At 43.5% G+C, this 72089-nt stretch overlaps 1 pseudogene; it reads left to right on the top strand.

The window, feature by feature from the left end:
- Window positions 1-45972: 45972 nt before the first annotated feature.
- Window positions 45973-48075, top strand: LOC134729028 (endogenous retrovirus group K member 8 Gag polyprotein-like; annotated as a pseudogene).
- Window positions 48076-72089: the final 24014 nt, after the last annotated feature.

The raw sequence follows: 72089 nt of genomic DNA, 5'->3' as shown, positions 1-72089 counted from the left end.
ATTCCAAGGGAATAAGAGCGGAACCAACATTTGTAGATTTTGCCTTCTATGGGGGAACTCATTCAATCATCAGGAGAACTCTTCAATAGGTTTTATTTGCTCCAGTTTACCTAGATGAAAAATTGAGACTCAGAATCCATGCTTTTCTTTCCTGGTTACACATTAGAATCAACTAATGTGATATTAAACACACACACACACACACACACACACACACACACACACTGCACAACCATTAGGATGGCTGCTATCAAAAAAGAAAAAACAAAAAAATCAGGGGCCATGCATGCTGGTTCACACCTGTAATCCCAGCCCTTTGGGATCACCTGAGGTCGGGAGTTTGACAGCATCCTGGCCAACAGGGTGAAACCTCATCTGTACCAAAAAAATAAATAAATAAAAATAAACAAAACAAAAAACAGCACACACACACAATTAGTCAGGCATGGTGGCACACATGTGTAATCTCAGCTAATTGAGAGGCTGAGGCACGAGAATCACTTGAACCTGGGAGGCGGAGGTTGCAGTGAGCCGAGATCACGCCACTGAGCTCCAGCCTGGAGATAGAAGGAGACTCAGCCTCAAAACAAAACAAAAACACCCAGAAAATAACAAGGGCTGACAAGGATGTGGAAAAATTGTAACTATTGTGCATTGAGGGTGGGTATGAAAAATAGTACATCGGCTGTGGAAAACATACGGTTCCTCAAGAATTTAGACATAGAATTACCGTATGATTCAGTAATCCCACTCACATCTATAAATCTCTATATCTGTATCTTTATCTACCTATATCTATCTTCAAAAGAATGGAAAGCAGTTACTCAAATAGATACTTGTGCACCTGTGTTTTCTCCCCACCCCACCCCTTTTTTTTTTTTTTAATAAATAGGGTCTCATTCTGTTTCCCAGCCTGGAGTGCAAGGGCTGTTTATAGGCATGATCCCCCTGCTGGGGAGCTGTCCACAGGCACGATCCCCTGCTGCGGGGCCATCCACAGGCACAACCTCCCTGCTGCGGGGCTGTCCACAGGCACGAACCCCTGCTGAGGGGCTGTCCACAGGCATGACCCCCTGTTGCGGGGCTGTTTACAGGCACGATCCCCCTGCTGTGGGGCTGTCCACGGGCACGATCTCCCTGCTGCGGGGCTGTCCATGGACAGGATCTCCCTGCTGTAGGGCTGTCCACGGGCAGGATCTCCCTGCTGCGGGGCTGTCCATGGACAGGATCTCCCTGCTGTAGGGCTGTCCACGGGCAGGATCTCCCTGCTTCATGGCTGTCCACAGGCATGACCCCCTGCTGGTCAAACTGGGAGTTGTGCCCTGCTTTGTCTCCAACCCAGGCCGGTTCGCCCCTCCTTAGGCAACCTGGTAGTCCCTTATCCCAGGAGGTCACTGTACTAATGTCTAATTTCGTGCAGACATCTGATCAACACAGCACACTGCAGCCCAGGACTCCTGGGCTCAAGCAATCTTCCTGCCTCAGATGCCTGAGTAGCAGGAACTACAGGTGCATGCCACCACACTTGCCTGCTACACCTGTGTTCATTGCAGCATCACAGCAGCCTTATTTACAGGAACCACAAGGTGGAAACAACCTAAAAAGTCTATTGAAGAATAGATGGATAAACAAAATGTGGTATAGAAATAAAATGGAATATTAGTGATCTTTAAAAAGGGAGGGAATTCTGATACTTGCTACCACATAGATAAAACTTAAAAACATTATGCTAAGTGAGACGTCAAACACAGACTACGTGATTCCATCTATATGAAGAACCTGGAACAGGTAAATTAATAGAGACACAAAGTAGAATAGAGTTTTTCAGGACTGGCAGGAGGTGGAAATGGGCGGGGTTAGTGTCTAATGGGCACAGAGTTCCTGCCTGGGATGATAGAATGTTTCAGAAATGGATAACGGTGATGATTGCACAGCATTGTGTATGTAGCTAATGACATTCAATTCTTTACCAGAAAACAAAAGCAAAAACAGAAACACATTGCTTAAGCTTCCCAGTCGGACAGGTGATGTGCTTGGTGTGAGCTGGGGCCTGAGACCAGGCTGCCCTCGCCAGAGCGGCTTCAAGACCCTTCTTGGTTGTACTTGGTTGTACCCTTCTTGGTTGTACTTGGTTGTACTGATTGCTCTGGAGAGCCCCATACATGAAAGCCAGCTCTGGTTCTATCTCTTCTCACTCCAGTCCTCCCTACCCCAACCATCCCCCAGCTGAACATTATGAGAAAAGCAAGATGACTATGAGTTTTCTGATTATTTATATGACCAAATAATCTCAGGGACTATTGCTAACTAACCTATGGGATTCCCACTACCTTCATGAGTTTCAGACGAGGTGAAGGGTCCCTAAAATCCTGCCACCTAGTCAGGAACTCAGTTGTCAATAATTTCTTTATTTGTGATACAAGCAGGGGTGGGGAAAGAGAAATGAACAGACTTGGAAGCTTCTCCGAGGCCCTAGAGAAGACCTCTGGGCTCCGAACACCAGATGCCAGGAGAAAGGAGGGTGGTTGATGACTCCCCACTCTTTCTCCATCCCCTGCTCCTCTGTTTCTCCCCTTCACCCACTGCAGCTTCCTCAGGTCCTGGGTCCCGCGCCATCATCTCTTCGAATGACCTCCTTTCTATCCCTGTTAATAAAGGAGCATCAGCTAAGTGAACGTGGTGATTTGCATTCACTTACATTGATTCAGAAATTGTGTTTAATTCCGCACAAGAAAAAGAATGTGGATCTTTTTCACTGGGGAAAAAAAAAGTCGCTATGTATCATCTTAATCATGTTTTCCTGGGATATAATCTATACATGACGCCTATTTAAGCCTTCATTGCATCTGTGCACGTGGTTTGCTTTCCTCTCATGTGAAATAGTGTTGGACCACACGAGTTTGGGCCACAGCCCAGGAAAACACAATCCTAAACGTTGTAATCCCAAATGTTGAAGTCCCAAAAGATCTAAATCTGTACGGTCTAAAATCCTGAAAATTACAATCCTAAAAAAACAAAATTCTGAACATACAATTCTGGAAAAAAATTATTAACACATTCTTTAAAAGGCATTTATTGGGCAGTGCATGGTGGCTCATGCCTTTAATCCCAGCACTTTTGGAGGCTGGGGCGGGTGAATCACAAATTCAAGAGATGGAGACCATCCTGGCTAACACGGTGAAACCCAATCTTTACTAAAAATACAAAAAATTAACCAGGCATCGTGACAGGTGCCTGTAGTCCCAGCTACTCGGGCGGCTGAGGCAGGAGAATCACCTGAACCCAGGAGGTGGAGGTTACAGTGAGCCGTGATCACACCACTGCACTCCAGCCTGGGCGACAGAGTGAGACTCTGTCTAAAAACAACAACAAAAAAGCATTTATTTATATTTTTAAGATGGAATTTATTTGAGAAACGTATAAAAACACAACAGAACGCTTCCTAGGCCACTTTACACAATCAATAGGCAATAATAACATACATATATTTGCAAGCATAAAACTCAGGTATGCTAACGATAGTCTCACGGGTATAATGGTAATGAGCAGATGAGTTGTATTTGTAAAGAAATGGGTCAAAAAGCAAAATGTATAAAAGCATGGTTGGTAACTGGGTGAACTCAGCTTTATAACTTAGGTCATCTGGAATATTGTGACAGACAACCTAAGTCTTTTGACCAGATTCATCAAAAGCTGTAATGGGTCACCATCTAATATGCAGTCAAAGAGCTGAGATCCTGAGGAATTTTCTCTTTCCCAAATGCAAATGTGCAAAAAGGATATATTCTCACTTACTGAGGAAACTTTAATGTTTTTATGTACATGTAAAATGCTTACACACAAAGTCAGTGTTGTGATAATGCACTCTTGTGGAGTTACATTTGCAAAAAAAAAAAACCGCATAAAACAAATTAGAACTCTCTAAAAGTCTTTGCAAAATTTATACCTCCAGTATTGGAAATGATACTAAGATGAAATACACAGCATAGCAACTTGTAAAAAATAATGCTGACAATTTAAAATAGTGGAAAAAATGGAAAAAGAAAAAACTAAAAAGAAAATTGACATATAAAAAGTATATTACATGGATAGATTATGGGCAATTGCAGAGTTCATCATAGCTGGCTGACTTTCATGATCATTAACTATATTTTGAAGTCTTGCATCACGATGAATAGTTGCCTTTTTTGTTTTTAGGATTTGACTGTCCTCATAAAATACATTCACATTCATTTTCTACGTGGCACTGCTCTTTTTGAACACACGGACATGAGAATTTCCTATTACATTTTCCAGTCTTCTATGCCATTCTTGTCTATCGTTTTGAGTATGTGGAAATCCATTTTGCAGGCCCTCATATACAGGCCACTCATTTGGCAGAAACAATACTCTTGATTGAACAGCAACACCGTTGCCTGAATGACTTCTTATCCAACCTTGCACATCATTATTTTCCAACCAGTATGTAATATTTCTGGCTTCTTCAGGCAATTGTGATTTTAATTTATCAAAAGCTCCTGGAATTTTATCAGGTGGAAGGAATGCCAATACAGACAAATGACACATTTTTAAACTAAAATTTTCATCATTGCCATATGGCCTGGCCAATCCACTCACCTGAATTTTCTGGCAAATGAGCTGGGCTGAATGGAAGATATAAACTTTACTGGTATTTACTGCAATTCACTTTTAGAAACTTTGATCACACCTAATTAAAAACTTGTCATTATAATTTGGGGATCCAATTGAAATCTATTTTCTTCTGCAAAGCCCTCCAAATAAGCTTTTATAAAGTACTTCACTTTTTCCAGTTATTAAACCATAAACATGCCGATTAAATTACAGAATTTTGTAATCCAATGGGGGCATAAACTGTATAAAGTTGATTAAAAAAACCCACTGGGGACAGTTTTGAAAGTGCCATTTATCAGCCAAAGTGAAACATGCAGCAGTTTTGTTATGTTACACTTAGTGGTGAATAAATATGTTTATCTTTTTTGACAGTCAAATCCCTAATCAAGAATAGTTTCTGATTTAATATGTCTTGTAGCACTGGAGGAAGCTCTGTGCCAGGAAGTGTCTGGCTCAGAAGGCCACTGAATTTGTCCAACTATTTTTATTATCTGACAAAAGGCATTTTGTGAAGGCAAGCATGGTGCTACATGTAGAAATGCTTGGTACATGATTATATAATTTGGCAGACAAGATTTTGTGTATTTTTTACTTTCATTTTCACTTCTTCTGTGATATTCAAGACATTCAAAACAGTGACAGCAGATCTTCCCCACCTAGTCTGCTCAGACCCACACACTGATCTCTTCTGAGAAAACCATCACAGACATACCCAAAATAATGCTTTCCCAGCTTTCCAGGGATTCCTTAATCCGGTCAAGTTGACACCTGAAATTAAGTCTGCAAGTCCACCCCTTGTAGATTTGGCACCCATGTGGACCTCCTTAAACCATACATAACTTCCAAATAAAAAGAAAACAAAGCAACAGTTGTACCTAACATGATGCAAAGAACGTGGTACAACTCTCCTGTGATTGTGATTTTCTGGATTTTAGATGTTAAGAATTTAGACTTTAGGACTGGGCATGGTGGCTCATGCCTGTATTCCCAGCACTTTGGGAGGCCAAGTCAGGAGGATCACTTGAGCCCAGGAGTTTGAAATCAGCCGGGGCAATAAAGTGAGACCCCATGATATGGTTTGGCTGTGTCTCCAACCAAACCTCATCTTGAATTGTAGTTCTCATAATACTCACATATCATGATGGGGACCCAGTGGGAGGTAATTGAATCATGGAGGCAGTTACCCCATGCTGTTCTCATGATAGTGACTGAGTTCTCACAAGATCTGATGGTTTTATGAGGAGCTTTTCCCCCTTTGCTTGTGCTTCTCCTTCCTGCCACCTCGTGAAGAAGGTGACTTGCTTCCCCTTCGCATTCTACCATGCTTGTAAGTTTCCTGAGGCCTCCCCAGCTATGATGAACTGTGAGTCAATTAAACCTCTTTCCTTATAAATTACCCAAGCTTGGTTATGTCTTTATTAGCAGCATGAGAATGGACTGATACAGTAAATGGGTACTGAGGTATTGGAGCATTGCTTTAAGGATACCAGAAAATGTGGAAGTGAATTTGGAACTGGGTAACAGGCAGAGGTTGAACAGTTTGCAGGGTTCAGAAGAAGACAGAAAAATGTTAGGAAGTTTGGAACTTCCTAGAGACTTGCAGAATGGTTTTGAGGAAAATGCTGATAGTGACATGGACAATGAAGTCCAGGCTGAGGTGGCCTCATATGGCGATGAAGAACTTGTTGGGAACTGGAGTAAAGGTGACTCTTGCTATGCAAAGAGACTGATGGCATTTTGCCCCTGCCTGAGAAATCTGTGGAACTTTAAACTAGAGAGACATGGTTTAGGGTCTCTGGCAGAATAAATTCCTAAGTAGCAAAGTGTTCAAGAGGAAGCAACGCATAAAAGTTTTAAAAATTTTGCAGCTTGATGATGAGATAGAAAAGGACAACCCATTTTCTGGACAGAAATTCAAGCCAGCTGCAGAAATTTGCATAAGTAATGAGGAGCTGAATATTAATCACCAAGACAATGGGAAAATGTCTTCAGGGCATGTCAGAGACCTTGACGGCTACTCAAACCATCATAGGCCAGGAGGCCTAGGAGGAAAAAAATGGTTTCATGGGCCCGGTGCAGGGACTTGCTGCTCTGTGCAGTCTCAGGGCTTGGTGCCCTGTGTCCCAATCATGGCTTAAGGACCAATGTACAGCTCAGGCCATGGCTTCAGAGGGTACAAGCCCCAAGCCTTGGCAGCTTACATGAGGTGTTGGGCCTGTGGGTACGCAGAAGTCAAGAATTGAGGTTTGGGAATCTACGCCTAAATTTCAGAGGATGCGTGGAAACGCCTGGGTGTTCAGGCACAAATTTGTGACGGGGATGGAGCCCTCATGGTGGACCTCTGCTAGGGCAGTGAGTGCAGAAGGGAAATGTGGGGTCAGAGCCCCCACACAATCCCCACTGGGGCACTGCCTACTGGAGCTGAGAGAAGAGGGCCACCATCCTCCAGACACTAGAATGGTAGATACACTGACAGCTTACACCGTATTGCCTGGAAAAGCCACAGACACTCAGCACCAGCCTGTGAAAGCAGTCAGGAGGAGGGCTGTACCCTGCAAATCAACAGGGGTGGAGCTGTCCAAGGCCATGAGAGCCCATCTCTTGCTTCAGCGTGACCTGGATGTGAGACATGAAGTCAAAGGAAATCATTTCAGAGCTTCAAGATTTGACTGACCCATTGAATTTTGGACTTGCATGGGGCCTGCAGTCCCTTCATTTTGGCCAATTTCTCCCATTTGGAACAAGTGTATTTACCCAAGGCCTATATCCTCATTGTATCTATGTAGTAACTAACTTGATTTTGATTTTACAGGCTCATAGGCAGAAGGGCCTTGCCTTGTCTAAGATAAGACTTTGGACTTGGACATTTGGGTTAATGCTGGAATGAGCTAAGCCTTTGGCAGACTGTTAGAAAAGCATGATCATGTTTTAAAATGTAAGGACATGAGATTTGGAAGGGGCTGGGGGCTGAATCATATGGTTTGGCTGTGTCCCCACCCAAATCTCACCTTGAATTTTAGTTTCCATAATCACTACATGTTGTGGGAGGAACCCAGTTGGAGGTAATTGAATCAAGGGGGTGGTTACCCCCGTGCTGTTCTCATGACAGTGAGTGATACCTGAAAGTTTTATAACGGGCTTTTCCCCTTTTGCTCAGCACCTCCTGCTGCCTTGTGAAGGTGTCTTGGTTCTTGTTTGCATTCACCATGATTGTAAGTTTTCTGAAGCCTTCCCAGCCATGCTGAACTGAGTCAATTAAACCTCTTTCTTTTATAAATTACCCAGGTTCGTGTATGTCTTTATTGGGAGCATGAGAATGAACCAATTCACTCTGTTTCTATTTTAAAAAAAGAATTTAGTCCTTAGGAATTTTGATCTTTCAGGATTTCAACATTCAGGGCTATGGTGTTTGTGACTGGGTCTTCTGGGATTATGATCCTCACCTGGACTAAGCCTCGCAGCTCTCTTCAAACTATGATCCTATTCTCCTACTGCCTCCTGAGTTCAGCCTCTTTCTTCAACTTGGCTAAGCCTGTCTTTCCTTTCCTATCTGTCTGCTTTCTTACCTCTGATTAATCCAAAGTAAAATTTGACCTTTTTTTCATTCCAACAACTCCATCTTCTATCACATATCTCCTTTCATGAAGTTGGCTCTTGATAATGTTTCTGTTGACAACAGTATAATATAGACAGGATTGCATATAGTTAAAGTACGTATTTTATTTATTTCATGGCAGCATTCTGATAAGAAATTAAAGCTATTTCTTTTAAAATCATAATTTAATCACCAGGCAGAGCAAGTAAAGAGAAATAAGTTCCAGAACCTCACATCTGTCAAAAGTAAATGCTGATTTTTATTGAGGACTTCCTTATTTCTGCCACCAGTTGACTCTCATACAGCTTGTTCCCAATAGAATCTAGAGTGGAATTGGCAAGTGGGGTGTCATACATGCAGTGCTCTACTGAATCTGATAATTAAGTACCCAGAAATTTTATGAAGTGTTTGTCAAACCATCAGTAGAAATATTTACACAATGGAAATCAGCAAATGCTACTAATCTGGGCTGCTCCCCACCCAAACAATAGGTTTACTAGCATACAACTTTAATTCATCTTGTAAAGGTTCAGAATTTCTATAAATATTCATAGACTCTCCTATACTCAGTGTCTCAAAATAACTCGAAGTTCTTACAGTAGCCAGTGAGGCTGAGTGTGAGCTGACCCACCCCAGTCCCTCTCTCTGACCTGTCTCCTGTTAGCCTTCTTACTCCCACTGTTCTCTACTTCATGCACATGGGCTAGACACCCTGCTGTTTGCCTGCCTTTTCTTCCTCCAGTGCTCTTCCCCAGATATCTGCATGGCTGGTGCCCTCACCTCCTTGGAATCTTTGTTCAAATGTTATCTTCTCAGTGAGACCTTCTATATAAGTTTTCTATGACTGCTGGAAGAAATTAGCACAGCTCTAGTAGCCTAAGAGAACACACACTCTCTCTAGGGGAGAGAGAACACCTTCTTACCTTCTCCAGCTTTGAAAGGATACCTGCATCCCTTGGCCCCTGGCCCCCTTCAAGGCAGCAACCACATCGTTCTGACCCTAGCTGTCAAGCTTCTTGCCTCAGACTCTCCTGCCTCTCACTTTTGCTTTTAAGTACTCTTGTGATGACACTGGGCCAACCTGGGTAATCCAGAATAATCTCCTCATCTCATGATCCATAACTTCATCACAACCACAAGTCATTTTTGCCATATAGGGATATGGACATGTAGAAAGGCCATTCTTCTGCCTATTACTCCCTCCTTGAGCATTCTAACTACCTTCACATCTACCCGCTCCCAGCATTCCTGAGCTCCCTTCCACACTTAATTTTTCTCTGTGCCACTTATTACCTTCTGGCATATTATATATTTTACATATTTATTTTATTAATGATCTGTCTTTTCTCACTGGAATGTAATTTGCATGAGGGTAAACATTTTTGTTTTACATCATTGCCATATTTTCATTATGTTGAACAGTGCCTTGCTCTTAGTAAGGATTCAAGAAATATATATGTTTTGGCTGAATAAATTAGGTTGAGAAGTTTGGGGGGAAATCCTGGCATGATACAGAAGACGGTTCCCAGTGATGGGAAAGGGCCATGTGGTGGGGCCTCTACAGGAAGCCGGGATGCTCCAGAGGTCCCCCAGGGCAGAGCTGCTTTGCTCACTTTGAACTCTGCCCAAGCTCTGATTTCTAATGTTTTCCTTCATATTTGTTTTTGCTCTGCCTTTTTTTAAATTAATTTGTTCATAGAGATGAGGTTTTACTATATTTCTCAGGCTGGTATCAAACCCATGAGCTCAAGCAATCTTCCCACCTCAGCCTCCCAAAGTGTTATTACTACAGGTGCAAGCCACAACATACGGCCTGCTTTTGCTCTTTCTTTGAAATATACTCAAAATGTTTATATTGGTTTCTAACTATAGATCACGAACTCCTGAAGCAAAGTAACCACTTTGTTCTTCATTATTTCTTTCACTCTTCTACTCTGCACGGTGCCAGATATTGGATATGTAGGTGCCAAAAATTTTCTTTTCTGATTTCTTACATTTTATTTCTTAAAAATCAGCCTAACCACGATGTAGAGAGGGATGATCTCCTTCCTTTGTTTTGAAAATTTGTGCATGCCCAGTGCTTACATTGTGCGGTTCAATGTTGCTTCAGCTTTTTTTTTTTTTTTTTTTTCTATTTTTGCCAGACTTTTGAAACTCTTAAAATTTGTTTGTGGTCAGCACAGCAAAGAAAAAGCTTTAGCTTTGAAAAAATCTTTAACATGAAAAACGCACTGACATTGTTTTTAATGTAACATAGGCTAGAATTTGCCTATGTTTGCACATGCTGAGAATTGTCCCACCCGGTTGATGTGTTCACCTCTTCATCTTGGATCCTGTTGTGGATTTATTTACAAACATCAATTGCCTTCAAGCCATCCTTTCTGCTGTATGTTTTGCAGCCTTCTATAGTAGATACACAACAGATAATGTGGAGAGAAAAGATATAAGAGGAGGAAGGTAATGAGAGACTTTGTCAAGGTTGTAACCTTCTTGGTTTCTTTGAATAATTTGTTGCCTTTCTACTAAGACAGCAAAACAGCATTTTGCTACTGACCACCTAAAACCACTTAATCTCAGGTGAATGCATCACTTGCCAAGCTGTTGGAATGCTATTTGTGTTTTGTTGCACAATTTTTTGGTTGTTTATTTGGTTGGCTTTTTGGAAGGCAAATTTGAAAAGAGGACCTACACAGAAGTGCTGACCCACCCACATTCCCTTATTATCATTACAGACAAGAAGAAACTAGCAGAGCTAAGAATGGAGTGAAGAAAGGCAGTGTGATAAGCACCAGCAAAGAGTTGAGGGCTGTTGCTCTCTAAATTATCATTTGATTATTTTAAAAGTATGGCATTTTTCTAGTCACTGAAGGAAGGAGGGGAAAGTGCACTTATTTTTATATGGAGTTACTTAACTACCTCCTAAACACATACGTGGCAATTGTTTTTGCTGGTGCAAAGTATTTTAATTAGCAAGAATTCATATATTGAGATTATAATTAGAGAGCTCAATTTATATATTTGCTATCCTGCTCAAGCCTGACATGGCAAAAAAAAAAAAAAAAAAAAAAAAAGAAAAAGAAAAAGAAAACCAAGTTCCCTCCAACATATATAGCTTCAAAATAGAAAATACTGGAAGGTTTGCTGTGATAACTATTTTGCACTTTTGTACAAAAAACCTAAAGAACAAATTACCTAAAGAACAATTTGCTAAACATGAGAAACTGCTCCCTTTGAGTATATACAGGTAAGATAGGAAGAGTGTTCAGACCAGTAAATTATAGTTTATATTGAAGATAACATTCAGTTGACTCATAACAAATAACCAGCATTCATGATAACATTTCAGCATTTCCAAGGTGCCAAGTGTACTGATTTCTAAAAATATATTTTAGAAGGAATTTAGAACTGGTGTTTTTAATGAAAACCAGCATCTCTGATGTTGCAACATGTATGTGAAATGGGTGTTACATCTATCTTGCCCCTTAACCCCACCGTTAACAAAGTGGCTGAAAATAACAGTAAGAAAAAATCAGTCTAAGGGAGAAAACCCCTAATGCTTTCAATTCTCTCTCTCTCTCTCTCTGTGTGTGTGTGTGTGTGTTAAGGGGGATGGCGGGAGGTCGTCTTAACTCTTGAAAGAAACCTTCTTTGTGTAGGAATCATATTTCAGTTTAGGTACAATGATAAGAAAGTTTAATTTTATAATCCATAAGACCAGATACCTCCAGAAATGATTTTTCCTGTGGGATTTCTATGACTCGTAGTGTGAAATGACAGGTTTGGATGTCTATATCTACACCCATCAAAACCTCAGAGCTTCATGCACTGCTATAACTTTTCTGTCAACTCTGGGTAAATTAAGAGGCTGGTACAAGGAATAATTTTAACTTCAGATTTTACAGTTTGTTTATGTAAGGGCAGAAAGATCTACTCTTTAATGATCTGTATTTTAAGATATTGACTTTTCCTGTTGCTATTTTATGATTATGGAGAAAATAGAATTCTTGTTAGAAATCTCAACTCCGAATTGAGAATAGATGTTTTGACACTTGTCCTGCTGTGGCCTGAGACTTGGAATCATGAATTAAAAGAGACCTTGCTGTTTATCTACAGATTAGAACACACAAACATCAGTGTAACATCCTCATTAGCATTCTGGTAGTTACATTTACTTATTCCAGAGCAAAATTAATATATGATAAGAAGTGGAATATTTTTTGTTGATATCTAGGGTATTATGACAACAACCTTCCTTAGAAAAGAAACAGTGTGTTATGAGGACAGTGGATGCTACAACATTATTTGCCTTCAAGGCATTGCAAACAACTGGAATCAATTGAATAACCTTCTCAATCACAAGCCAACAGTGAAATGAGAGTCATTTATCTGAAACAGCAGGCAAGAGCTTCATTGGTACACTCGGAAGGTGACTCACTAACCCTGCCGAAGTTTTGCTCCATCTGATAAGGGCATAAATGTTTCATTGGCCCAATAACCAAGGTCTTAGAGTTTCACAGTGTTTTCTCTCCAATAGCTAATATGGGGAGCATTGCTGACATTCTGCCCATGGTTGCCAAGGCTGAAATCAAACGTGCTTTGAATAACACTGTAAAAACTTTGAAATGAATGTTTGCCGTAGGAACCAATGTTCTACTGTGGGCTCTATACAAAGCCGCTTAAGGTGGGAGGGAGCAAACTTTTCAAGTTGGTTTTAGGTAACAGAAACAGACGTCTTTATTGGATTTGTCTGGAAAAAAAGTAAGGAAAATCCCAACATTATCTGTTCTGGTCAAGAAATATAAGGCTCAGTCCCGTTTTATTTCTCTCCTTCTCCTTTGGATCCTTTTTCCTTATTCTTGACTCTATACATGGAGAAAAATTTCAAGTGCCTCTAAAGCAGTAATGCTGGGAACTTGCCAACTTATTCCCATGATGCTACTGTTGCTTATAAAGCATTTTGAGGATTCTTGTATTCAGAGCTAGTGATAAGCCGCAAGAGGAAGTCAGTCTTGCTGGTGTACAGCTGCATTTTGGGTTCATGTATAGAAGAGTTAACATGGATTTCAGAGTCTCCCAGGTGTTTGAAATCCGGGCTCTGCTCTCAGGACCTGTGAGGTCTTAGATAAGTTGCTCAATCTCTTTGAGCCTCAGTTTTCTGAGTACAATGGCACATAACTCACAGGACTGCGGTGTGGATGAATTGCGATGATGTGTATGAACCCAGCTCAGGGTCTTCTTTCCTTCCTTCTTTCTTCCCTGCCTCTGAATTTACACCAAGCTGTACTTCTGAGGTCTGACTCCTGAGAGGCTAGACACACAGTGAAGCTTGATGCTTGCTAGAAACTGAGGGACCAGACTTGAGTGTTAGGGAACCTGGGAATGACATCTGTCATCCATCCGGGAAGGCCGAGGAGGAAAGCAAGGCAGGGCAGCAGAGCAGGAAGTGGTGCCCATGGAGGCCACTTTTGGGCTGGAGCCTGCTTAAGGCACTTTAGTGCTGAGTCATTTGGGGCTCAAGGTAGGGGCAGATAGAAGAGAAGGAGGGCAGTTATCGCCTAGTCACAGGGGCAGATAGAAGAGAAGGAGGGCAGTTATCACCTAGTCACAGGGGCAGATAGAAGAGAAGGACGGCAGTTATCCCCTAGTCAGGAATTTAACAATCTCTATTTCCTTTCAAACCTCGTTTCATCCCTTCCATCTCAGTCAAATTGACAGGAAATTAAACTTCCTCGTGCATCTCGGAGCAGGCCTCTGCATCATCATTTCTCCTCTGCAAGTGTATCTTCTTCGGGCACGTGGGAAAGTCTTAGTGAACCTGCAGTATTTAGGGACTGGATCCTCTTTCCTCTTTATTGTCAAAGTTGTGGCTTGCCGAGGTCAGGGCAGAGTATGATTATGACATGTTAGCAATTGTCACCTCTCATTTTCAAATAAATATACTTTTATGCAGTTTGAGCTTTCATTCATGTCATTTATTAATTTGTTCTTTCGTTAACACATTCATTTGTGGATCATTTGGCCTATAAAAGAGAAGAAACCCTTCCTTAGCATTAAGGTAGGAGAGAAAACAAAATGCACAGAGACACATGCTTGGTTTTGTACAACTTTGAAAGTTTCTAAAATAAAATAAGGTCTAACTTGGAAAACCAAAACCAATCACTGAGATATTTTCATAATCTAAAAAGTCAGTTTCAAAAGAACTTCCAAATGTTTTAAAATATGACTATCCTTAAGAATAATGATGTAGCATTCCAAGGTTTTAGTGTTCAACCAGCATTTATTACCACCTGCTGGGTGCCAGAGGCAGGACATTTGTAATGAGAGCCACAAACATGAATTGAAAATCCGCTGCCCATAGGTTCACAGTTCCTGTCAAAGCATAGAGCCCCCTGTAGATAGAGCCCCCTGTATAAGATGTCCTGTGTTCTGGGCGAGAGGATACACTAGATCTGCAGGTATATCTGGTGGGCAGAACAAGAAAGGTGTCACTGAAGAGGTGCTATTTTAGTTAGTTGTGAAAAATGTGTACGGGCTTATGAGGCAGATATGAGAGGCACTTTGTTGAAGTTACAACTCGTACCAGGCACTCGTTTGAATTTTCTGTTTCATTTGCTCTTTGGAGGTTGCTTGTTGGTACACTTACATCTTCTATGCCAGTCTTAAAAGAGCGGAGTGTGTGTGTGTCTGTGTTTAGTATTTTTTGCAGAGTTTCTTTGTGTTTACAAGCTTACATTAGAGCTGAAGCTTGTCAGAGTTCTCATAACAAATGCGTGATTGAACTAAATTCCAACCTGCTGCCTCTGGCGTTGGAGACTTACAGCACCTCAGTGCATTCATGGGGTGTGCTCTACTCTCTACCTTCGTGATTTATTTAAAGACCAAATCATAATGAATAATAATTCTTAGGCTTAAACCTATAGCAGGGGTAGGAAATAGTTCAAACCTTCTGACATACATGAACAAATGCAATCTTCAAAAACTACTGTTTTCTAATCTGCATGAATGTACTGAACTTGTTGCTACCTTCATTTAAATGTGATGTATCAAAAGTGCTTTGTAAACTGTTAAATTCCAATGTTGACATTGTTATAGATACACTTTATTAAATACTGGATAATGATTTTATAAAGTACAGGGTTTTTAACTGTGAAATTATTCTAAAATATGTAGAAAAATTTTGAATAATCTTCCCATTTTGAACACAATGATTGGTTTTAAAATTCCCTTGATTTATATGTTTGTATACTGTGGATTCTCAATTGAGTGAATTAGTGTCTTTGCAATATAGTAAGATTTTGATACAGTTTTTAATCTATACAGGAAAAGGCTAGATAATTAGGATCTCATTTGTTTCATAGCCCATTATTTGAAGGATGATTTAAGACCATAGGAAATACTGACTCACCTTTTCTAAAAAGACAACTGCTTTTCTTATTCTTTTAAGTTCAAATTTGTCTTGTCTCCTTTTGATTAATTAAAACAAGTTATCAAAATCCTTAACAGAAAATATTATTTATTGAATCAGAAAAGAAACAAGAAATACTGTGCTTTCTTTGGCGTGTTTCCTATACCCCATTATCATAAGAATTGTTTTTGCTTCTATAATGTTCAGCTTCAAATTCTTTTGCTTTGTCAATCCAAATGAATTACCTGAATTTTCTCCTCTTGTTCAAAATGGAACCACATTCATCCACCTACCCCCAGCCATATGACTGCTTCTTTTATTCTGATAGTTTGTGATATCTTTGACTTCACAGCAGAAAGCTGTGAGTCTCCCAAACCCCTTCACTCAGGTCCCATGGGGACTGCCCTCTAAAGTCTCTTCAGTCTTCTTTCTTTGAATGTTCATGGCCACCTTGTCGTTTAGACTCTTATCCCTGACTGTATGAGATCCCTCAGGTCTTCCTGCCTCTGGCCATGCCTAATTTATACCCTTCCTAAAATGTGACATGATCATGTCACTGCCTTGCTTAGAAGCCCTGCACTGGCGTCCAACACGTGCAGAATCAAGTGCTTGCTGTTTAACATGGTCTACCCAGTCCTCCAGATTCTGGCTTCCAGTTATTTTCTCAGCCTCAAAAAAACCTCACTCTCCAAACATATCAAATAGCTTGTGCCCTCCTGCCTCCCATTCACACCTCCATTCCTTCCCCTCTACCTGGATGCTCCTCCCTTCATCCCCCCCCCCCCCCCCCCGCTGTAAGCTCCCATGGATTGACTGGTGCTTTATTGCACTTTGGACCTCCCGTCTCTCACTCCTGGCTTCTGTCTGTCTACCTGTCTTGACCGGCCACTTGCATTGCCTCTGGCTTATCTGCCTCATTCTGGTCGACAGTGTTATTTGTTAGCTTCATATCTACTGGTTTTCTCAATTATTTCTCAGCCTCCCCACACCAGGCTCCTTGCACCGTATTTATAAGCTGCTATTGGCTTGAGGGTGACTGTGCCTTTCTAATAAAACTATTTTATAGACTGATAGTTACAAGGGTATAGTAGAACAGAAATGAATCTACCTTTGAGTGTATTTCAACATATCTAGTGATCCATGAATATTTCTTATTATTATCATTATTGTTATTTTTAAATAAACGATCAGGAAGGCAGAGTCTAGGCCACCAATGTGAACTTAGGCTTTCATCTTTATGAAGATATTTGGGATCGCTGCAAGTATTCTGAATTTTAAATGGCATTCAATCATTTGATAAAATAGAAATTTTGTTACTCTGAACTGGGTAGTGTTTCAGCAACTGGCTACTGTGTCATTATTTCTATAAATTCAAAATGTAGAAGGAACATTTACCTTTTAACAAGGGAGTATCCCAGGTCTCAGTTCTCAACCGTTTTTCTAGGTGCACTCATGCCTCTATGATCTCATGAAGCCCAGTGGCATTAAATTCTATGTATATGTGCATGGTCCATGAACACATATTTCCAGCTCCTACCTCTCCTCTAAAATTTAGACTCATATCTAATTATCTACCAATTATCACCACTTGGAAGACTAACAGACAACTCAACTATCACACATCCATAAAGGGATGCTTGATCCTTCACCTTCAACCCCTGGGCCCAACACTCCTCAGTCGTCTCCATCTCAGTAAATAGCACCTCCAGCGTACCAGCCGTTAGGCCAGTAAACTTGCCTTGACCCCACTTTGTTTCTTGTACCTCATATCAGCATACACTGTTGAACTGTATTAAGAATCTGAGCTTCCCTTGCCACACCCATTGTGTACAACCTGCTTCACTTTACGTCATTGCTTTCATGGATTACCAAAATAGCCTCCTAACTCCTTTCCCACTTTCTCTTTCTCCCTGTACTTTGTTCTTCACTGAGCAACCAGAGTAAGTCTTTATTTTGTTTATTATTATTTTTTTCTTGAGACAGAGTCTCCTCTGTCGCCCAGGCTGGAGTGCAGTGGTGCAATCTGGGTTGACTACAACCTCTACCTCCTGGGTTCAAGTGATTCTCCTGCCTCAGCCTGCCAAGTAGCTGAGACTACAGGCATGCACCACCAAGCCTGGCTAATTTTTGTGTTTTTAATAGAGATGGGGTTTTGCCATGTTGGCCAGGCAGGTCTCGAACTCCTGACCTCAGGTGATCCAGAGTAAGTCTTTTTAAAGCATAAGGAAAATAATGTTTTCATCTGCTTAAAACCTTCCATGGCTAGGAATGTTTTAAACCATCTTGTCCCCTGACACTTCTCTGATGTCTAGTCCAATCAGTCTCCCCTGTATTATTGCAATCTTCAAAGACACCAGACAGATGTGCTTCTGCCTCAGGACCTTTGCATGTGTGGTCCCATTTGCCTGGAATGCTTTCTCATCAGGAATCAGGATGGCTTACTTCCTCTCTTTTTTATTTTTATTTTATTTTATTTTATTATTATTATACTTTAAGTTTTAGGGTACATGTGCACAACGTGAAGGTTTGTTACATATGTATACATGTGCCATGTTGGTGTGCTGCACCCATTAACTCGTCATTTAGCATTAGCTGTATCTCCTAATGCTATCCCTGCCCCCTTCCCCCAACCCACAACAGTTCCTGGTGTGTGATGTTCCCCTTCCTGTGTCCATGTGTTCTCATTGTTCAATTCCCACCTATGAGTGAGAACATGTAGTGTTTGGTTTTCTGTTCTTCCGATAGTTTGCTGAGAATCATGGTTTCCAGTTTCATCCATGTCCCTACAAAGGACATGAACTCATCATTTTTTATGGCTGCATAGTATTCAGTGGTGTATATGTGCCACATTTTCTTAATCCAGTCTATCATTGTTGGACATTTGGGTTGGTTCCAAGTCTTTGCTATTGTGAATAGTGCCACAATAAACATACATGTGCATGTGTCTTTATAGCAGCATGATTTATAAACCTTTGGGTGTATACCCAGTAATGGGATGGCTGGGTCAAATGATATTTCTAGTTCTAGATCCTTGAGGAATCACCACAGTGACTTCCACAATGGTTGAACTAGTTTACAGTCCCACCAACAGTGTAAAAGTGTTCCTATTTCTCCACATCCTCTCCAGCACCTGTTGTTTCCTGACTTTTTAATGATTGCCATTCTAACTGGTGTGAGATGATATCTCATTGTGGTTTTCATTTGCATTTCTCTGATGGCCAGTGATGATGAGCATCCTTTCATGTGTCTTTTGGCTGCATAAATGTCTTCTTTTGAGAAGTGTCTGTTCATATCCTTTGCCCACTTTTTGATGGGGTTGTTTGTTTTTTTCTTGTAAATTTGTTTGAGTTCATTGTAGATTCTGGATATTAGCCCTTTGTCAGATGAGTAGGTTGCAAAAATTTTCTCCCATTTTATAGGTTGCCTGTTCAGTCTGATGGTAGTTTCTTTTGTTGTGCAGAAGCTGTTTAGTTTAATTAGGTCCCATTTGTCAATTTTGGTTTTTGTTGCCATTGCTTTTGGTGTTTTAGACATGAAGCCCTTGCCCATGCCTATGTCCTGAATGGTATTGCCTAGGTTTCCTTCTAGGGTTTAGGCTCATAATAAAGGGATGGAGGAAGATCTACCAGGAAAATGGAAAACAAAAAAAGGCAGGGTTTGCAATCCTAGTCTCTGATAAAACAGACTTTAAACCAACAAAGATCAAAAGAGACAAAGAAGGCCATTACATAATGGTAAAGGGATCAATTCAACAAGAAGAGCTAACTATCCTAAACATATATTCATCCAATACAGGAGCACCTGGATTCATAAAGCAAGTCCTGACTGACCTACAAAGAGAGTTAGACTCCCACACAATAATAATGGGAGACTTTAATACCCCACTGTCAACACTGGACAGATCAACGAGACAGAAAATTAGCAAGGATACCCAGGAATTGAACTCAGCTCTGCACCAAGTGGACATAATAGATATCTACAGAACTCTCCACCCCAAATCAACAGAATATACATTTTTTTCAGCACCACACCACACCTATTCCAAAATTGACCACATAGTTGGAAGTAAAGCAATCCTCAGCAAATGTAAAAGAACAGAAATTATAACAAACTGTCTCTCAGACCACAGTGCAATCAAACTAGAACTCAGGATTAAGAAACTCACTCAAAACCGCTCAACTACATGGAAATTGAAAAACCTGCTCCTGAATGACTACTGGGTACATAATGAAATGAAGGCAGAAATAAAGATGTTCTTTGAAACCAATGAGAACAAAGACACAACATACCAGAATCTCTGGGACAAATTTAAAGCAGTGTGTAGAGGGAAATTTATAGTACTAAATGCCCACAAGAGAATGCAGGAAAGATCCAAAATTGACACCCTAACATCACAATTAAAAGAACTAGAGAAGCAAGAGCATACACATTCAAAAGCTAGCAGAAGGCAAGAAATAACTAAAATCAGAGCAGAACTGAAGGAAATAGAGACACAAAGTTTGTTCCCCATAGGGAGGGACAAACTTTCAAACAACAGCGAGAGTGTTCTGAAATCCTCTGTTATGGACAAACATTCAGAGCCTCGTCCCTGTTTTCTGGAAATCCACGTAAGGGAGAAACACTCAGAATCCAGCAACAGTGTCTTGGAATCGTATGTTACGGACATACATGTAGACCCCAGCAGCAGTGTTCTGGGATCCTATGTGAGGGACAAACATTCAGACAATCGTAGCAGTGTTGTGGAATCTTACTTGAGGGACAAACATTCAGACCCCAGCAGCAGTGTTCTGGAATCCTATGTGAGGAAGGAACACTGAGAACATAGCAGGAGTGTTTTGGAATCCTACGAGAGGGAAAAACAATCAGACCCTTGTGGCAGTGTTCTGGAATCCCATGTGAGGTACAAACATTAAGCCCACAGCAGGGGTGTTCTGCAGTCCTGCATGAGGGACAAACTTTCTGACCCAAGCAGCAGTGTTCTGGAATCCTATATGAGGGACAAACATTCAAACAGCTGTGGGAGTGTTCTGGAATCCCATGTTAGGGACAAACATTAAGACCCTCGTCGCAGTGTTCTGGAATTCTATGTGAGTGACAAACACTCAGAACCCGGCAACAGTGTTCTGGAATCCTATGTGACGGGCATACATGTAGACCCCAGAGGCAGTGTTCTGGAATCCTATGTGAGGGACAAACATTTAGACCCTCGTAGCAGTGTTCTGGAATCCTATGTGAAGAACAAACACTCAGACAATTGTAGCAGTTTTCTTTAATCCCATTTGAGGGACAAAAATTCAGACCCTCATAGCATTGTTCTGGAATCCTACGTGAGCGACAAACATTCAGACAATCGTAGCAGTGTTCTGGGATACTATGTGTGGGACAAACATTCAGACACCAGCAGCAGTGTTCTGGAATCCTATGTGAGGGACAAAGATTCAGACCCTCAAAGAATTGTTCTGGAATCCTATGTGAGTGACAAACATTCAGACAATCGTAGCAGTGTCCCGGAATACTATGTGTGGGACAAACATCCAGACACCAGCGGTAGTGTTCTTGAATCCTATGTTATGGACAAACATTGAGACCCTTATCACAGTGTTCTGGAATTCCATGTGAGGGAGAAACACTTATAACCCAGCAGCAGTGTTCTGGAATCCTATGTGACGGACATACATATAGACCCCAGAAGAAGTGTTCTGGAATCCTATGTGAGGGACAATCATTCAGACCCTTGTAGCAGTGTTCTGGAATTCTGTGTGAGGGACAAACATTCTGGCCACAGCAGGACTGTTCTGGAATCTGCTATGAGGAACAAACATTCAGGACCTTGTAGCAGTGTAGTGGAATCAGATGTGACTGACAAATATTTAGACCCCAGAAGCAGTGTTCTGGAGTCCTGTGTGAGGGACAAACATTCAGAACCTCTTAGCAGTGTTCTGGAATCCTAAGTGAGAGACAAACACTCAGAACACAGCAGCAGTGTTCTGGTACCCTATGTGAGGGACAAACATTCAGATCACAGCAGGATTGTTCTGGAATCCTATGTGAGGGACAAACACTCAGAACACAGCTGGAGTGTTTTGCAATGTTATGTGAGACACAAACATTCAGACCCTCGTAGCAGTGTTCTGGAATCCTATGTGAGGGACAAACATTCAGACCCCAGCAGCAGTGTTCTGGAATCCTATGTGAGGGAAAAACATTCAAACCCTCGTAGCAGTGTTGGGGAATGCTACGTGAGGGAAAGCTTTCAAAGAGTCGTAGCAGTGTTCTGGAATCCTATGTTACGGACAAACGTTCAGACTCTCGTTGCAGTGTTCTGGAATTCTATGTGAGGGACAAACACTCAGAATCCAGCAGAAGTGTTCTGGAATCCGGTGTGACGGACATACATGTAGACCCCAGCAGCAGTGTTCTGGAATCCTATGTGAGGGACAATCATTCAGAAACTCGTAGCAGTGTTCTGGAATTCTGTTTGAGGGACAAACGTTCAAACCCTCATAGCAGTGTTCTGGAAACCTGTGTGAGGGACAAACATTGAGACTACATCAGGAGTGATCTGGAATCCCCTTTGAGGAACAAGTGTTCATGCTCTCTTATTAGTGTTCTGCAATTCTATGTGAAGAACAAAAATTTAGACCCCAGCAGCAGTGTTCTGGAATCTTATGTGAGGCACAATCATCCAGACCCTCATTGCAGTGTACTGGAATCCTATATGAGGGATAACCATTCAGACAATCGTAGCAGTGTTCTGGAATTCTTGGAGTGGGACAAACATTCAGAACCCAGGAGCAGCGTTCTGGAAACTTAAGTGAGTAACAAACATTCAGACCACGGCTGGATTGTTCTGGAATCCCCTGTGAGGAGCAAACATTCAGATCCTCATAGCAGTGTTCTAGAATCCTATGTGGTGAACAAACATTTAAACCCCAGCCGCAGTGTTCTGGAATCCTATGTGAGGGACAAATTTTCAGACCCTCCCCACAGTGTTCTGTAATTCTATTTGAGGTAGAAACTCTCAGAGCCCAGTAGCAGTGTTCTGGAATACTATGTGATGGACATACATGCAGACCCCAGCAGCAGTGTTCTGGAATCCTCTGTGAGGAACACACACTCAGACCTTAGCAGCAGTGTTTAGAAATCCTATGTGAGGGACAATCATTCAGGCCCTGGTGAAAGTGTTCTGGAATTCTGTGTGAGAGACAAATATTCAGAACCTCGTAGCAGTGTTCTGGAATCCTGTGTGAGGGACAAACATTCAGACCACAGCAGGAGTGTTCTGGAATCCACTATCAGGAAAAGCATTCAGCACCTTGTAGTAGTGTACTGGAGTCCGATGTGACTGACAAACATTTGGACCCCAACAGCAGTGTTCTGGAGTCCTATGTGAGGGACAAACATTCAGACCCTCTTAGCAGTGTTCTGGAATCTTATGCGAGGGACAAACACTCAGAACCCAGCAGTAGTGTTCTGGTACCATATGTGGGGACAAACATTCAGACCACAGCATTATTGTTCTGGAATCCTACGTGAGGGGAAAACCCTCAGAACACAGCTGGAGTGTTTTGAAATCTTATGTGAGATACAAACATTCAGACCCTCGTAGGAGTGTTCTGGAAGCCTATGTGAGGGACAAACATTCAGACAATCGTAACGGTGTTCTGGAATCCCATGTGAAGGACAAACATTCAAACCCTCCTAGCAGTGTTCAGGAATCCTAGGTGAGGGAAAATCATTCAGACAATCTTAGCAGTGTTCTGGAATCCTATGTGGGGGAATAAGATTGAGACAATCGTACCAGTGTTCTGGAATCCTATGGGTCTGACAAACTTTCAAACAACGGTGAGAGTGTTCTGGAATCCTATCTTACAGACAAGCATTCAGATACTAGTTGCAGTGTTCTGGAATTCCATGTGAGGGAGAAACTCTCAGAAAAAAGCAGCAGTGTTCTGGAATCCTATGTGATGGACATACATACAAACCCCAGAAGCAGTGTTCTGGAATCCTATGTGAGGGACAATCATTCAGACCCTGGTAGCAGTGTTCTGGAATCCCATGTGAGGGACAATCATTCAGACCCTGGTTGCAGTGTTCTGGAATTCTGCGTGAAGGACAAACATTCAGACCCTTGTAGCAGTGTTCTGGAATCTTATGTGAGGGACAAGCATACAGACTACAGCAGGAGTGTTCTGGAGCCCACCATTAGGAACAAACATTTAGGCCCTCGTACCAGTGTTCTGGAATCCCGTGTGACTGGCAAACATTTAGACCCCAGCAGCAGTGTTCTGGAGCCCTATGTGAGGGAGAAACATTCAGAACTTTGCAGCATTGTTCTGGAATCCTATGTGAGGGACAAACACTCAGAACCCAGCAGCAGTGTTCTGGTACCCTATATGAGGGACAAACATTCAGACCACAACAGGATTGTTCTGGAATCCTATGTGAGGAACAAACATTGAGAACACAACTGGAGTGTTTTGAAATCCTATGTGAGGGACAAACATTCAAACCATCGTAGCAGTGTTCTGGAATCCTACGTGAGGGACAAACTTTCCGCCAATCATAGCAGCGTTCTGGAATCTGAAGTGATAGACTTACAATCAGAACCTGGTAAGAGTGTTCTGGAATTCTTTGTGAGGGACAAACATTCAGACAATCGTAGCAGTGTTCTGGAATCCTATGTGAGGGACAAATATTCAGACCATAGCAGCAGTGTTTTGGAATCCTATGTGAGGGACAAACATTCAAACAACAGCGGGAGTGTTCTGGAATCGTCCGTTATGGACAAGCATTCAGAACCTTGTCACAGTTTTCTGGAATTTTATGTGGGTGAGAAGCACTCAGAACCGAGGAACAGTGTTCTGGAATCCTATGTGACAGACATACATGTAGACCCCAGTAGCAGTGTTCTTGAATCCTAAGTGAGGGACAAACATTCAGACCCCAGCAGTAATGCTGTGGAATCCCATGTGAGGGACAATCATTCAGACCCTCGTAGCAGTGTCCTGGAATTCTGTGTGAGGGACAAAATTCAGACCCTTGAAGCTGTGTTCTGGAGTCTTGTGTGAGGCAGAAACATTCAGACCACAGCAGGAGTGTTCCGGAGTCCTATGTGAGGGACAATCATTCAGACCCTCGAAGCAGTGTTCTGGAATTCTGAGTGAGAGACATTCAGACCCTCGAAGCAGTGTTCTGGAATCCTGTGTGAGGGACAAACATTCAGACCACAGCAGCTCTGCTCTGGAATCCGCTATGAGGAACAAACATTCAGGACCCCGTAGCAATGTGGTGGAGTCAGATGTGACTAACAAACATTTAGACCCCAGCAGCAGTGTTCTGGAGTCCTGTGTGAGGGACAAACATTCAGAACCTCTTAGCAGTGTTCTGGAATCCTAAGTGAGAGACAAACACTCAGAACACAGCAGCAGTGTTCTGGTGTTCTGGTACCCTGTGTGAGGGACAAACATTCAGATCACAGCAGGATTGTTCTAGAATCTTATGTAAGGGACACTCACTCAGACCCTCGAAGCAGTGTTCTGGAATTCTGTGTGAGGGACAAACATTCAGACATTCGTAGTAGCGTTCTGTAATCCTATGTAGGGGACAAACATTCAGACCACAGCAGGAGTGTGCTGGAATCCGCTATGAGGAACAAACATTCGGGACCTCGTAGCAGAGTACTGGAGTCCGATATGACTGACAAACATTTAGACCTCAGCAGCAGTGTTCTGGAGTGCTATGTGAGGAACCAACATTCAGACCATCTTAGAAGTGTTCTGGAATCCTATGTGAGGGACAAACACTCAGAAACCAGCAGAAGTGTTCTGGTACCCTATGTGAGGGACAAACATTCAGACCACGGCAGGATTGTTCTGGATTCCTATGTGAGGGACCAGCACTCAGAAGACAGCTGGAGTGCTTTGCAATCTTATGTGGGGTACAAACATTCAGACCCTCGTAGCAGTGTTCTGGAATCCTATGTGAAGGGCAAACTTTCCGACAATCATAGCAGTGTTCAGGAATCCTAGGTGAGGGAGAAATATTTAGATCCTCATAGCAGTGTTCAGGAATCCTCTGTGAGGGAAAAGCATTCAGACCACAGGAGGAGTCTTCTGGAATCCTATGTGAGGGACAAACATTCAGACCCTCGTAGCAGTGTTCTGGAATCCTAAGTGAGGGACAAATATTCAGACCCCAGTAGCAATGTTCTGGAATCCTATGTGAGGCAGAAAGACTCAGAACACAGCAGGCGTGTTTTGGAATCCTACGAGAGGGAGAAACATTCAGACCCTTGTAGCAGTGTGCTGGAATCCTATGTGAGGGACAAACATTCAGACCACTGCAGGAGTGTTATGGAATCCTGCATGAGGGAAAAACATTCAGACCATCGTAGCAGTGTTCTGGAATCCTATGTGAGGGACAAACATTCAGACCACAGCAGCAATGTTCTGGAATCCTATGTGAGGGGCAAATATTCAAACAACACCGGCAGTGTTCTGGAATCCTATGTGAGGTAAAAAACATTCAGACCCTCCTAGCAGTGTTCTGGAACCCTATATGAGGGATAAACATTCAGACAATCGTAGCAGTGTTCTGGAATACCTTGTGAGGAAAAACATTCAGACAATTGTAGCAGAGTACTGGAATCCTTTTTGACGGACAATCATTCAAACAACAGCGGGAGTGTTATGCAATCCAATGTTACAGACAAACAGTCCCTCCTCACAGTGATCTGGAATTCTGTGTGAGGAAGAAGCACTCAGAACCCAGCAGCAGTGTTCTGGAATCCTGTGTGACGGACATACATGTAGACTCCAGCAGCTGTGTTCCAGAATCTTATGTGACGGACAATACATGTAGTCCCCAGCAACAGTGTTCTGGAATGCTAGGTGAGGGAAAAACATTCAGACACCAGTAGTAGTGTTCTGGAATCCTATGTGAGGGACAATCATTCAGACCCTTGTAGCAGTGTTCTGTAATTCTGCATGAGGGACAAACTTTCAGACACTCATAGTAGTGTTCTGTAGTCCTATGTGAGGGACAAACATTCAGAACACAGCAGGAGTGTTCCGTAATCCCCTGTGAGGAACAAACATTCAGACCCTTGTAGCTGTGTTCCGGAATCCTATGTGAGGGCCAAACATTCAGACCCCAGCAGCCGTTTTCTAGAATCCTATGTGAGGGACATTCAGATGCTCGTAGCAGTGTTCTTGAATCCTATGTGAGGGACAAACACTCAGAACACAGCTGGAGTGTTTTGCAATCCTATGTGAGGGACAAATATTCAAACCGTCGTAGCAGTGTCCTGGAATCTTATGTGACAAACATTCAGACCACAGCAGGATTGTTCTGGATTTCTATGAGAGGGACAAACACTAAGAGCACAGCTGGAGTGTTTTGCAATTATATGTGAGGGACAAACATTCAATCCGTCGCAGCAGTGTTCTGGAATCCTATGTGAGGGACAAACTTTCAGCCAATGGTAGCAGTGTTCTGGAATCCTATGTGAGGGACAAACAATCAGAACCTCGTTGGAGTGTTCAAAAATACTTTGTGAAGGACAAACATTCCGACAATCGTAGCTGTATTCTGGAATGCTATGTGAGGGACAAACATTCAGACGACAGCAGCAGTGTTCTGGAATCCTGTGTGAGGGACAAACATTCAAACAACAGCGGGAGTGTTCTGGAATCCTCTGCTATCAACAAACATTCAGACCCTCGTCACTGTTTTCTGGAAATCTATGTGAGGGAGAAACACTCAGAACCCAGCAGCAGTGGTCTGGAATCCTATGTGACAGACATACATGTTGACCCCAGTAGCAGTGTTCTTGAATCCTATGTGAAGGACAAATATTCAGACCCCTGCAGCAGTGTTCTGGAATCCCAAGTGAGGGACAATCATTCATACCCTCATAGCAGCGTTCCGGAATTATGTGTGAGGGACAAACATTCAGACCTTCGAAGCAGTGCTCTGGAATCCTGTGTGAGGGACAAACATTTAGACCACAACAGGAGCGTTCTGGAATCCTACGTGACGGACAATCATTCAGACCCTCCTACCAGTGTTCTGGAATTCTATGTGAGGGAAAAACATTCAGACCCTCAAAGCAGTGTTCTGGAATTCTGTGTGAGGGACAAACATTCAGACACTCGTAGCAGTGTTCTGCAATCCTATGTGAGGGACAAATATTCAGACCAGAGCAGGAGTGTTTTGGAATCCGCTATGAGGAACAAACATTCAGGACCTCGTAGCAGGGTACTGGAGTCCGATGTGACTGAAAACATTTAGACCCCAGCAGCAGTGTTCTGGAGTGCTATGTGAGGGACAAACATTCAGAAACTCTTAGCAGTGTTATGGAATCCTATGTGAGGGACAAACACTCAGAACACAGCTAGAGTGTTTTGCAAACTTATGTGAGGTACCAACATTCAGACCCTCGTAGCAGTGTTCTGGAATCCTATGTGAGGGACATATTTTCCCACAATCGTAGCAGTGTTCTGGAATCCTATGTGAGGGACATATTTTCCCACAATCGTGGCAGTGTTCTGGAATCCTAGGTAAGGGACAAACATTCCGACCCTCGTAGCAGCATTCTAGAATCCTATGTGAGGGACGAACATTCAGAGAGTTGTAGCAGTGTTCTGGAATCATAATTGAGGGACAAATATTCAGACCCCAGCAGCAGTGTTCTGAAATCCTATGTGAGGGAGAAACACTCAGAACACAGCAGGAATGTTTTGGAATCCTACGAGAGGGAAAAATATTCAAATCCTCGAAGCAGTGTTCTGGAATCCTATTTGAGGGACAAACATTCAGACCCCAGCAGCAGTGTTCTGGAATCCTATGTGAGGGACAAACATTCAAACAACAGTGAGAGTGTTCTGGAATCCTATGTGAGGGAAAACATTCAAACACAAGTTGCATTGTTCTGGAATCCTATGTGACAGAGAGACATTTAGACAACAGCAGCAGCGTTCTGGAATCCCTATGTGAAGGGACAAACATTCAGACCCTTGTAGCAGTGTTCTGGAATCCTATGTGAGGGATAAACTTTCAGACCATAGCAGAAGTGTTCTGGAAACCTATGTGAGGAACAAACATTCAGACAATCATAGCTGTGTCCTGGAATCCCATGTGAGGAACAAACATTCAGACCCTCGTAGCAGTGTTCTGTAGTGCTGCGTGTGGGACAAACATTCAGACAATCGTATCAGCGTTCTGGAATCCTATGTGAAGGCCAACATTCAGACCCCAGCAGTAGTGTTCAGGAATAGTATGTGAGGGACAAACAATCAGACCACAGCAGGTATGCTCTGGAATCCTTTGTGAGAGACAAGCATTTAGACCCTTGTAGCAGTGGTCTGGAATGCTATGTGAGGGACAAACATTCAGACAATAATAGCAGTGTTCTGGAATCCTATGTGAGGGATAAACATTCAGACCCCAGCAGCAGTGTTCTGGAATGCTATTTGAGGGACAATTATTCAAACCGTCATAGCACTGTTCTGGAATTTGGTGAGAGGGACATAGTTTCAGACCCTCGAAGCAGTGTTCTGGAATCCTGTGTGAGGGAGAAATATTCAGACCACTGCAGTAGTGTTCTGGAATCCCACGTGAGGAACAAACTTTCAGACACTTGTAGCAGGGTACTGGAATCCTAGGTGATGGACAAACACATAGACCCCAGCAGCAGTGTTTTGCAATCCTATGTAAGGGACAAATATTCAGACAATTGTAGCAGTGTTCTGGTATCTTTTGTGAGGGACAAACATTCAGACCCCAGCAGCAGTGTTCTGGAATCCTATGTGAGGTACAAACATTCAGATCCTCGTAGCAGTGTTCTGGAATCCTATGTGAGGGACCAACATTCAGACAATTGTTGCAGTTTTCTGGAATCCCATGTGAGGGACAAACATTCAGACAATCGTAGCAGTGTTGTGGATTCCTATGTGAGGCATAAACATTCAGACCACAGCAGCAGGGTTCTGGAATCCTATCTAAGGGACAAACTTTCAGACATTTTTAGCTGTGTTGTGGAATCCTGTGTGAGGAACAAACATTCAAACAACAGAAGGAGTGTTCTGGAATCCTATGATACGAAAAAACATTCAGACCCTCGTTGCACTGTTCTGAAATTCTATGTGAGGGAGCAAAACGCAGAATCCAGCAGCAGTGTTCTGGAATCCTATGTGACGGGAATATATGTAGACCCCATCAGCATGTTCTGGAATCCTATCTGAGGGACAATAATTCGGACCCCAGCAGCAGTGTTCTGGAACCCTATGGTAGGGCAATTATTCAGACCCTCGTAGCAGTGTTGGGGAATTCTGTGTGAGAGACAAACATTCAGACCCTCATAGCAGTGTTCTGGAATTCTATGTGAGGGATAAACTTTCATACCACAGCAGGAGTGTTCTGGAATCCCCAACGAGGAACAAACATTCAAACCCTCGTAGCAGTGTTCTGGAATCCTATGTGAGGGATAAACATTCAGAACCTCGTGTTAGTGTTCTGGAATCCTATGTGAGTGACAAACATTCAAACAACAGCGGGAGTGTTCTGGAATCCTGTGTTATGGACAAACATTCAGAACCTCATTGTAGTGTTCTGGAATTCTGCATGAGGGAGAAACGCTCAGAACTCAGCAGCAGTGTTCTGGAATCCTATGTGACTGACATACATGTAGACACCAGCAGCAGTGTTCTGGAATCTTATGTGAAGGACAAACATTCAGAAACCCACAGCAATGTTTTGGAATCCTATGTGAGGGAAAGTCATTCAGATCCTAGTAACAGTGTTCTGGAATTCTGCTTGAGTGATAATCATTCAGACCATCGTAACAGTGTTCTGCAATCCTGTGTGAGGGACAAACATTCAGACACATCGGGAGCAGCAGTGTTCTGGAATCCTATCTGAGGGAAAATCATTCAGACCCTCGTAGTAGTGTTCCGGAATTCTCTGAGGGAAAAACATTCAGACCCTCATAGGAGAGTTCTGGAATCCTGTTTGACCAACAAACATTCAGACCACAACAAGAGTGTGCTGGAATCACCTGTGAAGAACAAACATTCATACCCTTGAAGCAGTGTTTTGGAATCCTATGTGACGGACAAACATTTGGACCCCAGCAGCAGTGTTCTGAAATCTTATGTGAGGGAAAAACATTCAGACCCTCCTAGCAGTGTTCTGGAATCCTATGTGAGGGACAAACATTCATATCACAGCGGGAGTGTTATGGAATCCTATGTGAGGTACAAACATTCAGACCACAGCAGGAGTGTTCTGGAATCCTATGTGAGGGACAAACATTCAGACTATCGTAACAGTGTTCTGGAATCCTTTATGAGGGACAAACATTTGGACACTTGTAGCAGTGTTCTACAATTCTATGTGAGGGAAAAACATTCAGACAATCATAGCAGTGTTCTGGAATCACATGTGAGGGACAAACATCCAGACCCTTGTAGCAGGGTTCTGGAATCCTATGTGAGGACAAACAATCAAGCTAGGAGCAGTGTTCTGGAATCCTAAGTGACGGACATATATATAGACCCCAGCAGCATTGTTTTGGAATCCCATGTGAGGAACAAACATTCAGACCCTCGCAGCAGTGTTCCAGAATCGTATGTGACGGACAAAAATTCAGACCCTTGTAACAGTGTTCTCCAATTCTACGTGAGGGACAAACATTCAGACAATCGTAGCAGTGTTCTGGAATCCTATGTGAGGGTCAAACATTCAGACCCTAGCAGCAGTGTTCTGGAATCCTATGTGAGGGACAAGCATTCAAACAACAGCGAGAGTGCTCTGGAGTCCTATGTTATGGACAAACATTCAGACGCTCCACGCACTGTGCTGGAATTCTATGTGAGGGAGAAACACTGAGAACCCAGTACCTGTGTTCTCAAACCCTATGTAAGGGACAAACATTAAGACCACAGCAGGACTGTTCTGGAATCCTATGTGAGGGACAATCACTCAGATCAAAGCAGGAGTGTTTTGGAATCTTATGTGAGGGACAAACATTCATATCCTCATAGCAGTGTTCTGGAATCCTATTTACGGACAAACATTCAGACTCTCGTCGCAGTGTTCTTTATTTCTACGTGAGCGAGTAACACTCAGAACCCAGTAGCAGTGTCATGGAATCCTATGTGATAGACATGCATGTGAACCCCTGCAGCAGTGTTCTGGAATCCTGTGTGAGGGACAAACATTCAGAAACCAGCAGCAGTGTTAGGGAATCCTATGTGAGGGACAATCATTTAGACCCTCGTAGCAGTGATCTGGAATTCTGTTTCAGGGACCAACATTCAGAACCCAGTAGCAGTGTTCTGGAATCCTGTGTGAGGGACAAACATTCAGACACCAGCAGCAAAGTTCTCGAAACCTATGAGAGGGCCAATCTTTCAGACACTTGTAGCAGTGTTCTGGAATTCTTTGTTAGGGACAAACATTGAGACCTGCGTAGCATTGTTCTGGATTCCTGCAGGAGGGACAAACATTCAGACCACAGCAGGGGTGTTCTGGAATCCACTGTGAAGAACAAACATTCAGACCCTCTTAGCAATGTTCTGGAATCCTATGTAATAGATAAATATTTATATCCGACGAGCAGTGTTCTGAAATCCTAGGTGAGGGACAAACATTCAGAACCTCGTAGCAGTGTTCTGGAATCCTATGTGAGGGACAAACATTCAGACAATCATAGCAGTGTTCTGGAATCCTATGTGAGGGACAAACATTCAGACAATTTTAGCAGTGTTCCAGAATCGTATGTGAGGGAAAAACATTCAGAACTTCATAGCAGTGTTCTTGAATCCCATGTGAGGGACAAACATTCAGACTATCATAGCAGTATTCTGGAATGATACGTGAGGGGCAAACATTCAGACCCCAGCAGCAGTATTCTGGAATCCTATGAGAGGGACAAACATTCAAACAACAGCAAGAGTGTTCAGGAATCCTGCATTACGGACAAACATTCAGGCCTTCGTCGCAGTGTTCTGAAATTCTATATGAGGGAGAAACACTCAGAACGCAGCAGCCGTGTTCTAGAACCCTATGTGACGGACATACATGCAGACCCCAGAAGCAGTGTTCATTAACACTATGTGAGGGACAAACATTCAGACGCCAGAAGCAGTGTTCTGGAATTCTATGTGAGGGAAAATCATTCAGACCCGTGTAGCAGTGATCTGGAATTCTGTGTGAGGGCAAATATTCAGACCTTCATAGCAGCGTTCTGGAATCCTTTGTGAGGGACAAAGATTCAGACCATAGCAAGATTGTTCTCGAATCCCTTGTGAGGAAAAAACATGCATACCCTCGTAGCAGTTTCCTGGAATCCCATGTGATGGACAAACATTTAGACCACAGCAGCAGTGTTCTGGAATCCTATGTGAGGGACAAATATTCGGACGCTAGTAGCAGTGTTCTGGAATCCAATGTGAGGGACAAACACCCAGAACACAGCAGCAGTGTTCTCAAATGCAATGTGAGGGACATACATTCAGACCACAGCAGGATTGTTCTGGAATTCTATGTGAGGGAGACACACTCAGAACACAGCAGGAGTGTTTTGGAATCCTATGTTAGGGACAAACATTCAGACTGTCATAGCTGTGTTCTGGAATCCTATGTTAGGGCCAAACATTCAGACCATAGTAGGAGTGTTCTGGAATCCTGTGTGAGGGACAAACATTCAGATAACAGCAGGAGTCTTCTGGAATCCCCTGTGCTGAACAAACATTCAGAACCACATAACAGCGTTCTAGAATCCTATGTGACGGACAAACATTTAGAACCCAGCAGCTGTGTTCTAGAATCCTATGTGAGTCACAAATATTCAGACCCTCTTAGCAGTCTTCTGGAATCCTATATTAGGGCAAACATTCATACCATAGCTGGAGTGTTCTGGAATCCTATGTGAGGGAAAAACATTCAGACCCTCGTAGCAGTGTTCTGGAATCCTATGTGACGGACATACCTGTAGACCCCAGCAGCAGTGTTCTGGAATCCTATGTGAGGGACAAACATTCAGACCCTCTTAGCAGTCTTCTGGAATCCTGTGTGAGGGACAAACATTCAGACAACAGCAATAGTGTTCTGGAATACTGTTTGAGCGACAAACAGACCACAGCAGGATTATTCTGGAATCCCCTATGAAGAACAAACATTCAAACCCTCATAGCAGTGTTCTGGAATCTTATGTGACGGACAGACATTTAGACCCTAGCAACAGTGTTCTGAAATTCTATGTGAGGAGCAAACATTCATATCCTCTTAGCAGTGTTCTGAAATCCTGTGTGACGGACCAACTTTTAGACCCCAGCAGCAATGTTCTGGAATCCTACGTAAGGGACAATCATTCAGACCCTCCTAGCAGTGTTCTGGAATCCTATGTGAGGGACAAACATTCAGACAATCACAGCAGTGTTCTTGAATCCTATCTGAGGGACAAATATTCATACCCTCGTAGGAGTGTTCTGGAAACCTATGTGAGGGACAAACATTCAGAAAATCGCAGCAGGGTTCTGGAACCCTATGTGAGAGACAAACATTCAGACCCCAGCAGCAGTGTTCCTGCGTCCTATGTGAGGGACAAACATTCAAACAACAGAGGGAGTGTTTTGGAATCCTATGTTACCCACAAACATTCAGATCCTCGTCGCAGTGTTCTGGAATTCTATGTGAGGCAGAAACACTCAGAACTCTGCAGCAATGTTCTGGAATCCTATCTGAAGGACATACATGTAGACCCCAGCAGCAGTTTTATGGAATCCCATTTGAAGGACAAACATTGAAACCCTCACAGCACTGTTCTGGAATCCTATGTGAGGGACAAACCTTCAGACCCCAGCAGCAGCGTTCTGGAATACCATGTGAGGGTCAAACATTCAAACAACAGTGGGAGTGTTCTCGATTCTTTTGTTACGGACAAACATTCAGACCCTTGTCGCAGTGTTGTGGAATTCTATGTGAGGGAGAAACACTCAGAACCCAGCAGTAGTGTTCTGGAATCCTATGTGACGGACATACATGTAGTACCCAGCAGCAGTGTCCTAGAATCCCATGTGACGGACAAACATTCAGACCCCAGCAGTAGTGTTCTGGAATCCTATGTGAAGGACAATCATTCAGACCCTCGTTGCAATGTACTGGAATTCTGTGTGTGGGACAAACATTCAAACACTCGTAGCAGTGTTCTGTAATCCTGTGTGAGGGAGAAACTTTCAGACCACAGCACGAGAGTTCTGGAATCCTATGTGAGTGACAAACATTCAGACAATCTCAGCAGTGTTCTGGAATCCTATGTGAGGAACAAACATTCAGACCACATCAGGAGTGTTCTGGAATCCTATGTGAGGGATAATCATTCAGAACCTCGTAGCCGTGTTCTGTAATGCTGTGTGAGGGACAAACATTCAGACCACAGCAGTATTCTTCTGGAATCCGCTGTGAGGAACAAACATTCAGGCCCTCGTAGCAGTGTTCTAGAATGCTGTGTGAGGGACAAACATTCAGACTACAGCAGGACACTTCTGGAATCCCCTGTGAAGAAAAAACCTTCAAACCCCAGCAGCAGTGTTCTGGAATCCTATGTGAGGGACAATCATTCAGATCCTTGTAGCAGGGTTCTGGAATTCTCTGAGAGGGACAAACATTCAGACCCTCATAGCAGTGTTCTGGAATCCTGTGTGAGGGACAAACATTCAGACCCCAGCAGCAGTGTTCTGGAGTCTTAAGTGAGGAACTAACATTCAAACAACAGCGGGAGTGTTCACGAATCATATTTTACGGACAAATATTAAGACCCTCATCGCAGTGTTGTGGAATTATATGTGAGGGAGAAACATTCAGAAAAGAGCAGCAGTGTTCTGGAACCCTATATGAGGAAGAAACATTCAGATCACAGCAGGATTGTTCTGGAATCCTATGTGAGGGACAAACACTCAAAACACAGCAGGAGTGTTTTGGAATCCTACCTGAGGGACAAATATTCAGACCCTCGCAGCAGTGTTCAGGAATCCTATGTGAGAGACAAACATTCAGAACACAGCAGGAGTGTTCTGGAATCCTGTGTGAGGGAAAACTTTCACACCCTCCTAGCAGTGTTCTGGAATCCTATGTGAGGGACAAACATTCAGACAGTTGTAGAAGTGTTCTGGAATCCTACGTGAGGGACATACACTCACACCCATGAAGCAGTGTTCTGGAATCCTATGTGAGGAACAGACATTCAAACAACAGCGGGACTGTTCTGGAATCCTATGTTATAGACAAACATTCAGACGATTGTAACAGTGTTCTGGAATTCTATGTGAGGGAGAAACACTTAGAACCCTTCAGCATTGTTCTGGAATCCAATCTGAGGCACAAACATTCAGACCCTGGAAGCAGTGTTCTGGCATCCTATGTGAAGGAAAAACATTTGGATCCTCGTAGCAATGTTCTGCAATCCTATGTGAGGGAGAAACATTCAGACCACAGCAACAGTGTTCTGGAAAACCCTGTGAGGGTCAAACATTCAGACTCTCATAGCAGTGTTCTGGAATCCTATGTGAGGGACAAACATTCAGACAATCGTAGCAGTGTTCTGAAATCCTATGTGAGGGACATACACTATCACCCCAGCCGCAGTGTTCTGGAATCCTATATGAGGAACAAACATTCAAACAACAGCGGGAGTGTTCTAGAATCCTATGCTATGGACAAACATTCAGACCCTTGTCGCAGGGTTTCAGAATTCTATGTGGGGGAGAAACACTCAGAACCCAGCAGCAGTGTTCTGGAATTCTATGTGTGGGACAAACATTCAGACCGCAGCAGCAGTTTTCTGGAATCTTATGTGAGGGACAAACATTCAGACCCTCGTAGCAGTGTTCTTCAACTCTGTGTGAGGGACACACATTAAGACACTCGTAGGAATGTTCTGGAATCCTTTTTGAGGGACATACTTTCAGACCACAGCAGGACTCTTCTGGAAAGCCCTGTGGGAAACAAACATTGGGAACTTCATAGGAGTGTTTTGGAAACCTATGTGAGGTGCAAACATTAAGACCCCAACAGCGGTGTGCTGGAATCCAATGTGACGTAGAAACATTCAGACCCTCGTGGCAGTGTTCTGGAATCCTATAGGAGGTACAAAGATTCAGACCACAGCAGGATTGTTCTGTTAATCCTACATCAGGGAGAAACTCTGAGAACACAGCATTAGTGTTCTGGAATGCTATGTGAGGGACAAACATACAGAACCTCCTAGCAGTGTTCTGGAATCCTATATGATGGTCAAACATTCAAACAACAGTGGGAGTTTTCTGGAATCCTATGTTACATATAAATTTTCAGACCTTCAATGCAGTGTTCTGGAATTATATGTGAGGGACAACCATTCAGAAAGTCGGAGCAGTGTTCTGGAATCCTATGTGAGGGACAAACATTCAAACAACAGCGGGAGTCTTCTGGAATCCTATGTTATGAACAAACATTCCGACCCTCGTCGCAGTCTTCTGGAATTCTTTGTGAGGGAGGAACACTCAGAATCCTGCAGCATTGTTCTGGAATCCCATGTGACGGACATACATGTAGAGCCTTGAAGCCGTGTTCTGGAATCCTATGTGAGGGACGAACATTCAGACCTCAGCAGCAGTGTTCTGGAATGCTACTTGAGGGAAAATCATTCAGACCCTCATAGCAGTGTTCTGGAATTCTGTGTGAGGGACCAAAATTCAGATCCTCATAGCAGTGTTCTGGAATCCTGTGTGAGGGACAAACATTCACAACGCAACAGGAGTGTTCTGGAATCCCCTGTAAGGAACAAACATTCAGAACCTCGTGGCAGTGTTATGGAATCCTGTGTCACAGACAAATACTTAGACCCTAACAGCAGTGTTCAGGAATGCTATGTGATGGACAAACATTCAGACACTCCCGGTAGTGTTATGAAATCCTATGTGAGGGAAAAACGCTCAGAACCCAGCAGCAGTGTTCTGGAACCGTATGTGAGGGAGAAACTTTCAGACCACAGCAGGATTGTTCTGGAATCCTATGTGAGGGATAAACACTCAGAGCATGGCAGGAGTGTTTTGGAATCCTATGTGAGGGACAAACATTCAGACCCTAGTTGCAGTGTTCTGGAATCCAATGTGAGGGACAAACATTCAAACAACACAGGTAGTGTTCCCTAATCCTATGTTGCAGACAAACGTTCAGACCCTCGTTGCATTGTTCAGGAATCCTATGTTAGGGAAAAACATTCAGACCCTCGTAACACTCATCTGGAGTCCTGTGTGAGTGACAAACATTCAGACCCCAGGAGCAGTGTTCTGGAATCCTATGTGAGGCACAAACATCCAGACAATCGTAGCAGTGTTCTGGAATCCTATATGAGGGACAAACATTCAGACAATCGTAGCAGCGTTCTGGAATCCTATGGGAGGGACAAACACTCAGACCCCAATAGCAGTGTTCTGGAATCCTACGTGAGGGACAAAGATTCGAACAGCAGCGAGAGTGTTCTGGAATGCTACGTTACGGAGAAACATTGAGACCCTCGTCGCAGTGTTCTGGAATTCTATGTGAGGGAGAAACATACAGAACCCAGCAGCAGTGATCTGGAATCCTATGTGACAGCCATACATGTAGACCCCAGCAACAGTGTTCTGGAATCCTATGTGAGGGACAAACATGAAGAATCCAGCAGCAGTGTTTTGGAATCCTATGTGTCTGACAAATATTTAGACCCTTGTAACAGTGTTCCGGAATCCTACGTGAGGGACAAACACTGGCAATCTAGCAGCAGTGTTCGGCAATCCTATGTGAGGGACAGACCTTCAGACCACAGCAGGAGTGTTCTGGAATCCTATGTGAGGGATAAACATTCAGACAATCGTAGTGGTGTTGGGGGATCCTACGTGAGGGATGAACATTCAGACCCTCGTATCACTGATCTGGATTCTAAGTGAGGGACAAACTTTCAGACCACAACAGAGTGTTCTGTAATCCACAGTGAGGGACAAACTTTCAGACCCTCTTTGCAGTGTTCTGGAATCCTACGGAGCGACAAACATTCAATCATAGCAGTGTTCTGGAATCCTGTGTGAGGAAAAACATTCAGACTCAAACAGCAGTGTTCTGGAATCCTATGTGAGGGACGAACATTCAAACAACAGCGGGAGTCTTCTGGAATCCTATGTTACGAACCAACATTCAGACCCTCGTCGCAGTCTTCTGGAATTCTAGGTGAGGGAGGAAGACTCAGAATCCTGCAGCATTGTTCTGAAATCCCATGTGACGGACATAAATTAGACCCATGCAGCCGTGTTCTGGAATCCTATGAGAGGGACAAACATTCAGAACCCAGCATCAGTGTTCTGGAGTCCCATGTGAGGGACAAACATCCAGACACTTGTAGAGGATTGTTCTGGAATCCTATATGAGGGACAAACATTCAGACAATCGTAGCAGTGTTCTGGAATCCTATGGGAGGGACAAAAACTCCGTCCCCAGTAACAGTGCACTGGAATCCTATGTGAGGGACAAACATTCAAACAACAGCAAGAGTGTTCTGGGATGCTACGTTACATAGAAACATTATGACCCTCGTCGCAGTGTTCTGGAATTCTATGTGAGGGAGAAACATACAGAACCCAGCAGCAGTGGTCTGGAATCCTATGTGACAGCCATACATGTAGACCCCAGCAGCAGTGTTCTGGAATCCTATGTGAGGGACAAACATTCAGACCCTAGCAGCAGTGTTTTGGAATCCTATGTGTGTGACAAATATTCAGACCCTTGTAGCAGTGTTCCGGAATCCTATGTGAGGGACAAACACTGAGAATCTAGCAGCAGTGTTCGGCAACCCTATGTGAGGGACAGACCTTCAGACCACAGCAGGAGTGTTCTGGAATCCTATGTGAGGGACAATCACTCAGACAATCGTAGCAGTGTTGGGGAATCCTAAGTGAGGGACGAAAATTCAGACCATCGTATCACTGTTCTGGATCCGAAGTGAGGGATAAATATTCAGACCACAGCAGAGTGTTCTGGAATCCACAGTGAGGGACAAACTTTCAGACCTTCTTTGCAGTGCTCTGGAATCCTACAGAGTGACAAACATTCAGACAATCGTAACAGTGTTCTGGAATCCTGTGTGAAGGAAAAACCTTCAGACTCAAGCAGCAGTGTTCTGGAATTCTATGTGAGAAACAAACATTCAAACAACAGCGGGAGTCTTCTGCAATCCTATGTTACGGACAAACATTCAGACCCTCGTCGCAGTCTTCTGGACTTCTATGTGAGGGAGGAAGACTCAGAATCCTGCAGCATTGTTCTGGAATCCCATGTGACAGACATACATGTAGAGCCCTGCAGCCATCTTCTGGAATCCTACGTGAGGGACAAACATTCAGAACCCAGCAACAGTGTTCTGGAGTCCCATGTGAGGGACAATCATTCAGACCATTATAGCAGTGTTCTGGAATTCTGTGTGAGGGACAAACATTCTGACCCTTGTAGCTGTGTTCTGGAATCCTATGTGAGGGACAAACATTCAGAACACAGCAGGAGGTTTCTGGAATCCCCTGTGAGGAGCAAATATTCAGAACCTCGTATCAGTGTTCTGGAATCCTATGTGATGGACATACCTGTAGACCCCAGCAGCAGTGTTCTGGAATCCTACGTGAGGGACAATCATTCAAACCCTCATAGCAGTGTTCTGGAATCCTATGTGATGGACAAACATTTAGACGCCAGCAGCAGTGTTCTGGAATCCTAGGTTTGGGACAAACACTGAGAACCTACTAGCAGTGTTCTGGAACCATATGAGGGGGACCAACGTTGAGACCCTCATAGGAGTGTTCTGGAATCCTGTGTGATGGATAAATATTCACAACACAAGAGGAGTGTTCTGGAATCCCCAGTAAGGAACAAACATTCAGAACCTCGTGGCAGTGTTCTGGAATCCTATGTGAAGGACAAACGTTCAAACCACAGCGAGAGTGTTCCGGAATACTACTTTATGGAGAAACATTCAGACTCTCGTCGCAGTGTTCTGGAATTCTATGTGAGGGAGATACATTCAGAACCCAGCAGCAGTGATCTGGAATCCTAAGTGACGGCCATACATGTAGACCCCAGCAGCAGTGTTCTGGAACCCTGTGTGAGGGACAAACACTGAGACCCCAGCAGCAGTGTTTTGGAATCCTATGTGTGTGACAAATATTCAGAACCTTGTAGCAGTGTTCCAGAATCCTATGTGAGGGACAAACACTGACAATCTAGAAACAGTGTTCTGCAACCCTATGAGAGGGACAGACATTCAGACCACAGCAGGAGTGTTCTGGAATCCTATGTGAGGGACAAACATTCAGACCCTCATATCGCTGTTCTGGATCCTAAGTGAAGGACAAACTTTCAGACAATCGTAGCAGTGTTCTAGAGTCTAAGAGAGGGACGAATATTCAGACCCTAGTATCACTGTTCTGGATCCTAAGTGAGGGACAAACATTCAGACCACAGCAGAGTGTTCTTGAATCCACAGTGAGGGACAAACTTTCGGACCCTCGTTGCAGTGTTCTGGAATCCTATGGAGTGACAAACATTCAGACAATCATAACAGTGTTCTGGAATCCTGTGTGAAGGAAAAACTTTCAGACTCAAGCAGCAGTGTTCTGAAATCCTATGTGAGGGACAAACATTCAAACAACAGCGGGAGTCTTCTGGAATCCTACGTGAGGGACAAACATTCAAACAACAGCGGGAGTCTTCTGGAATCCTATGTTATGGACAAACATTCAGATCCTCGTCGCAGTCTTCTGGAATTCTTTGTGAGGGAGGAACACTCAGAATCCTGCAGCATTGTTCTGGAATACCATGAGACGGACATACCTGTAGAACCCTGAAGCCGTGTTATGGAATCCTATGTGAGGGACAAACATTCAGAACCCAGCAGCAGTGTTCTGGAGTCCCATGTGAGGGACAATCATTCAGACCATCGTAGCAGTGTTCTGGAATTCTGTGTGAGGGACAAACCTTCAGACCCTTGTAGCAGTGTTCTGGAATCCTAAGTGACGGACAAACATTTAGACCTCAGCAGAAGTATTCCAGAATCCTATGTGAGTTACAAACATTGAAACAACAGCGGGAGTGTTCTGGAATCCTTTATTGCAAACAAACTTTCAGAACCTCGTCGCAGTGCTCTGGAGTTCTTTGTGAGGGAGAAAGACTCAGAACCCAGCAGCAGTGCTCTGGAATCCTATGTGACAGACACACATGTATACCCCAGCAGCAGTGGTATGGAATCCTATGTGAGGGACAAACATTAAGACCAAGACAGCATTGTTATGGAAAACTATGTGAGGGAAAATCATTCAGACGCTCGTAGCAGTGTTCTGGGATTCTGTGTGAGGAACAAACATTGAGACCCTCGAATGTGTGTTCTGGAATCCTATGTGAGGGGAAAACATTCAGGCCACGGTAGCAGTGTTCTGGAATCCTATGTGAGAGACAAACATTCAGAAACTCATAGCAGTGTTCCAGAATCCCAAGTGAGGGACAACAAGTCTGACAATCGTAGAAGTGTTCTGGAATCCTACATGACTGTCATACATGTAGACCCCAGCAGCAGTGTTCTGGAATTCTATGTGAGAGACAAACATTCAGACTCCAGCAGCAGTGTTTTGGCATCCTATGTGAGGGACAATCATTCAGACCCTCTTAGCAGTGTTCTGGAATTATGAGTGAGGGACAAACATTCAGATCCTCATAGCAGTGTTCTGGATTCTGGGATAGGGACAAACGTTCATACCCTCGTGTCATTATTCTGGAATCCTGTGTGAGGAAAAAACATTCAGACAACAGCAGGATTGTTGTGGAATGCCCGGTGAGGAACAAATATTCAGACCCTCGTAGCAGTGTTCTGGAATCCTATGTGACTGACAAACATTTAGACAACAGCAGCAGTGTTCTGGAATCCTATGTGAGGGACAATCATTCAAACAACAGCAGGAGTGTTCTGGAATCCTATGTTTTGGAAAATCATTCAGACCCTCGTCGCAGTGTACTGGAATTCTATGTGAGGGCAAACATTCAGACCACAGCAGTAGTGTTCTGGTATCCTACGTGAGGGACAAACATTCAGACCCTCATAGAAGTGTTCAGGAATCCTATGTGAGGAACAAACATTCAGACCACAGCAGGAGTGTTCTGCAATCCCCTGTGAGGAAGAAACATTCATACCCTCGTAATGGTCTTCTGGAATCCTATGTGATGGGCAAACATTTAGATCACAACAGCAGTGTCCTGGAATCCTATGTGAGGCACAATCATTCAGACACTCGTAGCATTGTTCTGGAATCCTAAGTGAGGGACAAAAATTCAGACAATCCTAGCAGTGTTCTGGAAACCTATGTGTGGGCCAAACATTCGGACCCCAGGGACAGTGTTCTGCAATCCTATGTGAGGGAAAAACACTCAAACAACTGCGGGATTGTTCTGACATCCTATATTATGGACAAACATTCCAACATTCTTCACAGTGATCTGGAGTTCTATGTGAGTGAGAAACACTCAGATCCCAGCAGCAGTGTTCTAGAATCCCATGTGATGGACATACATGTAGACCCCAGCGGAAGTGTTCCAGAATCCTATGTGAGAGACAAAGATTCAGACCCCAGAAGCAGTGTTCTGCAATCCTATGTGAGTGACAATCATTCAGAAATTCGTAACAGTGTTCTGGAATTCTGTGTGTGGGAGAATCATTCAGTCCCTCATAGCAGTGTTCTGGAATTCTGTGTGAGGGAAAAACACTCAGACCCTCGTAGCAGTGTTCTGAAATCCTTTGTGAGGGACATTCAGACAACAGCAGTAGTGTTCTGGAATCCTCTGTGAGGAACAAACATTTAGACAGTCGTAGCAGTGTTCTGGAATCCTACGTGACAGACAAACTTTTAGACCCCAGCAGCAGTGTTCTGGAATCCTATGCGAGGGACAAACATTCAGACAATGGTAACAGTGTTCTGGAATCCTATGTGAGGGACAAACACTCAGAACCCAGCAGCAGTATTCTTGAATGCTATGTGAGGGACAAACTTTCAGACCACAGCAGGAGTGTTCTGGAATCCTATGTGAGGGACAATCATTCAGACCCTCGTAGCAGTGTTCTGGAATTCTGTGTGAGAAACAAACATTCAGACCCTCGTAGCGGTGTTCTGGAATCCAATGTGACGGACAAACATTCAGACCACCACAGGAGGGTTCTGGAATCCTATGTGAGGGAGAAACATTCAGAACCTAGTAGCAGTGTTCTGGAATCCTATGTGAGGAATAAACACTCGGAACCAAGCAGCAGTGTTCTGGAAAACTATGTAATAGACAAACATTCAGACCAGAGTAGGATTGCTCTGGAATCCTATGTGTTGGACACACATTCAGAACACAGCAGGAGTGTTTTGGAATCCTATGTGAGGGACAAACATACAGACCCTCGTAGCAGTGTTCTGGAATCCAATGTGATTTACAAATATTCAGACCACAGCAAGAGTGTTGTGGAAACTACTGTGAGGAACAAACATTGAGATCCACGTAGCAGTGTTCTGGAATCCTATGTGAGGGACAAACATTTAGACTCCAGCAGGAGTGTTCTGGAATCCCAAGTGTGGTACGAACATTCAGACCATCGTAGCAGTGTTCTGGTACTCTATGTGAAGGACAAACTTTCAGATAATAGTAGGAGTGTTCTGGTATCCTAAGTGAGGGACAAACATAAGAGCACAGCAGCAGTGTTCTGGAATCCTATGTGATGGACAATCATTCCGAACCTCGTAGCAGTGTCCTGGAATTCTTTTTGAGGGACAAATATTCAGACACTCGTAGTAGTATTCCGGAATCCTGTGTGAGGGACATTCAGACGACAGCAGGAGTGTTCTGGAATACCTCGTGAGAAATGAACATGCAGACCCTCGTAGCAGTGTTCTGGAATCCTTTGTGACAGAAAAACATTTTGACCCCAGCAGTAGTGTTCTGGAATCCTATGTGAGGGACAATCATTCAGACCCTCGTAGCAGTGTTCTGGAACCCTATGTGAGGGACAAATACTCAGACCCCAGCAGTAGTGTTTTCGAATCATTTGTGTGGGACAAACATTGAAACAACAGCACTAGTGTCCTGGAATCATATGTTTCATGCAAACATTCAGACCCTCGTTGCAATGCTCTGGAATTCTGTGGGGAAAAGCAAGAGAGATCAGATTGTTACTGTGTCTGTGTAGAAAGAAGTAGACATAGGAGACTCCATTTTGTTCTGCACTAAGAAAAATTCTTCTGCCTTGAGATTCTGTTAATCTATGACCTTACCCCCAACCCCGTGCTCTCTGAAATATATGCTGTGTCAAACTCAGGGTTAAATGGACTAAGTGTTGTGCAAGATGTGCTTTTTAAACAGATGCTTGAAGGCAGCATGCTCCTTAAGAGTCATCACTACTCCCTAATCTCAAGTACCCAGGGACACAAAATCTGCGGAAGGCCGCAGGGACCTCTGCCTAGGAAAGCCAGGTATTGTCCAAGGTTTCTCCCCATGGGATAGTTTGAAATATGGCCTCGTGGGAAGGGAAAGACCTGATCGTCCCCCAGCCCGACACCCGTAAATGGTCTGTGCTGAGGAGGATTAGTATAAGAGGAAGGCATGCCTCTTGCAGTTGAGACAAGAGGAAGGCATCTGTCTCCTGCCCGTCCATGGGCAATGGAATGTCGCGGTATAAAACCCGATTGTACGTTCCATCTACTGAGATAGGGAAAAACCGCCTTAGGGCTGGAGGTGGGACATGCGGGCAGCAATACTGCTTTGTAAAGCATTGAGATGTTTCTGTGTATGCATATCTAAAAGCACAGCACTTGATTCTTTACCTTGTCTATGATGCAAAGACCTTTGTTCACGTGTTTGTCTGCTGACCCTCTCCCCACTATTGTCTTATGACCCTGAAACATCCCCTCCTCGGAGAAACACCCACAAATGATCAATAAATACTAAGGGAACTCAGAGGCTGGCGAGATCCTCCATATGCTGAACGCTGGTTCCCTGGGTCCCCTTATTTCTTTCTCTATACTTTGTCTCTGTGTCTTTTTATTTTCCAAGTCTCTCGTTCCACCTAATGAGAAACACCCACAGGTGTGGAGGGGCAACCCACCCCTTCATCTGGTGCCCAACGTGGAGGCTTTTCTCTAGGGTGAATTTACGCTCGAGCGTGGTCATTGAGGACAAGTCGAAGAGAGATCCCAAGTGCGTCTACAGTCAGACTTACGGTAAGCTTGTGCACTCGGAAGAAGTTAGGGTGATAATGTGGCAAACTAAAAGTAAAACTAAAAGTAAATATGCCTCTTATCTCAGCTTTATTAAAATTATTTTAAAAAGAGGGGGAGTTAGAGTATCTACAAAAAATCTAATCAAGCTATTTCAAATAATAGAAAAATTTTGCCCATGGTTTCCAGAACAAGGAACTTTAGATCTAAAAGATTGGAAAAGAATTGGCAAGGAACTAAAACAAGCAGGAAGGAAGAGTAATATCATTCCACTTACAGTATGGAATGATTGGGCCACTATTAAAGCAGCTTTAGAACCATTTCAAACGGAATAAGATAGCGTTTCAGTTTCTGATGCCCCTGGAAGCTGTGTAATAGATTGTAAAGAAAAGACAAGGAAAAAATCCCAGAAAGAAACGGAAAGTTTACATTGCGAATATGTAGCAGAGCCAGTAATGGCTCAGTCAACGCAAAATGTTGACTATAATCAATTACAGGAGGTGATATATCCTAAAACGTTAAAATTAGAAGGAAAAGGTCCAGAATTAGTGGGGCCATCAGAGTCTAAACCACGAGGGCCAAGTCCTCTTCCAGCAGGTCAGGTGCCCGTAACATTACAACCTCAAACGCAGGTTAGAGAAAATAAGACCCAACTGCCAGTAGCTTATCAATATTGGCCGCTGGCCGAACTTCAGTATCGGCCACCCCCAGAAAGTCAGTATGGATATCCAGGAATGCCCCCAGCACCACAGTGCAGGGCACCATACCCTCAGCCGCCCACTAGGAGATTTAATCCTATGGCACCACCTAGTAGACAGGGTAGTGAATTACATGAAATTATTGATAAATCAAGAAAAGAAGGAGATACTGAGGCATGGCAATTCCCAGTAATGTTAGAACCGATGCCACCTGGAGAAGGAGCCCAAGAGGGAGAGCCTCTCACAGTTGAGGCCAGATACAAATCTTTCTCGATAAAAATGCTAAAAGACATGAAAGAGGGAGTAAAACAGTATGGACCCAACTCCCCTTATTTGAGGACATTATTAGATTCCATTGCTCATGGACATAGACTCATTCCTTATGATTGGGAGATTCTGGCAAAATCGTCTCTCTCACCGTCTCAATTTTTTGCAATTTAAGACTTGGTGGATTGATGGTGCACAAGAACAGGTCCGAAGAAATAGGTCTGCCAATCCTCCAGTTAACATAGATGCAGATAAATTATTAGGAACAGGTCAAAATTGGAGCACTATTAGTCAACAAGCATTAATGCAAAATGAGGACATTGAGCAAGTTAGAGCTATCTGCCTTAAAGCCTGGGAAAAAATCCAAGACCCAGGAAGTGCCTGCCCCTCATTTAATACAGTAAGACAAGGTTCAAAAGAGCCCTACCCTGATTTTGTGGCAAGGCTCCAAGATGTTGCTCAAAAGTCAATTGCCAATGAAAAAGCCCTTAAGGTCATAGTGGAGTTGATGGTATACGAAAATGCCAATCCTGAGTGTCAGTCGGCCATTAAGCCATTGAAAGGAAAGTTTCCCGCAGGATCAGATGTAATCTCAGAATATGTAAAAGCCTGTGATGGAATCGGAGGAGGTATGCATAAAGCTATGCTTATGGCTCAAGCAATAACATGAGTTGTTTTAGGAGGACAAGTTAGAACATTTGGAGGGAAATATTATAATTGTGGTCAAATTCATCATTTAAAAAAGAATTGCCCAGTCTTAAATAAACAGAATATAACTATTCAAGCTACTACAACAACAGGTAGAGAGCCACCTGACTTATGTCCAAGATGTAAAAAAGGAAAACATTGGGCTAGTCAATGCCGTTCTAAATTTGATAAAAATAGGCAACCATTGTCAGGAAACGAGCAAAGGGGCCAGCCTCAGACTCCACAACAAACTGGGGCATTCCCAATTCAGCCATTTGTTCCTCAGGGTTTTCAGGGACAACAACCCCCACTGTCCCAAGTATTTCAAGGAATAAGCCAGTTACCACAATACAACAATTTTCCCCTGCCACAAGCTGCAGTGCAGAAGTAGATTTATGTACTATACAAGCAGTCTCTCTGCTTCCAGGGGAACCCCCAAATAAAAAATCCCCACAAGGGTATGTGGCCCACTGCCTGAGGGGACTGTAGGACTAATCTTGGGAAGATCAAGTCTAAATCTAAAGGGAGTTCAAATTCATGCTGGTGTGGTTGATTCAGACTATAAAGGCGAAATTCAATTGGTTATTAGCTCTTCAATTCCTTGGAATGCCAGTCCAGGATAGAGGATTGCTCAATTATTACTCCTGCCTTATATTAAGGTTGGAAATAGTGAAATAAAAAGAACAGGAGTGTTTGGAAGCACTGATCTGACAGGAAAGGCTGCATATTGGGCAAGTCAGGTCTCAGAAAACAGGCCTGTGTGTAAGGCCATTATTCAAGGAAAACAGTTTGAAGGGTTAGTAGACACTGGAGCAGATGTCTCTATCATTGCTTTAAATCACTGGCCAAAAAAATGGCCTAAACAAAAGGCTGTTACAGGACTTGTCGGCGTAGGCACAGCCTCAGAAGTGTATCAAAGTAGTGAGATTTTACATTGTTTAGGGCCAGATAATCAAGAAAGTACTGTTCAGCCAATGATTACTTCAATTCCTCTTAATCTGTGGGGTCAAGACTTCTTACAACAATGGGGTGCGGAAATCACTATGCCCACTCCATTATATAGCCCCACGAGTCAAAAAATCATGACCAAGATGGGATATATACCAGGAAAGGGACTAGGAATAAAATGAAGATGGCATTAAAGTTCCAGTTGAGGCTAAAATAAATCAAGAAAGAGAAGGAATTAGGGTATCCTTTTTAGGGGCGGCCACTGTAGAGCCTCCTAAGCCCATAGCATTAACTTGGAAAAGAGAAAAACCGGTGTGGGTGAATCAGTGGTTGCTACCAAAACAAAAACTGGAGACTTTACATTTATTAGCAAATGAACAATTAGAAAAGGGACATATTGAGCCTTCATTCTCGCCTTGGAATTCTCCTGTGTTTGTAATTCAGAAGAAATCTGGCAAATGGCGTATGTTAACTGACTTAAGGGCCATAAACGCCGTAATTCAACCCATGGGGCCTCTCCAACCCGGGTTGCCCTCTCCGGCCATGATCCCAAAAGACTGGCCTTTAATTATAATTGATCTAAAGGATTGCTTTTTTACCATCCCTCTGGCAGAGCAGGATTGCGAAAAATTTGCCTTTACTATACCAGCCATAAATAATAAAGAACCAGCCACCAGGTTTCAGTGGAAAGTGTTACCTCAGGGAATGCTTAATAGTCCAACTGTTTGTCAGACTTTTGTAGGTCGCGCTCTTCAACCAGTTAGAGACAAGTTTTCAGACTGTTATATCATTCATTATTTTGATGATATTTTATGTGCTGCAGAAACAAGAGATAAATTAATTGACTGTTATACATTTCTACAAGCAGAGGTTGCCAACGCAGGACTGGCAATAGCATCTGATAATATCCAAACCTCTACTCCTTTTCATTATTTAGGGATGCAGATAGAAAATAGAAAAATTAAGCCACAAAAAATAGAAAAAAGAAAAGACACATTAAAAACACTAAATGATTTTCAAAAATTGCTAGGAGATATTAATTGGATTTGGCCAACTCTAGGCATTCCTACTTATGCCATGTCAAATTTGTTCTCTATCTTAAGAGGAGACTCAGACTTAAATAGTAAAGAATGTTAACCCCAGAGGCAACAAAAGAAATTAAATTAGTGGAAGAAAAATTTCAGTCAGTGCAAATAAATAGAATAGATCCCTTAGCCCCACTCCAACTTTTGATGTTTGCTACTGCACATTCTCCAACAGGCATCATTGTTCAAGATACTGATCTTGTGGAGTGGTCATTCCTTCCTCACAGTACAGTTAAGACTTTTAAATTGTATTTGGATCAAATAGCTACATTAATTGGTCAGACAAGATTACGAATAATAAAATTATGTGGAAATGACCCAGACAAAATAGTTGTCCCTTTAACCAAGAAACAAATTAGACAAGCCTTTATCAATTCTGGTGCATGGCAAATTGAACTTGCTAATTTTGTGGAAATTATTGATAATCATTACCCGAAAACAAAAATCTTCCAATTTTTTAAAATTAACTACTTGGATTCTACCTAAAATTACCAGATGTGAACCTTTAGAAAATGCTCTAACAGTATTTACTGATGGTTCCAGCAATGGAAAAGCAGCTTACACAGGGCCAAAAGAAAGAGTAATCACAACTCCATTTCAATCGGCTCAAAGAGCAGAGTTGGTTGGAATCAGTGTTCCAAGATTTTGATCAACCTATCAATATTATATCAGATTCTGCATATGTAGTACAGGCTACAAGGGATGTTGAGACAGCTCTAATTAAATATAGCATGGACGATCAGTTAAACCGGCTATTCAATTTATTACAACAAACTGTAAGAAAAAGAAATTTCCCATTTTATATTACTCATATTCGAGCACACACTAATTTACCAGGGCCTTTGACTAAAGCAAATGAACAAGCTGACTTACTGGTATCATCTGCATTCATAAAAGCACAAGAACTTCATGCTTTGACTCATGTAAATGCAGCAGGATTAAAAAACAAATTTGATGTCACATGGAAACAGGCAAAAGATATTGTACAACATTGCACCCAGTGTCAAGTCTTACACCTGCCCACTCAAGAGGCAGGAGTTAATCCCAGCGGTCAGTGTCCTAATGCATTATGGCAAATGGATGTCACACATGTACCTTCATTTGGAAGATTATCATATGTTCATGTAACAGTTGAAACTTATTCAAATTTCATATGGGCAAGTTGCCAAACAGGAGAAAGTACTTCCCATGTTAAAAAACATTTATTGTCTTGTTGTACTGTAATGGGAGTTCCAGAAAAAATCAAAACTGACAATGGACCAGGATATTGTAGTAAAGCTTTCCAAAAATTCTCAAGTCAATGGAAAATTTCACATACAACAGGAATTCCTTATAATTCCCAAGGACAGGCCATAGTTGAAAGAACTAATAGAACACTCAAAACTCAATTAGTTAAACAAAAAGAAGGAGGAGACAGTAAGGAGTGTACCACTCCTCAGATGCAACTTAATCTAGCACTCTATACTTTAAATTTTTTAAACATTTATAGAAATCAGACTACTATTTCTGCAGAACAACATCTTACTGGTAAAAAGAACAGCCCACATGGAGGAAAACTGATTTGGTGGAAAGATAATAAAAATAAGACATGGGAAACAGGGGAGGTAATAACGTGGGGGAGACGTTTTGCTTGTGTTTCACCAGGAGAAAATCAGCTTCCTGTTTGGATACCTACTAGACATTTGAAGTTCTACAATGAACCCGTTAGAGATGCAAAGAAAAGCGCCTCTACGGAGACGGTAACACCACTTACATGGATGGATAATCCTATAGAATTAAATATTAAGGACAGTGTATGGGTACCTGGCCCCACAGATGATCACTGCCCTGCCAAACCTGAGGAAGAAGGGATGATGATAAATATTTCCATTGGGTATCGTTATTCTCCTATTTGCCTAGGAAGAGCACCAGGATGCTTAATGCCTGCATTCCAAAATTGGTTGGTAGAAGTACCTACTGCCGGTCCTAACAGTAGACTCACTTATCACATGGTAAGCGGGATGTCACTCAGGCCAAGGGTAAATTATTTACAAGACTTTTCTTATCAAAGATCATTAAAATTTAGACCTAAAGGGAAACCTTGCCCCAAGGAAATTCCCAAAGGATCAAAAAATACAGAAGTTTTAGTTTGGGAAGAACGTGTGGCCAATAGTGCGGTGATATTACAAAACAATGAATTCCGAACTGTTATAGATTGGGCACCTCGAGGTCAATTCTACCACAATTGCTCAGGACAAACTCAGTCATGTCCAAGTGCACAAGTGAGTCCAGCTGTTGATAGCGACTTAACAGAAAGTCTAGACAAACATAAGCATAAAAAATTACAGTCTTTCCACCCTTGGGTATGGGGATAAAAAGGAATCTCTACCCCAAGACCAAAAATAATAAGTCCTGTTTCTGGTCCTGAACATCCAGAATTGTGGAGGCTTACTGCAGCCTCATACCACATTAGGATTTGGTCTGGAAATCAAACTTTAGAAACAAGAGATCGTAAGCCATTTTATACTATCTACCTAAATTCCAGTCTAACGGTTCCTTTACGAAGTTGTGTAAAGCCCCCTTATATGCTAGTTGTAGGAAATATAGTTATTAAACCAGACTCTCAAACTATAACCTGTGAAAATTGTAGATTGTTTACTTGCATTGATTCAACTTTTAATTGGCAACACCGTATTCTGCTGGTGAAAGCAAGAGAAGGCGTGTGGATCCCTGTGTCCATGGACCAACCATGGGAGGCCTCGCCATCCGTCCATATTTTGACTGAAGTATTAAAAGGCGTTTTAAATAGATCCAAAAGATTCATTTTTACTTTAATTGCAGTGATTATGGGATTAATTGCAGTCACAGCTATGGCTGCTGTGGCAGGAGTTGCATTGCACTCTTCTGTTCAGTCAGTAAACTTTGTTAATGATTGACAAAAAAATTCTACATGATTGTGGAATTCACAATCTGGTATTGATCAAAAATTGGCAAATCAAATTAATGATCTTAGACAAACTGTCATTTGGATGGGAGACAGACTCATGAGCTTAGAACATCGTTTCCAGTTACAGTGTGACTGGAATACATCAGATTTTCGTATTACACCCCAAATTTATAATGAGTCTGAGCATCACTGGGACATGGTTAGACGTCATCTACAGGGAAGAGAAGATAATCTCACTTTAGACATTTCCAAATTAAAAGAACAAATTTTCAAAGCATCAAAAGCCCATTTAAATTTGGTGCCAGGAACTGAGGCAATTGCAGGAGTTGCTGATGGCCTCGCAAATCTTAACCCTGTCACTTGGGTTAAGACCATCGGAAGTACTACGATTGTAAATCTCATATTAATCCTTGTGTGCCTGTTTTGTCTGTTGTTGGTCTGCAGCTGTACCCAACAGCTCGGAAGAGACAGCGACCATCGAGAATGGGCCATGATGACGATGGCGGTTTTGTCGAAAAGAAAAGGGGGAAATGTGGGGAAAAGCAGGAGAGATCAGATTGTTACTGTGTCTGTGTAGAAAGAAGTAGACATAGGAGACTCCATTTTGTTCTGTTCTAAGAAAAATTATTCTGCCTTGAGATTCTGTTAATCTATGACCTTACCCCCAACCCCGTGCTCTCTGAAATATGTGCTGTGTCAAAATCAGGGTTAAATGGATTAAGTATTGTGCAAGATGTGCTTTGTTAAACAGTTGCTTGAAGGCAGCATGCTCCTTAAGAGTCATCACTACTCCCTAATCTCAAGTACCCAGGGACACAAAAACTGCGGAAGGCCGCAGGGACCTCTGCCTAGGAAAGCCAGGTATTGTCCAAGGTATCTCCCCATGGGATAGTCTGAAATATGGCCTTATGGGAAGGGAAAGACCTGACCGTCCCCCAGCCCGACACCCGTAAATGGTCTGTGCTGAGGAGGATTAGTATAAGAGGAAGGCATGCCTCTTGCAGTTGAGACAAGAGGAAGGCATCTGTCTCCTGCCCGTCCATGGGCAATAGAATGTCGTGGAATAAAACCCGATTGTACGTTCCATCTACTGAGATAGGGAAAAACCGCCTTAGGGCTGGAGGTGGGACATGAGGGCAGCAATACTGCTTTGTAAAGCATTGAGATGTTTATGTGTATGCATATCTAAAAGCACAGCACTTGATTCTTTACCTTGTCTATGATGCAAAGACCTTTGTTCACGTGTTTGTCTGCTGACCCTCTCCCCACTATTGTCTTATGACCCTGACACATCCCCCTCTCGGAGAAACACCCACAAATGATCAATAAATACTAAGGGAACTCAGAGGCTGGCGGGATCCTCCATATGCTGAACGCTGGTTCCCTGGGTCCCCTTATTTCTTTCTCTATACTTTGTCTCTGTGTCTTTTTCTTTTCCAAGTCTCTCATTCCACCTAACAAGAAAAACCCACAGGTGTGGAGGGGCAACCCACCCCTTCAGAATTCTATGTGAGGGAGAAAATTCAGACCCCAGCAGCAGTGTTCTGGAATCCGACGTGAGGGACAATCACTCAGACACTCGTAGCAGTGTTCTGCAATTCTGTGTGAGGACGAACATTCAGATCACGACAGGGATGTTCTGGAATCCTATATGAGAGACAAACATTCGGACCCCAGATGTAGTGTTTTCGAATACTATGTATGGGACAAACATTCAAACAACGGCGGGAGAATTATGGAATTCTATGTTTCGGACAAACATTCAGACCCTCGTAGCATTGTTCTGGAATCCTATGTGACGGACTAACATTTAGACCCTGCAGCAGTGTTCTGGAAACCTATGTGATGGACATGTATGTAGACCCCAGCAGCAGTGTTCTGGAATCCTATGTGATTGACAAATGTTCAGACCCCTGCAGCAGTGTTCTGGAATCCTATGTGATTTGCAATCATTCAGACCCTCATAGCAGTGCTCTGGAATTCTGTGTGAGGGACAAGCATTCAGATCCTTTTAGAAGTTTTCTGGAATCCTATGTGAGGGACAAACATTCAGACCCCTGCAGCAGTGTTCTGGCATCGATGTAAGGGACAATCATTCAGACCCACACACCACTGTTCTGGAATTCTGCTTCAGGGCCAACATTCAGACCACAAAAGGAGTGTTCTGGAATCACCTGTGAGGAACAAACTTTCAGAACCCCGTAGCAGTGTTCTGGAATCCTATGTGTCAGACAAACATTTAAACCCCAGCAGCAGTGTTCTGGAATCTTATGTGAGGGAGAAATATTCAGACAATCGTAGCAGTGTTCTGGAATCCTGTGTGAGGGACAAACTTTCTGATCCAAGCAGCAGTGTTCTGGAATCCTATGTGAGGGACAAACATTCAAACAACAGCGGGAGTGTTCTGGAATCCTACGTTACAGACAAACATTCAGGTTCTCGTCACAGTGTTCTAGAATTCTATGTGAGGGAGAAACACTCAGAACTCAGCTGCAGTGTTCTGGAATCCTATGTGGTGGACATACATGTAGACCCCAGAAGCAGTGCTGTGGAATGCTACGTGAGGAACAATCATTCAGACCCCAGCAGCAGTGTTCTGGAATATTGCCTGAGGGACAATCATTCAGACCCCCGTAGCAGTGTTCTGGAGTCCAGTGTGAGGGACAAATATTCAGATCACAACAGGAGTATTCTGGAATCCTCTATGAAGAACAAACATTCAGGCTATCATAGCAGTGTTCTGGAATCCTATGTGACTGACAAACATTGAGACCCCAGCAGCAGTGTTCTGGAGTGCTATGTGAGGGACAAACATTCAGACACTAGTAGCAGTGTTCTGGAATCCTATATGAGGGGCAAACACAGAACCCAGCAGCATTTTTCTGGGTCCCTATGTGAGGGACAAATACTCGGAACACAGCTTCAGTGTTTTGCCATTTTATGTGAGGGACAAACATTCAGACCCTCATAGAAGTGTTCTGGAATCCTATGTGAGGGACAAACTTTCCGACAATTATAACAGAGTTCTGTAATCCTACGTTAAGGACAAATATTCAGACACTAGTAACAGTGTTCTGGAATGGTATGTGAGGAACACACATTCAGACAATCGTAGCAGTGTTTTGGAATCCTATGTGAGGGACAAACATTCAGAAGCCAGCACAAGTGTTCTGGAATCTTCTGTGAGGGAAAAACATTCAATCAACAGCGGGAGTGTTCTAGAATCCTATGTTATGGACAAACATTCAGACGCTCATCGCAGTGTTCTGAAATTGTGTGTGAGGGAGGAACACTGAGAACCCAGCAGCAGTTTTCTGGAATCCTATATGATGGACGTACTTGTAGACCCCAGCAGCAGTGTTCTAGAATCCTATGTGAGGGACAAACATTCAGACCTTCGTCGAATTGTTCTGGAATCCTATAAGAGGGACAGACACTCAGAAACCAGCAGCAGCATTCAGGAACCCTATGTGAGGGACAAATATTCAGACAACAGCAGGATTGTTCTGGACTCCTATGTGAGTAACATACACTCAGAAAACAGCAGGAGTGTTTTGGAATCCTATGTAAGGGACAAACATTCAGATCCTCATAGCAGTGTCCTGGATTTCTGCGTGAGGGACAAACATTCAGACCCCCATAGCAGTGTTCTGGAATCCTATGTTAGAGAGAAACATTCAGACCACAGCAGGAGTGTTCTGGGATCTCCTGTGAGGAACAAACATTCAGAATCCCCTAACAGTGTTCTGAAATCATATGTGACTGACAAACATTTAGACGCCAGCAGCAGTATTCTGGAATGCAATGTGAGGGACAAATATTGAGACCCTTGTAGCAGTGTTCTGGTATCCTATCTGAGAGACAAACTCTCAGAACCAAGCAGCGGTGTTCTGGAAAATTATGTAAGGGATAAAGATTCAGACCAGATCTGGTATGCTCTGGAATTCTATGTGAGGAACAAACTCTCAGAATACTGCAGGAGTGTTTTGGAATCCTATGTGAGGGACAAACATTCAGACCCTCGTAGCAGTGTTCTGGAATCCCATGTGATTGACATTCAGACCACAGCAGGAGTGTTCTGGAATCCCCTGTGAGGATCCAACATTCAGACCTCTGTAGCAGTGTTCTGGAATCCTAAGTGAGAGACAAACATTTAGACCCCAGCAGCAACGTTCTGGAATCCTATGTGAGGGACAAACATTCAGACCCTCGAAGCAGTGTTCTGGAATCCCATGTGTGGGATAAACATTCAGACAATAGTAGCAGTGTTCTGTAATCCAATGTGAGAGACAAGCATTCAGACCCTCGTCGGAATGCTTTGAATCCTATGTGAGGGACAAACACTGAGACAATCTTAGTACTATTCAGGAATCCTCTGTGAGGTACAAATTTTTAGACCACAGCAGAAGTGTTCTGCAATCCTATTTGAGGGACAAACATTCAAACAACAGAGGGAATCTTCTGGAATCCTATGTTATGGACCAACATTCAGACCCTCGTTGCAGTGTTCTGGAATTCTATGTGACGGAGAAACACGTAGAACCTATCAGCTGTGTTCTGGAATCCTGTGGGAGGGACATACATGTAGACACCAGCAGCGGTGTTCTGGAATCCTATGTGAGGGAAAACATTCAGAACCGAGCAGCAGTGTTCTGGAACTCTGTATGAGGGACAAACATTCAGAACACGACAGGATTGTTCTGCAATCCTATGTGAGGGAGAAACACTGAAAACCGTAAGAGTGTTTTGGAATCCTACATGAGGGCCAAACAATCAAACCCTCATAGCTGTGTTCCGGAATCCTATGTAAGGGGCAAACACTCAGACAATCGTAGCAGTTTTCTGGAATCCTTTGTGAGGGACAAACATTCATTCCCTCGTAGCGGTGTTCGGGAACCCAGTATGAGGGACAAACATTCAGACCACACCGTTCTGGAATCCCCTCTGTGGGAAAAACATTCAGACCCTCGTGGCAGTGTTCTGGAATCCTATGTGACGGACAAAGATTTAGACCACAGCAGCAGTGTTCTGAAATCCTATGTGAGGGACATTCAGACCCTCTTAGCAGTTTTCTGGAATCTTATGTGAGGGACAATCATTCAGACCTCAGCAGGAGTGTTCTGGAAAACCCATGTGAGGGACAAACACTCAGACTACAGCAGGAGTGTTCTGGAATCCCCTGTGAGTGACAAACATTCAGACTGTCGTAGGGGTGTTCTGGAATCCTATGTGACGAACAAACATATAGAATCCAGCAGCACTGTTCTGGAATCCTATGTAGGAGACAAACATTCAGACAATAGTAGCAGTGTTCTGGAATCCTATGTGAGGGGCAAACATTCAAACAACAGCGAGAGTGTTCTGGAATCCTAAGTTATGGACAAACACTCAGACCCTCGTGGCAGTGTTCTGGAATTCTATGTGATGGAGAAACACTCAGAATCCAGCAGCAGTGTTCTGGAATCCTATATGACGGAGATACACGTACACCCCAGCAGCAGTGTCCTGGAATCCTATGTGAGAGACAAACTTTCAGACCCCAGGAGCAGAGTTCTGGAATCCTACATGAGGGATAAACATTCAGACCCTCTTAGCAGTTTTCTTAATCACTATGTCAGGGACAAAGATTCAGACCTCAGCACCATTGTTCTGGAATCCTACATGAGGCTCAAACATTCAGACCCTCGTTGCAGTCTTCTGGAATCCTGTGTGAGAGACAATCATTCAGACAACAGCAGGAGTCTTCTGGAATTCCCTGTGAGAAATAAACACTCAGATCCTCCTAGCAGTGTTCTGGAAACCTATATGACGGACAAACATTTAGACAACTGAAGCAGTGTTATGGAATCACATATGAGAGACAGACATTCAGAAACTTGTACCAGAGTTCTGGAATCCTTTGAGAGGGACAAACATTCAGAACCCAGCAGAAGTGTTCCGGAATCCTATGTGAGGGACAAGCATTCAGACACTGGTAGCAGTGTTCTGGAATCCTATGTGAGAGACAAACACTCCGAACCCAGCAGCATTGTTCTGGAACCCTATGTGAGGGAAAAACATTCATACCACAGAAAGATTGCCCTGGAATCCTATGAGAGGGACAAACACTCAGAACACAGCAGGAGTGTGTTGGAATCCTATGTGAAGGAAAAACATTGAGACCCTCGTAGCAGTGTTCTGGAATCCTATGTGACGGACAAACATTGAGAGCACAGAAGGAGTGTTCTGGAATCCTATGTGAGGGACAAACATTCAGATCCTCGAAGCAGTGTTCTGGAATCTAATGTGAGGGATAAACATTCAAATAATAGCGGGAGTGTTCTGAAATCCTGTGTTGCGGACAAACATTCAGACCATCGTGGCAGTGTTCTGGAATTCTATGTGAGGTAGAAACATTCAGAACACAGCAGCAGTGTTCTGGAAACCTATGTGACGGACATACATGCAGACCCCTGCAGGGGGGTTCTGGAATCCTATGTGAGGGACAAACATTCAGAACACAGCAGCAGTGTTCTGGAAACCTATGTGACGGACATACATGCAGACCCCTGCAGGGGGGTTCTGGAATCCTATGTGAGGGACAAACATTCAGAAGCCTGCAGCAGTGTTATGGAATCTTATGTGAGGGACAATCATTCAGACTCTCGTAGCAGTGTTCTGGAATTCTGGTGAGGGTAAAACATTCAGAACCTCATAGCAATTTTCTGAAATCCTATGTGAGGGACAAACATTGAGAACACAGCAGGAGTGTTCTCAAATCCTCTGTGATGGAAAATCATTCTGACCCTCGTAGCAGTGTTCTGGAATCCTGTGTGAGGGACAAACATTCAGACCCCAACAACAGTGTTCTGGAATCCTATGTGTTGGACAATCATTCAGAACCCCATAGCAGTGCTCTGGAATTCTGTGTGAGGGACAAATATTCAAGCTGTCATTGCAGTGTTCTGGAATCCCGTGTGAGGGACAAACATTCAGACACTGGTAGCAGTGTTCTGGAATCCAACGTGAGGGACAAACATTCAGACAACAGCAGGATTGTTCTGGAATCCTATGTGAGGGACAAGCATTCAGACAATCGTAGCAGTGTTCTGGAATCTCATGTGAGGGACAAACATTCAGACCTTCATAGCAGTGTTCTGGAATGGTATGTGATGGACAAACATTCAGACAATCGTAGCATTGTTCTGGAATCCTATGTGAGGGACAAACATTCAGACACCAGCAGCAGTGTTCTGGAATCCTATGTGAGGGACAAACATACAGACAACAGCTAGAGTGTTCTGGAATCCTATGTTAGGGACAAACATTCAGACGCTCGTTGCAGTGTTCTGGAATTATATGTGATGGAGAAACAGTCAGAACCCAATAGCAGTGTTCTGGAATCCTATCTGACGGACATACATGTAGACCCCAGCAGCAGTGTTTTGGAATCCTATGTGAGGGACAGTCATTCAGACCCTTGTAGCAGTGTTCTGGAATTCTGTGTCAAGCACAAACTTTCAGACCCTCATAGCAGTGTTCTGGAATCCTATGTGAGGGACAGTCATTCAGGCCATAGCAGGAGTGTTCTGTAATCCCCTGTGAGGAACAAACGTCCAGACAGTCGTAGCATTGTTCTGGAATATTATGTGAGGGACAAACATTCAGACAATTGTAGCAGTGTTCAGGAATCCTATGTGAGAGACAAACATTCAAACAACAGCGGGATTGTTCAGGAATCCTATGTTACGGACAAACATTCTGACCCTCGTAGCGGTGTTCTGGAATTCTATGTGAGGGAGAAACACTCAGAACCCAACATCAGTGTTCTGGAATCCTATGCGACGGACATACCTGTAGACCCCAGCAGCTCTATTCTAGGATCCTATGTGAGGGACAAACATTACGACCCCAGCAACAGTGTTCTGGAATCCTATGTGAAGGAAAATCATTCAGACACTCGTACCAGTGTTCTGGAATTCTGTGTGAGGGACAAACATTCTGCCTCCTGTAGCAGTGTTCTGTAGTCCTGTGTGAGGGAAAAACATTGAGACCACAGCAGGAGTGTTCCGGAATCCCCTGTGAGGAACAGACATTGAGACCCTCATAGGAGGGTTCTGGAATCCGGTGTGACGGACAAAAATCTAGACCCCAGCAGCAGTGTTCTGGCATCCTATGTGAGGGACAAACATTCAGACCCTTCGTAGCAGTGTTCTGGAATCCTATGTGAGGGACAAACACTCAGAACCCTGCAGCAGTGTTCTGAAACCCTATGTGACAGACAAATATTCCGATGACAGGAGGATAGTTTTGGAATCCTATGTGAGGGACAAACACTCAGAAAACAGCAGGAGTGTTCTGGAATCCTAAATGAGGGACAATCATTCAGATCGTCATAGCAGTGTTCTACAATTTTGTGTGAGGGACAAACATTCACACCCCAGCAGAAGTGTTGTGGAATCCTAAATGAGGGACAAACATTCAGACCCTCGTAGGAGTGCTCTGGAATAGTGTGTGACGGAGAAACTTTTAGACCCCAGCAGCAGTGTTCTGCAATCCTTTGTAAGGGAAAAACAATCAGACCCTCACAGCTGTGTTCTGGAATCCCATGTGATGGACAAACACTCAGAACCGAGCAGCAGTGTTCTGTAACTATATGTGAGGGGCAACCATTCAGAACACAGCAGGATTGTTCTGGAATCCTACATGAGGGACTGACACTCAGAGCACAGCAGGCGTGTTTTGGAATCCTATGTGAGGGACAAACATTCTGACACTCATAGCAGTGTTCTGGAATCCTACGTGAGTGGCAAACATTCAGAGAATCTTAGCAGTGTTCTGGAATACTATGTGAGGGACAAACATTCAGACACTCGTAACAGTGTTTTGGAATACTATGTTGCAGACAATCATTCATATGCTCGTAGCAGTGTTCTGGAATTCTGTGTGAGGGAGAAACATTCAAACCCTCGTAACGGTGTTCTGGAATCCTGTGTGAGGGACAAACATTCAGACCACAGCAGGATTTTTCTGGAATCCCCAGTGAGGAACAAACGTTCAGACCTTCATAGCAGTGTTCTGGAATCCTATGTGACGGACAAACATTTAGACCCCAGCAGCGGTGTTCTGGAATCCTATGTTAGTGACAAACATTCAGACCCTTGTAGGAATGTTCTGGAATCTATGTGAGGGACTTGCTTTAAGACCACAGCAGGAGTGTTCTGGAATCTCATGTGAGGTACAAGCATTTCCACCCTCATAGCTGTGTTCTGGAATCCTATGTGATGAACAAACATTTAGACCCCAGCAGCAGTGTTCTGGAATCCTATGTGAGGGAAAAACATACAGACCATCATAGCAGTGTACTGGAATCCTGTGTGAGGGACAAACATTCAGACAATCGAAGCAGTGTTCTGGAATCCTAAGTGAGAGACAAATATTCAGAGCACAGAAAGATTGTTCTGGAATCCTATGTGAGGAACAAACACTCAGAACACAGCAGGAGTGTTGTGGAATCCTATGTGAGGGACAAACTTTCAGACCCTCGTAGTAGTGTCCTGGAATCCTATGTGAGGGACAAACATGCAGACAATTGTAGCAGTGTTCTGGAATCCTATGTGATCGACAAACCTTCGAACAACAGTGGAAGTGTTCTGGAATCCTATGTTATGGACACACATTCAGAACTTCGTGGCAGTGTTCTGGAATTCTATTTGAGAGAGAAACATTCAGAGCCCAGCAGCAGTTTTCTGGAATCCTATGTGATGGACATACATGCAGACCACAGCAGCAGTGTTCTGGAATATTATGTGAGGGACAAACATTCAGAACCCAGCAGCAGTGTTATGGAATCCTATGTGAGGGACGATCATTTGAACCCTAGTAACATTGTTCTGGAATTCTGTGTGAGGGAAAAACATATAGACCCTCATAGCAGTGTTCTGATAGAGTGTGTGAGGGGCAAACATTTAGAACACAGCAGGAGTGTTCTTTAATCCCCTGTGAGGAACAGACATTCAGACCCCCGTAGCAGTGTTCTGGAATCCTATGTGTCGGAGAAACATATAGACACCAGCAGCAGTGTTCTGGGATCCTATGTGAGGGAAAAACATTCAGACACTCTTAGCAGTGCTCTGGAATCATACGTGAGAGACAAACATTAAGACTACAGCAGGAGTGTTCTCGAATCCTATGTGTGGGACAATCATTCCGACCCTCTTAGCAGTGTTCTGGGATTCTATGTGAGGGACTAACATTCGGACAGTCGTAGCAGTGTTCTGGAATCCTATGTGAAGGACAAATCTTCAGACCCCAGAAGCAGTGTTCTTGAATCCTATGTTAGCGACAAACGTTCATGCAACAGCGGGAGTGTTCTGAAATCCTGTGTTACAGACGAACTTTCAGACCCTCGTAGCAGTGTTCTGGAATCCTTTGTGAGGGACAAACATTAAGACAACTGCAGGAATGTCCTGGAATCCCCAGTGAGGAACATTCAGATTCTCGCAGCAGTGTTCTGGAATCCTATGTGAGTGACAAACATTGAGACCCTTGTAGCAGTGTTCTGGAATTCTATGTGACAGACTAACTTTAAGACCACAGCAGGAGTGGTCTGGAATCCTATGTGAGGTACAAACATTCAGAACCTCGCAGCAATGTTCTGGAATGCTATGTGAGGGACAAACATTCAGAGCCTCGTAATAATGTTCTGGAATCTTATGTGTGGAACAAACATTCAGAACCTCCCAGCAGTGTTCTGGAATCCTATGTATGGGACAAACACTCAGACTCTCGTAGCAGTGTTCTGGAATCCTATGTGAGGGACAAACATTCAAACAACAGGTGGAGTGCTTTGGAGTCCTATGTTTCGGACAAACATTCAGATGCCATCAGCATTGTTATGGAATCCTATGTGAGGGACAAACATTCAGACCCCAGCAGCAGTATTCTGGAATCCTATGTGAGGGAAAATAATTCAAACACGCGTAGCAGTGTTCTGGAATCCTGTGTGAGGGACAATCATTCAGATCACAGCAGGAGTGTTCTGGAATCCCCAGTGAGGAACAAACATTAGACACTCCCAGTGGTATTCTGGAATCCTATGTGACGGATAATCATTCTGACACTCGTAGCAGTGTTCTGGAATCCTATGTGAGTGACAAACATTCAGAAAATCTTAGCAATGTTCTGGAATCCTATCTGAGGGACAAACATTCACACTACAGCAGGATTGTTCTGGAATCCTATGTGAGGGAAAAACACTCAGAAAACAGCTGGAGTGATTTTTATCCTATCTGAGGGAGAAACATTCAGACCGTCGTCCAGTTTTCTGGAATCCTATGTGAGTGAGAACCATTCAGACGATCGTAGCAGTGTTCTGGAATCTTATGTAGACACAATCCTTCAGACAATCGTAGCAGTGTTCTGGAATCTTATGTAGAGACAATCCTTCAGACAATAGTAGCAGTTTTCTGGACTCCTGTGTTAGGGACAAATATTCAGACCCTCGTATGGGTGTTCTGGAATCCTATACGTGGGACAAACATTCAGACAATCGTAGCAGTGTTCTGGAATCCTGTGTGAGGGACAAACATTCCGACCACAGCCGCAGTGTTCTGGAATCCTATGTGAGGGACAAACATTCAAACAACAATGGGAGTGTTCTGGAATCCCATGTTACTGACAAACATTCAGACCCTCGTCACAGTGTTCTGGAATTCCATGTGAGGGAGAAATACTCAGAACGCAGCAGCAGTGTTCTTTAATACTATGTGTCAGACATACATGTAGACCCCAGCAGCAATGTTCTGGAATCCTATATGCGGGACTAACATTCAAACGCCAGGAATATTGTTCTTGAATCTTATGTGAGGGACAATCATTGAGACCCTCCTAGCAGTGTTCTGGAATTCTGTGTGAGGGACAAACTTTCAGACCCTCGTAGCAGTGTTCTGGAATCCTATGTGACAAACATTTAGACCCCAGCAGCAGTGTTCTGGAATCCTATGTGAGGAACACACATTCAGACCCTCGTAGCACTGTTCTGGAATCCTATTAAGGGACAAATACTCAGAACTCAGCCGCAGTGTCCTGAAAGCCTATGTGAGTGACAAACATTCAGACCACAGCAGGATTGTTCTGGAACCCTATGGGTGGAACAAACACTCAGAACATAGCAGAAGTGTTTTTGAATCTTATGTGAGGGATAAATGTTCAGATCCTCGTAGCAGTGTTCTGGAATCCTATGTGAGGGGGAAACATTCAGATAACAACAGGAATGTTCTGGAATCCGATGTGAGGGACAAAAACTCAGATGCCAGCAGCAGTGTTCTGGAATCTTATGTGAGGGACAAACATTCAAACAACAGCGGGAGTGTTCTCGAATACTATGTTACGGAGAAACATTCAGACTTTCGTCGCAGTTTTCTGGAAATCTATGTGAGGAAGAAACACTTAGAACCCAGCAGCAGTCTTCGGGAGTCCTGTGTGATAGACATACATGTACATCACAGCAGCAATGTTCTGGAATCCTATGTGAGGAATAAATATTCAAACGCTCATAGTAGTGTTCTGGAATCCTGTGTGAGGGACAAACATTCAGAGAATTGCAGCAGTGTTCTGGAATCCTATGTGAGGGACAAACATTCAGACAATCGTAGCAATGTTCTGGAATCCTATGTGAGGGACAATCATTCAGACCCTCGTGGCTGTGTTCTGGAATCCTAAGACAGGGAAAAACATTCAGACAATCATAGCAGTGTTCTGGAATCCCATGTGAGGGAAAAACATTCAGACCCTCCCAGCAGTGTTCTGGAATCCTATGTGAGGGACAAACATTCAGACAAACGAAGCAGTGTTCTGGAAACCTATGTAAGGGAAAAACATTCAAACAACAGCGAGATTGTTCTGGAATCCTATGTTACGGACAGCCATTAATAATCTCTTCACAGTGTTATGGAATTCTATGTGAGGGAGAAACACACAGAACCCAGCAGCAGTGTTTTGGAATCCTATGTGACTGATATACATGTATACACCAGCAGCAGTGTTCTGGAATCCTATGCGAGGGACATATATTTGGACCCCAGTAGCTGTGTTCTGGAATCCTATGTGTGGGACAATCATTCAGACCCTGGAAACAGTGTTCTGGAATTCTGTGTGAGACACAAATATACAGACCACAGCAGGAGTGTTCCGGAATCCCCCGTGAGGAACAGACATTCAGAACCTTGTAGCAGTGTTCTTGAATCCTATGTGATGGACAAACATTTAGACCCCAGCAGCAGTATTCTGGAATCCTATGTGAGGGACAAACATTGAGAGAATTGTAGCAGTGTTCTGGAATCCTGTGAGAGAGACAAACACTCAGAACCCAGCAGCAGTGTTCTGGAACCCATGTGAGGGACTCACATTCAGACCACAGCAGGATTGTTCTGGCATCCTATGTGAGGGACAAACACTCGGAACACAGCAGGAGTGTTTCGGAATCCTATGTGCGGAACAAACATTCAGAGCCTCGTGACAGTGTTCGGGAATCCTATGGGAGAAACAAACATTCAGAACACAGAGGGAGTGTTCTGGAATCCTATGTGAGGAGCAAACATTCAGATCCCCGTAGCAGTGTTGTGGAATCCTATGTGAAGGACAAACCTTCAGACAATCGTAGCAGTGTTTTGGAATCCTATGTGCGGAGCAAACATTCAGAACCTGGTGGCATTGTTCAGGAATCCTATGGGAAGAACTAGCATTCAGAACACGGCAGGATTGTTCTGGAATCCTATGTGAGGAACAAACATTCAGAACCCCATAGCAGTGTTTTGCAATCCTATGTGAAGGACAAACATTCAGACAATCGTAACAGTGTTCTGGAATCCAATGTGAGGGACAAACATTTAATATACATGGTGGAGGTTCTGGAATCCTATGTTACGGACAAACATTCAGAACCTCGTCGCAGTGTTCTGGAATTCTACGTGAGGGAGAATCATTCATAACACTGCAGCAGTGCTCTGGAACCCTACGTGTGGGACAAACCTTCAGATCACAGCAGGATTGTTCTGGAATCCTATGTGAGAGACAAACATTCAGACAATCGTAGCAGTGTTCTGGAATCCTCTGTGAGGGACAAACATTCGGAACCCAGCAGCAGTGTTCTGGAATCCAATGTGAGGGACAAACATTCAAAAAACGGGGGGTGGGTCCTGGAATCCTATGCTATGGACAAACATTCAGTACCTCGTCACAGTGTTCTGGAATTCTATCTCAGGGAGAAACAGTCAGAACTCAGCAGCAGTGTTTTGGAATCCTATGTGATGGACATACATATAGACCCCAGCAGCAGTGTTCTGGGATCCTATGTGAGGGACAAACATTCAGACCCCCGCAGCAGTGTTCTCGAATCCTATGTGAGGGACAATCATGCAGACCCTCGTAGCAATGTTCTGGAATCCTAAGTGTAGGACAAATATTCAGACAATCGTAGCAATATTCTTGAAATCTATGTGAGGGACAAACATTTAGACCCTCTTAGGACTGTTCTGGAATCTTTTGTGAGGGACAAACATTCAGACAATCGTAGCAGTGTTCTGGAATCTTATGTGAGGGACAAACATTCAGACAATTGTAGCAGTGTTCTGGAGTCCTCCGTGAAGGACAAACATTCGGAACCCAGCAGCAGTGTTCTGGAATCCAATGTGAGGGACAAACATATAAATCACGGGGGGGGAGTTTTCTGGAATCCTATGTTATGGACAAACATTCAGAACCTCGTCGCAGTGTTCTGGAATTCTATGTCAGGGAGAAACAGCCAGAACCCAGTAGCAGTGTTTTGGAATCCTATGTGACGGACACACATATAGACCCCAGCAGCAGTGTTCTGGGATCCTATGTTACGGACAAACATTCAGCACCTCGTCGCAGTGTTCTGGAATTCTATGTCAGGGATAAACAGCCAGAACCCAGTAGCAGTGTTTTGGAATCCTATGTGACGGACACACATATAGACCCCAGCAGCAGTGTTCTGGGATCCTATGTGAGAGACAAACATTCAGACCCCAGCAGCAGTGTTCTCGAATCCTATGTGAGGGACAATCATTCAGATCCTCGTAACAGTGTTCTGGAATTCTGTGTGAGATACAATCATTCAGACCCTTGTAGCCGTGTTCTGGAATCCTAAGTGTGGGACAAATATTCAGACAATAGTAGTAGTGTCCTGGAAATCTATGTGAGGGACACACATTCAGACCCTCTTAGGAGTGTTCTGGAATCTTATATGAGAGACAAACTTTCAGACAATCGTAGCAGTGTTCTGGAATCCTCTGTGAGGGACAAACATTCGGAACCCAGCAGCAGTGTTCTGGAATCCAATGTTACGGACAAACATTCAGAGACTCCTCGCCGTGATCTGGAATTCTATGTGATGGAGAAACACTGAGAAATCAGCAGTATTGTTCTGGAATCCTATGTGACGGACATACATTTAGACCAGAGCAGTAGAGTTGTGGAATCCTATATTGGGGCAAACATTCAGTCCCCAGCAGCATTGTCCCGCAATCCTTTGTGAGGGACAAACATTCAGAACCCAGCAGCAGTGTTCTGGAATCCTATGTGAGGCACCATCATTCAGACCCTCGAAGCAGTGTTCTGGAATTCTGTGTGAGGGGCAAACATTCAGACCCTCGTAGCAGTGTTCTGCAATCCTGTGTGAGGGACTATTATTCAGATGATGGCAGAAGAGTTCTGGAATCCCCTGTGAGGAACAGACATTCAGACCCTCCTAGCAGTGTTCTGTAACCCTATTTGAGGGACAGATATTCAGACGACAGCAGGGTTGTTCTGGAACCCTATGTGGGGGACAATCACCCAGAACACATCAGTAGTGTTTTGGAATCCTATCTGAGGGACAAACATTCAGACCCTAGTAGCACTGTTCAGGAATCCTATGTGAGGGACAAACATTCAGACAATCGTAGCATTGTTCTGGAATCCTATGTGAGGGACAAACATTCAGACCTCAGCAGCAGTGTTCTGGAATCCTATGTGGGGTTCAAACATTCAAACAATAGCGGGATTGTTCTGAAATCCTATGTTACGGACAAACATTCAGACCATCGTAGCAGTGTTCTGGTATTCTATGTGAGGGAAAAACACTGAGAACACAGCAGCAGTGTTCTGGAATCCGATGTGTGGGACAAACATTCAGACCCCAGCAGCAGTGTTCTTTAATCCTATTTGAGGGACAATCATTCAGACTCTCGTAGCTGTGTTCTGGAGTTCTGCATGAGGGACAATCGTTCAGACCCACGTAGCAGTGTTCCGGAATTCTGTGTGATGGAGAAACATTCATTACTTCATAGCAGTGTTATGGAAGCCTATCTGTGGGACAAACATTCAGACCACAGCAGGAGTGTTCTGGAACACTAAGTGTTCTCAAATCCTATGTGAGGAACAAACATTCAGACCCTCGCAGCAATGTTCTGGAATCCTATGTGATGGACAAACATTTGGACTGCAGCAGCAATGTTCTGGAATCCTATGTGAGGGACAAACTTTCAGAAAATCGTTGCAGTGGTCTGGTATCCTAGGTGAGGGACAAACATTCAGAACCCAGCAGCAGTGTTCTGGAATCCAATGTGAGGGACAAACATTCAAACAACAGAGGGAGTGTTTTGCAATCCTAGGAAAAGGACAAATATTTAGACAACAGGAGCAGTGTTCTGGAATCCTGTGGGAGGGACAAACATTAGCACCCTCAGTATAGTGTTCTAGAATCTTATGTGAGAGAAAAACATTGAGACAATCATAGCAGTGTTCTAGAATCCTTTGTGACGGACAAATATTTAGACCCCAGCAGCATTGTTCTGGAATCCTATGTGAGTGGCGAACATTAAAATCACAGCGGGAATGTTCTGAAATCATTGTTACGGACAAACATTCAGATCCTCGTCGCAGTCTTCTTGAATTACATGTGAGGGAGAAACACTCAGAACCCACCAGCAGTGTTCTGGAATCCTGAGTGACAGACATACATGCAGACCTCAGTAGCAGTGCTCTGGGATCCTATGTGAGGGACAAACTTTCAGACGGCAGCAGCAGTGTTCTGGAATCCTGTGTGAGGGACAATCATTCAGACCCTCGTAGCTGTGTTCTGGAATTCCGTGCGATGGACAAACATTCAGACCCTCATAGCAGTGTTCTGGAAACCTATGTGAGGGACAAACATTCAGACCACAGCAGGCATGTTCTGAAATCTTCTATGCGGAAGAAACATTCAGATCCTCGTAGCAGTGTTCTGGAATCCTATAGGACAGACAAACATTTAGACCCCAGCAGCAGTGTTCTGGAATCCTGTGTGAGGGACAAACATTCACACCCTCGGAGCAGTGTTCTGGAATCCTATAAAGGGACAAACACTCAGAACCCAGCAGCCGTGTTCTGGAACCATATGTGAGGGACAAACACTGAGAACACAGCAGGATTGTTTTGGAATGCTATGTGACGGAGAAACATTCAGGCACTCGTAGCAGTGTTCTGGAATCCTGAGGGACAAACATTCAGACAATCGTAGCAGTGTTCTGGAATCCTATGCTAGGGAAAAACATTCAGACCCCAGTAGCAGTGTTCTGGAATCCTATGTGAGGGAAAAACATTCAAACAACAGTGGGAGTGTTCTGAAATAGTATGTTACTGACGAACATTCAGACCCTTGTCACAGTGCTCTGGAATTCAAAGTGAGGGGGAAACACACAGAACCCAGCAGCTGTGTTCTGGAATCCTGTGTGACGGACATACACATAGACCCCAGCAGCGGTGTTCTGGAATCCTATGTGACGGACAAACATTCAGACTCCAGCAGCAGTGTTCTGGAATCCTCTGTGAGGGACCATCATTCAGACTCTCGTAGTAGTGTTCTGGAATTCTGCGTGAGGGGCAAACATTCAGACCATCGTGGCAGTGTACTGGAATCCTGTGTGAGGGATAGTCATTCAGAACACAGCAGGAGTATTCTGGAATCCCCTGTATGGAAAAAACATTCAGACCCTCGCAGCAGTGTTCTGGAATCCTATGTGAGGGACAAACATTTAGACCCCCGCAAAAGTGTTCTGGAATCCTGTGTGAGGGACAAACATTCAGACTTTCGTGGCAGAGTTCTGGAATCCTATCTGAGGGGCAAACACTCAGAAACCAGCACCAGTGTTCTGGAACCCGATGTGAGGGACAAACATTCAGACCACAGCAGGATTGCTTTGGGATCCCATGTGTGGGAAAAACAGAACACAGCGGGAGTGTATTGGAATCCTATGTGAGGGACAAAACATTCAGACCCTCTTTGTAGTGCTGTGGAATCCTATGTGAGGGACAAACTTTCAGAAAATCACAGCAGTGGTCTGGAATCTTATGTGAGAGACAAACATTCAGAACTCAGCACCAATGTTCTGGAATCCTATGTGAGAGACAAACATTCATACAACAGCGAGAGTGTTCTGCAATCCTAGGTAATGGACAAACATTTAGAAACCAGCAACAGTGTTGTGGAATCCTATGAGAGGCACAAACATTCAGACCTTAGTAGAGTTATTCTGGAATCCCATGTGAGGGACAAACATTCAGAACCTCGTCGCAGTTTTCTGGAATTCTGTGTGAGACAGAAACACTCTCAACCCAGAAACAGTGTTCTGGAATCCTCTATGACAGACACACATGTAGACCTCAGCAGCTGTGTTCGGGAATCCTATGTGAGGGACAAGCATTCAGACCGCAACAGCATTATTGTGGAATCCCAAGTCAGGGACAATCATTCAGACCCTCGTAAGAGTGTTCTGGAATTTTGTGTGAGAGACAAACATTCAGACACTCATAGCAGTGTTCTGGAAACCTATGTGAGGGAGAAACATTCAGACAACAGTAGGCGTGTTCTGGAATCCCCTGTGAGGAAAAAACATTCATACCCTCGTAGCAGTGTTCTGGAATCCTATGTGATGGACAAACATTTAGACCCCATCAGCAGTGTTCTGGAATCCCGTGTGAGCAAAAAACATTCAGACGCTCGTAGCAGTGTTCCGGAATCCTATGTAGGAACAAACACTCAGAACCCAGCAGCACTGTTCTGGAACGCTATGTGAGGGACAAAGATTCAGACCACAGCAGGATTATACTGGAGTCCTATGTGAGGGACAAACACTCAGAATAGAGCAGGAGTGTTTTGGAATCCTATGTGTCAGACAAACATTCAGACACTCATAGCAGTGTTCTGGAATCCAATGCAAGAGACAAACTTTCAGACCACAGCAGCAGTGTTGTGGAATCCTCTGTGAGGAACAAACTTTCAGAATATCGTAGCAGTGTTCTGGAATCCTATGTGAGGGACAAACATTGAGATCCCAGCAGCAGTGTGCTGGAATCCTATGTGAAGGACAAACATTCAAACAACACCGGGAGTGTTCTGGAATCCTAACAAGTAGACAAACATTTAGACACCAGCAGCAGTGTTCTGGAATCCTATGTGAGGAAAAACATATTCAGACCCTCGTAGGGTTATTCTGGAATCCTATGTGATTCAGACACCAGGA

Source organism: Pan paniscus, chromosome 15 (assembly GCF_029289425.2).
Source record: "Pan paniscus chromosome 15, NHGRI_mPanPan1-v2.0_pri, whole genome shotgun sequence".
Taxonomy (NCBI): domain Eukaryota; kingdom Metazoa; phylum Chordata; class Mammalia; order Primates; family Hominidae; genus Pan; species Pan paniscus.
This window is presented reverse-complemented; position numbering and strand designations above follow the sequence as displayed.